Below are 57,545 nucleotides of genomic sequence, written 5' to 3'. Positions count from 1 at the left end.
ATTACTTCAGTTCCTGAGAAATAGAGGCTATAACTGTAAGGCTGTGGTTCTCCCATGAGCAACTAACCTCTATCTTTGCCATCTCTACTACTTGAACATAGGTATTAGGCGATCCAGTCATCACCAAAGTATGACTAGTCCTTTGTAGTCCATGCAAGAAACGTGAAATTTTGGACTGATCAATTTTTGCAACATATGGAACATATGGCAAAAAGTAGAAAACTGAGAAGCATATTCAACCACTGTTTTATTGCCCTGCACCAACTGGTTAAACTCTTCCTCCTTGGCATAATAATACGAAGATGGTGCATATTCCTGTGTAAACTGAGCACGGAATACTTCCCAAGTAATGATTTTTCCAAATGATTTAAGTGCTTCCTCTGCATCTTCCCACAAAAGTTGTGTTCGGTCTTTTAATTGATAGGTGGTCAGCTTCAGTCTGACACTTTGAGAATATTCGAGCAAATTGAATAGATGGTTTATACTTTTCAACCATCCTGCTGCTTTTTCGCCACTTTCATTGCCAAAGAATTTTGGAGGACGTAATTCTTGGAATTAATATTATTAACTGCATCCCTCCAACTTTCTGAGTCAACTGTTCTACCTCTTGGTTCACTCTTCTTCCACATTTCTAGCGACCTGGGCTGCAGAACGACCACGTCTACTCCTGACAATATCCTCAAGTCCTCTGACATTTTGTGCTTCTGACTCCTGTACAATTTCTTTTTCCTTTTTGCCTTTGCCTCCAGGTGCCATTCTATAACACACAAGGATTTAATACCAAGACAAAATAAGTTAATAAGTACGAAATAATTACTGAAAATCTGAAACTTAGTCTAGTAGATTTTTTAAACTAAGTTCAAAGTCTAGTCAACTAGTAGTGCTAACTCAGGAAATTTTAAATATCATAGCACATAATTCAAACAAGATCAAATAGTCAAACACATATGCAATCATTTTATTTGTGTCTAGACTCAAATGCCTAGACTCTAATTCGAGCATATTCCAGTTACGCTCTAATACCAACTGGTGGGGACCTGCGCTCCTGATTAACATTTAATGATCCAAACAATAGGATTCGTTAATGTAAACAGCGAAAGCTATTAAAAAATTTTCTTTTGGGTCAATAGAAATTTCGGCATGACCTCCCCATAAGTAGGACATCCCAAAAATTTTCAAACAACACAAACAATATTTATACCCTCGAATAAAGTCATAACATAAATTCACCAACCTACAGTCGCGCTGGCCAGGATTATACATGCAGAGCCGACAAGGCTCGAGCACACAAAACAATCCAAAATATCGTAAAAGTACACTAACAACTACACAGGGCATCCCCTGGCAAATATATACTCGATAAGATAATACATACATATATTTACGTATATAGCTGGGAACTTTCAACAATAATCCAACTACTGGGCACCGCTACCTGACACTTCCACCAGACGCGTGTCAAATCCTCCTGAGTAATCTGCTATGGCATAAAAAAACAACCACAGCATAAACAGAAAATAAGGGTCAGGCCCCAGTACGACGAACTAGTAAAATTATGAAAAATATAACTGAAATGAAATAAAATCAGTAAAATGCAATGAAATGTAATGCAATGTGTGGCGGTAACAACGAAATAACGGATACCAAAAACGGAGTCCAAATGAAATTCATCAGCAACATGAACAGTGGCCACCTGGCCAGGAATGCAGCCAACGAAACGTCAAGTTGCCGCTTATCCATACACGTAGCATCGAGGGTCCGGTAGCGACCCAGTCAGTCCTCGTGTAGTCATCAGGAGTGTGCTAATCATATCACTCTCTCCATCGATGAGATGTCAAGAGTGATCTAATCTTATCACTCACTCCATAGATGATGACTCAACAGCTCAACAGATCAATAATGATAGCAATCAACGGAGTCAAGGCTCGAAATATTATGCTCTAATAGTAATCAATTCAAATAAATGAATGAATGCAATCATGTTATTCACATAAGCACATAAAGCACGCCCACAACTTATTACAAAATATTTCACATCATTATAAACGCCATAATAAAACAGTTCATGCATACTTCACTAAACACCTATTTGCCACTAAAAAAATCTTAAAGGATTTCTCGAAGAAGCCGATCATGTGGCAAATAATGAATTTCATATCAAGTTCCATTTATTTTTCCAATATTTTACAATTTAGCCTAAATTCCAAATCCTTAATTTAGGCTTTAAAATTTCTAAAACTCATCGCAAAGTCAAATATATCGATTTATTAACTTAAATATCTCAATATTGGACAATTTGGAATTTTGAAAATTCAATCATATCGAATCTGAAATTTTCGATATTTGCTAGGAATTCCCAAAAATTATCATTTTCTATTTTTAATGTTATAAACCATCCCAATACGATTTAACAATTCAAAAATCATAAATTCCAAATAATTATAATCTGAATTTTCGAATTTAATTCAACTACATTCCGAAAATCTTATAGATACCTCTATTCGTCTCAATCTTGTACCTACAATCAACAATATAATAAATATCAATTTTGGAATTCAAATGAATCAAAATACCCAAATTCGAAACCCTAAAAATCTGAATTTTTACCTCAAACACTTCAAATTTCGAGTACAACTATACAATCAGTTGTCCAAGATCTAAAGAACACAAATCGAGGCGAAAGAGCAAAAATTCGAGCGAACCACGACCGAAGGGTTCGAATAGGGTTGTGGAAAAACCTTGCAAAATGGGTATCAATTGATAGCCCTTGTCGAGAGCTTTCCAAATATGTATTTACTTTAATTTTTTGGGCACGCGTAGCAGCCACAATCGATGAACGAAGCTTCGAAATTTTCTTGAAGCTTTTGGAAGGAAATTACAGTCGGATACGGATGATGAAGATAACATTATTGTTATTATTTTATTTTTTATTTTTAACTTAATTATTAAAACTGGCTGGGCTTGGGGAATTTGTTTGGGCTTTTGAGAAATGGGCTCTCACAGCTGTTGAAGCTGCCCTGTCTGCTGTGAGTATAATAAGCAGCAAGTGGCATGCCTCCTTCCTCCAGTCTCCGGAATTCAAGAAGGCCGTTGAATATAGGGTCTATTCTTTCTTCCGGATCAGCTTCGATAAGTGCCAAGAGCAGTTCGAAGAAGCCGAGCTGATTTAAAGATATAAGGAAGAGTTTCCTGATTTTGAACGAGCCATAGCATCCCTTCCCAAGGATGCCGAAGAGGAGAAGGAGGATCCCCAAGGAGAAAGAGCAGTCGGGGTTAAGCCCAATGATGTAGAATAAGATTGTAATTTTTTATCTTTCCTTCAATTTCCTGATTGTAATTTTGGCCTTGGACTTTGTTATTAATAAAATTTGCTTATATGAAATAATCTTGCCCCTTAACAGCCTTGATTTTTATAAACTGAAAATGTTTGCAATATGTCCGGCCTTAGAAATAATTAAATCCTTCTTATTCATAAACTGCTTTTGAATGTGGAATTTTTGAATTTTCTAAGTGTTGAAAATAACGGGTATTTCCAACATGTGATCGAGGACTCATACCTTCGAGTTAATGTATGAGTCCATGTACGTAGTAAATGATCGAGGTACGGAGCCCCGAGCCAGGGTACAGAGCTCGGGACTTAATGACTAACCAGGGTACGGAGCCCTGGGCCCAGATTGATCGAGGTGTGGAGCCTTGAACAGGTGTACGGAGCCCTGAGCTTAATGAATAACCAGGATACAGAGCCTTGGGCCAGAGTAGGGGTCCCTTGACTTATATTGGTCGAGGTGCGGAGCCCCGAGCCAGGGTGCAAAGCCCTGGGCTTAATGAATAACCAGGGTACGAAGTCCTCCGCCAGGGTATAGTTCCCTGGACTTATATTGGTCGAGGTGCTGAGCCCCGAGCCAAGGTACGGAGCCCTGGGCTTCAATTGGTCGAGGTATGGAGCCCCGAGCCAGGGTATGGATCTCTAGGCTTAGAGATTAATCGGGCGTTGTTCCTCCCGAGTTGAGATATAATATTTCATGCAATTTCTGAGAAGAAAATAACTTCATTATCACTTCAAACAATAAGTATATTTCAAGCGTAATACTTTTTCAAATGAAAAATATTCTAGGGTCGTTTGAGAGAGCGTCCTTGAGCATCCTCCAGATAAAAAGTTCCCTAGCTGACCTCTGGATTATCTTAAAGGGTCCTTCCCACCGGGCCTCCAATTTATTAACATCTCCAGCTGGATTGACTTTTTTCATCACTAGATTGCGTATCTAAAAGTCTCGGATCCGGACTCGCTTGTTGTATGATTTCATAATCCGGCCTCGGTAAGCTTATATTTGAATCATAGCATGTTCTCTCTTTTCCTCCACCAGATCCAATTCCATCGCCCGGCTCTGATAATTGTTATTCGGGTAAGATTATAGCCGAGCAAAAGATTCTTCAATCTGAAAAGGAAGAACTGCTTCAGAACCATACACCAGATTGAAAGGAGTTTCTTGAGTAGGTGCTCGGGAGGTAGTCCTGTATGCCCAAAGAACGCTTAGGTAACTTCTCCACCCAGTCTTTTCCTTTGCCCTGCAGCATAGTTTTTAGGGCTTGCACGATAATTATATTTATTACCTCTGTCTGCCCGTTTGCTCAAGGGTAAGCAAAAGAGGTGAAAGACTGAGTGATCTTCATTTTTTGGCACAAGGACGTTGTCTCCTTCCCTTGAAACTGTCTTCCGTTATCTGAAATTAATCTCCTGGGAACTCCAAATCAGCATACAATGCTCTTCCACATAAACTTCAACACCTCTTTCTCAGTGATTCTAGATAGATGTTCAGCCTCAACCCTCTCGGAGAAATAATCTACTGTCACCAAGAGAAATTTCTTTTGAGCTCGGGAAACTGGGAAAGGTCTCACAATATCCATATCCCATTGATCGAAAGGAAAGATGCCCAAAATAGGTCTCATAAGAGTGGCCGGCCTGTGCTGAAATTTGGAATGATATTTACACCCTTTACAAGCCCGGACAACTCGAAAAGAGTCTTGGCTTATACTCGGCCACCAGAATCCAGCAAGCATTGTTTTTTCGGGCCAACGATGTCCCTCCTAGATGCTCTCTGCAACATCCTTCATGTATTTTCCGGAGGATATACTCCACCTCTCCCATAGCCAAGCATTTCAACAAGGGTCTCTGGTATGATTTCCTGTACAAAATGTTATTTAAAAGGACAAACCTGGGAGCTTGTTTTTTTAATCTTCTGAACCTGAACTTGGTCTTCAGGTAATTCATTATGGGCAATGAATTTGATCAGAGGTGTCATCCAGGAATCCTCTTGAGTTGGCAGCACTTCCTCATCAATAGAAAGAATCAGCCGAGTAATATGCAATAATTCTCGAGTACTGACTTCTGATAAGGAGGCAACCGTTTTGGCAAAAGCATATGCTTCCTCATTCTCATCCCGGGGGATCTGCTCAATACTTCAATCCACAAAAGATTATGTCTGGGCTTTAATGACTTTAGATATTTAAGCATCATGTCATCCTTAGCCTCATAAACGCCCTTTATTTGCTGAGTAATTAGTTGTGAATTGGAATATAAAATGATCCGGGAAGCTCCTATTTCCTGGGCATATCGTATACCAGCTAGAACAGCCTCATACTCTGTTTCATTGTTGGTCACCTGGGAGTCAATTCTCAATGTCAATTTAACATTTTCTCCCGGGGGGATATTATTACCACTCATACTCCACATCCGGCTAGACTCGACGTTTCATCCACAAATACTCTCCAGACCTCTTCCTCATTAGGATGAATCATTTCAGAAAGAAAATCTGGCAGGGCATGTATTTTGATGGCCATCCGGGGCTTATATTCAATATCATACTCTCCCAGCTCCACTGTCCACGGTGACAGACTTAGAACCAGCACTAGACTCTCTCTCCTCCATTATCGTCTCCTCATCTCTCGTCTCCTGATCTCGCTCCTGCTCCCCTTTGGGCGGAGTAGCATGATGAGAAGGGGCCTTTCTTGCTACGGCCTTTTCAACGGCGTCGGAGATAATTCTAGCCAACTCCTAAGGTGACAAAGTAATAATAGGTGTAGGTTCTGTGAGTGGAGGACCACCTTGACCAGAGATAAGTGGATTTTCTCTAAGGGCCCGAGAATTATCTTGATTAGTCCTTCTGGTAGGAGCCATATCTTCTTCTTAACTCAATTTCCCATAGACGGCGTCAATGATGTGATCCGTGTGAATTGGGTGAGTTGGGTCGAGGCAATCCACCGAATCGGATAAGAGTTTTATTTGGGAAAATGAACCATGGATATATCTTGATGACTATGGCTTCAACCGTAACTTGCAAACAAATAAGAAAATGAACTCGTAAATGAGCGTCGGAGGGGTATCCGGCATAGCCACTCTGATGCTTAAGTCAGCAGGTGAAGATAAAAAGATAAAATGGTTGTATATGGGTGAATATACGTGAGTGCCAAAAGCTTAGAATCAATGAAAAATGCCTATCCTCTTATGTAAAACATATCTGCTATTTATAGGAATAAGATCTATAATTACCTTGTTTTCAGTGTCCACTTACTAATTATGACAAGATGGCTGCCTATGCCCTATTTCTGACAGCTTTTCTGACACGCCATACCTCTGTAAGATAGAGTATCTCAGACTTACACACTTGATTACAGTGCTATTTTCGAGGTAACCCGGGTAAAAAGCCTCCCGGGAACTTGTAAGAGAGCCCGGGCTTCTGGCAACCTAGGGAGAAGATATCCCGGGCATTCACCTGCCCGGCCTTTGACGAACTCTTCCTGCAGATTTTCCCTGATTTGGGCTATCCATTTAATATCCCGGGTCATCCATGACCCGGGCTCTCATGGGTATCATATACCTCAATCTATGTGATTGCATCAAACCGAGCATATCCGGCCTCTCATAATATAGAGCATGCTTAACTCTCTCGATTATGTTTATGCTTGTGACCATTTCAAGAGAAAATCTCTACTCGATCAGCCTATTTATGAGCCATACAACACAAAGATGTGTTACCATCTTAGTTTTTCTCCGGTCACTTAATGCTAATTAGTTTGAACTTCACTTTCCTAGACATGTTCCGACATACCAAATCAATCGATCAAGCTTACACACCTCATGACATGATCCATAGTCTCAAAGGGACTAAAAATAACATATACACAAACCAGACCAGTCAGCAATAACTTTGATGTCATGTTATCGGAAGAAAAATATGGGTAAAATATCTATAATGAAATTATTCAGATGATGAAACTAAGGTTTCATTTAGTAAAATGAATTTAAAATCTATGAATTTCGATTATAATTTTATGGTTACTTATGAAACAAAAGTTCAAATCTTAAATTCATATCTTACTTATTTAAAGATTAGTTACACAAAGTAGAATGAATTTCAAATAACTTCCTTATTGGGTGGATTTGAAATCAATCCTAACTAACATGCAGTACTATATAAATAAGCGAAATGTGTATTTGAAGTTATGACCATGCTTCTTTAAAATAATAAAAATACATTTGAAAAACGACCTATTGCGAAATAAAATAGCAACCTAACACAGTGTTTTTTTATAATTATTATAAGAAACTGCTTTGAGCAGTTGGAGGACGTGTATACTAATGGAGAGAACATGATGAAAAAAATTAGGACATCACCTTGGTCGATGTAGTGAGGTACGCAAGGATGACGCCAATTTGATGTGAAATTGAGCTCAATGGTTAGATTAGAAAGGAAATATGCTAATTATTTTTTCAATATTTGTGAGACGAATCACCGGAATCTTTATGTAGACGTGAAAATTCTTCAATAAATTTGGACTGTTGATTTTGAAAATGAAATTAGATGTACACTCGTGAAATATATAAAGTAAAAGGTGGGCAGTTGACAAGATTTTGTGGAGTTAATAGGACTATAAGAGAGGTTGCAGAAGCGAACCACCTTGTTTTTATCGGTTTCCCACATTTCACGAAGATTAATTTCGGAATTATTTAAAAGGGGTCTCTCCTTTTTATGTAAATACTAGCACACTCATGGCCAAATACATTGGAAAGCCATGTGAAAATAAATAAAATGACTAAATTGGATATTATTTTTATTATGTGAAGGTTAATTTAGGAAGAACATTTAAATATATTTAAAAAATAGTTATTATTGTTGTGAAAAAGTAAAAATTTATGTTAAAAAGTAAAAATCTCAAACTCTCAAAATTATCAAACTACACATTTTATAATATTTTTCTCTCAACTCAATTGTGATTTTCTTCACAAATGAGAAATCTATTTATAGAAAATCTTTATAAATAATCCAAAAATAAATTCATCATTATCTACATCATCACACACTAACTTTCAATATTTACAACTCTTATTTTCAACATCCAAATATTCAACATTCAAATATTCAATACACACATTTTAAATATTATTTTTCAACACTCCCCCTTGTGATGATGATCATAATGATTGTCTTCATTACGTGTTTTTATACTGCCTCGTTAAAAACCTTACTAGGAAAAACCCATTGGGATAAAAACCATAGTAAGGAAAAAAGAGTGCAGTCACGTAAACTCCCCCTCATGTTGATACGAACAATTCTTCACAAATTTTGTAAGGACCGTGTATCGTATTATCGTAAATCCTATGTTGATTATCGATAATTTATGAAATTGTCATGTGATTATGTATATGAGGTATATCATGACAATGGGAAATGAGAAAATAAATGTTAATAATGAAATATCGTACAATATATTGATTAATTAACAGAATTGAAGTTGTAATAACGATTAGGAGCTAAGGGCCCCACATTGTGGTATCAGAGCATAGCTGGGAATGCTCAATTGAGTCTTGTGTACACGTAAATAGGCACAAATGAATTGTGCGTATGTGTGTGATTTATTTGTATTACTTGCTCCTACTTGATTTAGTTTGAGTAAGTTATTGATGAGATTGATGATATGAGATGATGATGATGTGAAATTGATATTGATTTGTGATATTCATCATTGTTTTGTAGATGGATCACACAAATGAAACTGTGATTAGCAGTACTGAGAGGATAGTTGGACAGTTCGAAGGATTGTCCATGGATATAGTGATGGCTCGATTCCAGGATTTGAAACCACCGAGGTTCTTTGGCACTGAGAGTGCAGAAAGAGCAGAGGCCAGGTTGAAAGATATCGAGCACTTGTTTAATATTGTTGAATATTCCAAGGCTCGGCGAATGAAACTTGCTCTTTATCAATTGAAAGACCGAGCAAAATCTTGGTGGAAAGCCGCTGAGATTGGACTGAAAGAGGCCGGGATTGAAGTCACATGGGATGTCTTCAAGGCCCAGTTTTTGGAGCAGTATTCCCCTCCTTCTTATTATACTGCCCAAGAGAATGAATTTAATAGTCTGCAGCAGGGAACGATGACTATTGCAGAATATGCTTCGAAGTTTTCGACTATGTTGAAATATGCACCTCACATAGCGGCAAATGCAAAAGCGAAATATAACAGGTTTGTGAATGGATTGCATCCTGCTTTATATATTTTTGTTGTTTCTGGTTTGCCTACCAGCTACGCAGAGGCTGTTGAACGAGCCAAGGCAGCAGAGGCTGGACTTAGGCGAGGAGGTCCACAGTATACTCCTCCACCTCCAGTGTCAGCTCAGCAGCCTACCTTATGTCCGAGAGGTAAAAAGTTCAAGAAGACTGGTTCTGCTTCTTCGTCTTCTTCGAGTTATAGTAGATCTCAGAGAGGGAATCCCGTGATTGCTCCTTATTGTAGTCATTGTGGGGGTAAACATACTATCGAGCAGTGTCGAGGTATGTTTGGTACTTGTTATCAGTGTGGGCAGGAAGGCCATTTCTCTCGAGTATGTCCGAACAGGGGTACGACTTCTTCTCAACCCCAGCCAGGATTTAGAGGTGGACCCAGTATGATGAGACCTGCTGTTCCTGTTCCCTCTTTCCAGCAGTCGAGTGTCCCACGATATCGAGGACCAGGTGGTCAAGACCGCTCAAGTTCCTCCTCAAGTTCGAGTGTATGCTATGACGGAGGATCAGGCGAAGGAAGCTCCTGGTGGTGTGATTGCAGGTATTTGCATACTTTGCGATTATCCTGCACGTATTTTATTTGATACAGGTGCATCTCATTCATTCATATCTCATGCATTTGTTACATCTCACGGTATTGAGTGTACCCCATTGTATGATACATTATCGATAGCCACGCCAGCAAGAAAGATTATTTTGTCTGAGCAAGTTGTGCATAATTGTGTATTGATATATGAGGATAATGTGATATTCTTGAATTTGATTGTCCTTCCAATGCACGACTTTGATTGTATTGTTGGCATGGATATCTTGACGACAAATCGAGCTACTGTTGATGTTTTCATGGAGTGGTTCGATTTCGACCGATTGATGGACCCAAGTGGAATTTTTATGGCAAGGGTTCTCAAGCCAAAATTCCATTGGTATCCTCTTTGGAAATGTCTCGACTTTTGACTAGCGAAGATGAGGGTTATCTTATCTACGCTATTGATGTCTCTAAGAAAGAGCCTTCTTTATCTGAGATTCCTGTTGCGAAAGAGTTTTCAGATGTATTTCCCGATGAGATTCCTGATTTTCCTCCTCATCGAGAAGTTGAATTTAGTATTGATCTTATGCCGGGAACTGCGCCTATTTCTAAAGCTCCTTATCGCATGGCACCATTGGAATTGAAAGAACAATTACTGGATCTTCTCGATAAGGGATATATTCGACCTAGTGTATCATCTTGGGGAGCTCCAGTTTTATCTGTTCGAAAGAAAGATGTTACTATGCGAATGTGTATCGATTATAGGCAATTGAATCGGGCTACTGTGAAAAACAAGTACCCACTTCCTCGTATTGATGATTTATTTGATCAGTTTCAGGGTACTTCTGTTTACTCTAAGATTGATCTTCGTTTTGGATATCATCAAGTACGAGTTCGAGATGAAGATGTGTCCAAAACTGCTTTTTGTACGAGGTATGGCCACTATGAGTTTTTGTTTATGCCTTTTGGTCTCACGAATGCTCCTGCTGTCTTTATGGATCTAATGAATCGTGTCTTTCGAGATTATCTTGACCGATTCGTTATCGTCTTTATTGATGATATTCTTGTATATTCGAAATCGAAAAAGGAGCATGCTGAACACTTGAGACTGGTACTTCAAACTCTTCGTACTAGTCATTTATATGCTAAATTGTCCAAATGTGAATTCTGGATGGACAAAGTGATATTTTTAGGCCACGTCATTTCGAGACATGGCATATCTGTTGATCCTACTAAGGTCGAAGCTGTATTGAATTGGCCGAGACCTACGAATGTTCCTGATATCCGTAGCTTCATGGGTTTAGCTGGATATTATCGTCACTTTATTGAAGGGTTTTCGAAGATAGCTAAACCTATTACTCAACTGACATAGAAGAATCAGCGATTCATTTGGTCAGATGAATGTGAAGCTAGTTTTCTTGAATTGAAGACGAGATTGACCACAGCACCTGTGCTTACTATTCCCTCAGGTACCGGAGGATTTGTTGTGTGCACAGATGCGTTTGGTAAAGGTTTGGGCTGTGTTCTGATGCAACATGGCGAAGTGATTGCGTATGCGTCTCGTCAATTGAAATCTCATGAAACTCGTTATCCTGTTCATGATCTTGAATTGGCTGCCATTGTGTTTGCTTTGAAGATCTGGCGTCATTATTTGTACGGAGAAAAGTTTGTTATCTATTCAGATCATAAGAGTTTGAAATATCTCTTTTCTCAATCTGATTTGAATATGAGGCAACGCAGGTGGATGGATCTCATGAAGGATTTTGATTGTGAGATTCAATATCACCCTGGATCGGTGAATGTTACTGCGGATGCCCTTAGTCGTAAGGTGCATGATTCTGTGTTAGCATCTGTTTGTGTCGCCAAGGTACATGAGGATATATGTACTTCTGGTTGGACTTTTCACTCGAATTGGAATTCTGTCACTGTCTCAGCATTGCAAATTGAGCCGAATTTGATATCGAAAATACGAAAGGCCCAACGAAGCGATGCTCAGATCCAAAAGTCGAAAGAACTTGTATCTGTAGGACATCAGTCTGGATTCCAGATTTCTTCTGATGGTTCTTTACGACTTAATGATCGGCTGGTAGTTCCTGATGATTCTGATTTGAAGTATGCCCTTCTTCGAGAAGCACATTGTAGCAAATACACTATTCACCCTGGAGGTCGAAAGATGTATTTGACATTGAGACCTCAATTCTGGTGGAAACGTATGAAGAAGGACATTGGTGAGTTTATTTCAAAATGTCTTGTCTGCCAGCAAGTGAAAGCCGAGATAATGAAACCTGGAGGATTGCTCCATAGTCTCGAAATCCCGAAATGGAATTGGGAACATATTGCTATGAATTTTGTGACTCATTTACCTCGTTCACCCAAGGGCTGTGATGCTATTTGGGTTATTATTGATCGGCTTTCGAAATCTGCACATTTTATTCCGTATGAGCGGACTTATCCTTATAAGAGAATGACCCGTTTATACATCGAGAATGTTGTGAGACTGCACGGTGTGCCAGTCTCGATTGTATCAGATCGTGATCCCATGTTTGCTTCTAAATTTTGGGGTAGTTTCCAAGAAGCGATGGGTACGCGTTTGGCTATGAGTACTGCCTATCATCCTCAAACCGATGGCCAGACTGAGCGTACAATTCAAACGTTAGAAGATATGTTACGTGCTATTGTGATGGATTTCAGAATGGGATGGCAAGATGCCTTACCATTGGTAGAATTTTTTTATAATAATAGCTTTCAAACGACTATTGGTATGGCACTGTTTGAAGCTTTATATGGGAGACGATGTAGATCACCATTATTCTGGGATGAAATTGGTGAAAGACAATTGACTGGACATGAAATGATACAAGAAATGAATGATAAGGTTCAGTTGATTCTACAGCGAATGAAAGCTGCTCAAGATCGTCAAACGAGTTATGCGAATAAACGAAGACAACCCTTGGAATTCCAGAAAGGTGACAAAGTGTTTTTGAAAATATCTCCCTTTAGAGGCACTGTTCGATTTGACATGCGAGGGAAATTATCTCCTCGATATGTTGGTCCATATGAGATCCTTGATCGAGTTGGGGATCTTGCTTATCGATTGGCATTACCACCAGCTTTATCTGCTATTCATGATATATTTCATGTTTCTATGTTAAGAAAATATGAACCAGATCCATCACATGTACTTGCACCTGATGAGGTTGAACTTGATCCTTCTCTTTCCTACGTTGAACAACCTGTTCGCATTATGGATCGAAAGGAAAAGATATTGCGAAATAAATCGATTCCGCTAGTTCGAGTGCAATGGACACGACATGGTGTGGAAGAGTCGACGTGGGAATTGGAGAGCAAGATGCGAGATTCATATCCGCATTTGTTTGATTCTCTTCCATCTGTTCCATTGTATTCAATGTATATTGATCCGTTTACTGATTTTAGTTTTGATATGTACTATAACTTGTGACATAAATATGTTTACCAATGTTATGTATATAGAGACATTTGAGATTTCGAGGACGAAATCTTTTAAGTGGGGGAGAAATGTAAGGACCGTGTATCGTATTATCGTAAATCCTATGTTGATTATCGATAATTTATGAAATTGTCATGTGATTATGTATATGAGGTATATCATGACAATGGGAAATGAGAAAATAAGTCTTAATAATGAAATATCGTACAAGATATTGATTAATTAACAGAATTTAAGTTGTAATAACGATTAGGAGATAAGGGCCCCACAAATTTCGTAGATTGTGCATCCCAATATTATATATGTGCTTTCTGAATATTTTCGTAGGAAGTGCCTTTGTGAAGAGATCTGATGAGTTTTCACTTGATTGAATGTGACGAACATCAATATATTTATTCTTCTCAAGCTCCTTGGTGAATGCGAAGAACTTAGGGGGAATATGTTTAGTTCTGTCGCTTTCTATGTATCCTTCTTTTATTTGAGCAACACATGCATCATTATCTTCGTATAGTATCACAGGTTTCTCGTCAAATGATAATCCGTATGAGATTTGGATATGTTGGGTCATTGATTTTAGCCACACACATTCACGACTTGCTTCATGTAGTGCAATAATATCGGCATGATTTGATGAAGTTGTTACGAGCGTTTGTTTCTGTGAACGCCAAGAAATTGCAGTGCCTCCACGAGTAAATACATATCCAGTTTGAGAACGTGCTTTGTGTGGATCAGATAAGTATCCAGCATCGGCATAACCAATTATACTTGGATTAGCATCTTTTGAATACAAAAGTCTCAAGTCTGTCGTTCCTCGTAGATAACGGAATATATGTTTAATTCCGTTCCAGTGTCTCTTTATTGGATATGTGCTAAATCTTGCCAATAAATTTACTGCAAAAGATATATCGGGCCTTGTACAATTTGTAAGATACATAAGGGCACCGATAGCACTTAGATATGGTACTTCTGGACAAAGAATATCTTCATCATCTTCACGTGGACAGAATGGATCCTTTTCTATATTTAATGATCTAACAACCATTGGAGTACTTAAAGGATTTGATTTATCCATATTAAAACGTTTAAGGATCTTTTCTGTATAATTTGTCTGGTGAACAAATATTCCACATTCTTTTTGTTCAATTTGTAAACCCAAACAATACTTGGTTTTTCCAAGATCCTTTATTTCAAATTCTTCTTTCAAGTATGACACAACTTCATGAATTTCCTTATTCGTTCCAATGATGTATAAATCATCAACATATAAAGCAATAATTACGCATCCGGATGTTGTTTTCTTAATGAAAACACAAGGGCATATTGAATTATTTACATATCCCTTTTTCATCAAGTGATCACTTAGCCGATTATACCACATTCGGCCGGATTGCTTTAACCCATATAATGATCTTTGTAATTTCACAGAATAACATTCTCTGGGTTTTGAACTTTGTGCTTCAGGCATCTTAAATCCTTCAGGGATTTTCATATATATATTACTATCAAGTGATCCATATAAGTAAGTTGTAACAACATCCATAAGACGCATTTCTAAATTTTCAGATACCGCCAAGCTAATCAAATACCGAAACGTAATTGCATCCATAACGGGAGAATACGTTTCTTCATAATCAATTCCAGGCCTTTGAGAAAAACCTTGTGCAACAAGTCGAGCTTTATATCTTACTATTTCATTTTTCTCATTTCGCTTTCGAATAAAAACCCATTTGTATCCAACAGGTTTTACACCTTCAGGTATAAGGACTATAGGTCCAAAAACATTACGTTTATTTAGCGAATCCAATTCAACCTGGATGGCTTCTTTCCATTTTATCCAATCCTGCCAATTTTTACATTCACCAAAAGATTTTGGTTCATGATCTTCATTATCATTTATGATGTCGATTGCCACATTATAAGAAAATATATCATCAATTTCTTCTATATCTTTTCAGTTCCATATTTTTCCAGTATTAATGTAATTGATAGATATTTCATGATTCTCGTCAGTTTGTGTTTCTGACATAACATTTTCATCATCATGTGTTTCTTCAGGAACATCATTCTCTATTTGTGATTATCATGTGTTTCTTCAGGAACATCATTTCTCTTTTGTGATCATCGTGTTTCTCAATGAATTTTCTTTTTCGAGGATTTTTATCCTTGGAACCGACTGGCCTTCCACGCTTCAGGCGTTTAATGACATCATGAGTATCTTCAATTTGTTTCTTCGGAATTTCAATTCGAGCAGCGGCATTTGCAGCATGTATATATGATTTAGTTACCCCTTTTGTGTCTGCAAATGCATCTGATATTTGATTTGCTATTCTTTGCAAGTGCACAATTTGATGTACATCTTTTTCACATTGTTTTGTTCTTGGATCCAGATGTAACAATGATGATACATATCATGTAATTTCCTTTTCGATATGTTTCTGTTCTCCCCCTAACATTGGGAAAATATCCTCATTAAAATGACAATCAGCAAAACGTGCTGTGAACACGTCGCATGTCTGAGGTTCAAGATATCGAATGATTGATGAACTATCATAACCGATATAAATTCCAACATTTCTTTGAGGTCCCATTTTATTTCATTGCGGTGGTGCAATAGGCACATACACCATACATCCAAAAATTCTCAGATGAGAAATGTCTGGTTCTTTACCAAATGCAAGCTGCAATGGGGAGTATTTGTGATATGCACTTGGTCTAATACGAATTAATGCAGCAGCATGTAAAATTGCATGTCCCCATATAGAAACATGGAGCTTTGTTTTCATAATAATTGGTCTAGCAATCATTTGCAGACGTTTAATCAATGATTCAGCAAATCCATTATGTGTATGTACATGAGCAACAAGATGCTCAACAATGATTCACATAGACATACAATAATCATTGAAAGTCTGGGAAGTAAATTCACCAGCATTATCAAGTCTAATTTTCTTGATTGTATAATCTGGAAATTGATTCCTCAATTTTATTATTTGAGCAAGTAATCTTGCAAATGCAACATTTCGAGTTGAAAATAAACATACATGTGACCATCTGCTGGATGCATCAATCAATACCATAAAGTATCTGAATGGTCCACATGGTGGATGGATTGGTCCACAAATATCACCCTGAATACGTTCAAGAAACATTGGTGATTCAGTTTGGATTTTGGCTGGTGATGGTCTTATAATAAGTTTTCCAAGAGAACATGCTTTACATTGAAACTTATTATTCTGAAAGATCTTCTGGTCTTTCAACGGATGACCATGTGTATTTTCTATAATTCTTCGCATCATTGTTGAACCAGGATGTCCTAATCGATCATGCCAATTGATCAGCATTGAAGAATTATCAACTACCATGTTTGATTCAATTGGACTTATATATGTATAATGCAATCCAGTAGGTAGCATTGGTAGTTTTTCAACTACATATTTCTTTCCTGATTTGTATGTGGTAAGACACATATATTTCTCATTTCCTTCATTCATTGTTTGAGTATCATACCCATGGGAATATATATCATTAAAACTCAACAAATTTCTTTTAGATTGTGGTGAATACAAAGCATCATTGATCAAAAATTTTGTACCATTAGGTAACAAAAATTGTGCTTTACAACATTCTTTAATCAAGTCTACAGGACCTGATATTGTATTCACCATTGTTTTTGTTGGTTTTAGTTCCAAGAAATATCTTTTATCTCGAAGGATAGTGTGCATTGTACCACTATCAGGTATGCAAGCTTCAGCTTTGTTCGTAGCATTTTTCATATTTGAACTTCAAAAAAATATACAATGAAAAAAAAAATTATTGACAATACATATGCAATAAATTGAAAAATACAACACATATCATACTTGTACAATGAAACATTATCATACGAGTACATGAAAAATAAATTATTTTACAATTATATTCTACCAATATATTGTTCATTTTCAGAAAAATCATTGAGAAAATCTCCGGCGTTAATTTTTTTCATTTTTATTCCATCAGCATATTGATCATTTCCAGAGAAATCATTCAGGAAATCTGCAGCATCAAAATGAGTTGAATCACTCAAACGGCCACTGTGTTCAGTGAAGTTGGTCTCTTTTTATTTCCCCTTTATCGATTCTTTATAAAGCTTGCAAAGGTGCTCGGGGACTCGACAAATACGAGACCAATGTCCTGGAGTGCCGCATCTAAAACAAGAACTTTCAAATCTTTTTGAGTGATTTTCATTTACACTCATGTTCTCATGATGCCTTTTTGGTGGGTTGTTCGTGACGTCCTTTTGAGATAAGTTATAATAATAACTATCTCGATTGTTTTCAAAACCACGGCCGCAACCACGACCACTTCCACGTCCACGTCCACGACCACGACCAAAACCTCGACCAAAACCTTGTCTCTGGATTTGATTTTGGTTTCCAGATTTAAATTCATTTTTACTCACAGCATTTACTTCTGGAAATGCTGTTGATCCAGTGGGTCGGGACTGATGATTTCTCATTAATAGCTCGTTGTTCTTTTCCGCCACAAGAAGACAGGCAAGAAGTTCAGAATATCTCGCAAATCCACACACTCTATATTGTTGCTGTAAAGTTATATTTGATGCGTGAAACGTGGAAAATGTTTTTTCAAGCATTTCTGATTCCGTAACCTCATGTATACAAAATTTTAATTGCGAGATTATTCGATACATCGCCGAATTGTAATCACTAACTTTCTTGAAATCTTGGAATCTTAACATATTTCATTCATCACGGGCGGTCGGAAGTATAACTTCCCTTATATGTTCGAATCTTTCTTTCAATCCTTTCCACAGAGCCATGGGATCTTTTTCGATGAGATATTCACATTTTAAATCTTCATCGAGATGTCGACGCAAAAATATTATAACTTTTGCTTTTTCTTGTGATGAAGATATACCATTTTCTTTAATGGTCTCGCTTAGACCCAATGACTCAAGATGCATTTCTACATCGAGAGTCCATGGTATATAATTTTTTCCCGTGATGTCGAGCGCAACAAATTCGAGCTTTGTCAAATTTGACATGGTGGTACTAAAAAAAATTACGATGCATTTTATTAGTTAATGAATATTGCAATACAAAGTAATGGATAAACAACAAGTGCAAGCATTCGTAAAAATAAAGAAAGCACACGAGGAGGATATTCTCCAATAAATACAAGACTCGTGAGTATGATAACCAAAATAATTAAAAATAATCTTGAGAAAGCCATCTTCTTTTTTCTTCGAAAAATTTGATGAATAATAATTTTTAGAGAAGAAGAGAAAGTTGGAGTGATTGAATGTGTTTATGAGATCATATTTATATGGTAAAAACTAGCCATTTTGTTACCGTTTATTACCGTTGGTATACAAAAAATAAATGTATGTATTTGTACAATTTTATGGTAATAATATGATGTATATAATATTAGTCATGTTTAAATAATTATGTATATCATATCACATTATTATAATGAGGTGTCATAAGTTATTTTGTTTAAAAACCTTATAGGCTTTTATACTTGTTGTATCCCTTACCGAGAGTGTGGGATATCGTCTTTACATCCTCCTAGGATTTATAACAAGTTTTTGAAAAATTATTATTATTATTTCTAATTTTTATTATATAATAACATTATATTATATATTAAATATATACATAATAAATAAATAAAAGTAAAATAAATATTATTATTTTTGTTACCTTTTTTTTCTGTTTGGAGCTTGGAAAAGCATGGAGTACTTTTAGAGCTTCGTGCTGATAACGTGTTGTGAAAAAGTAAAAATTTATGGTAAAAAGTAAAAATCTCAAACTCTCAAAATTATCAAACTACACACTTTATAATATTTTTCTGTTAACTCAATTGTGATTTTCTTCACAAATGAGAGATCTATTTATTGAAAATCTTTACAAATAATCCAAAAATAAATTCATCATTACCTACATCATCACACACTAATTTTCAATATTTACAACTCTTATTTTCAATATTCAAATATTCAACATTCAAATATTCAATACACACATTTTAAATATTATTTTTCAACAATTATAACATTCTCTTACTTTATAATAATTACCCACGTGTCAATGGCATGTCTAATAATTGCAACGATTTGTGACACTTGTCAACATGTATTTACATAACATCAATAAATTAAAATAAAAATTAATATTATAATTCAAATATTTTAAATCATAAAATATTACGCAACAATTTCTTCTCGATAATCGGAAGAACTCGCACACTCAATTTTTTGGAACTAATTACGACAGCTGCTTGAAACACACAACCGATCAATCATTCTTCAAGAAAAATGTCATGGTTTAAGCAAGCATTCAAATGGCTGAAAAAAAGCACAAGCTCAGAAATATATGAGTGAACAAAAATTAAGAAAGAACATCCGCGTAATCTTGATTCTTTTCATCTTTAATCAACCAAAAGAAAGGGTGAATATCTGTTCAAAAAAATTCCCTGTTCGTCATTTAACCCCAAAACTGTGAAGACCCAGACTTTGCAAACAAGCAATGTCGTCGAGTAGCTTGATAGATTAAAACCTATTCTATCTCTGTGCTTATGACCATGAATAGTCTAAAACCCACATCGTGAACACGTCACCAAGAGTGATTGTAGGACTTGATCATCGGTAATTTATTCCTATTCCACTTCTGTGAAAGACAAAAAATATCAACCCACCTTCCTTTTTCTGACAGCATATCCCCAACCAGCACTGAATATCAGGAAAAAAAAAGAACCAAGAAGCAATAACAACTCATCTTCTCGATCAACATAAGATTTCAGTCAAACAAACCGCGTTTAGCAGATCAAGATTCCAGCTTAGCATCAGAAGAACTCAATCCAGGAGAAACTCCAGTAATTTGGGAGTCTAATGGTGCAATAGATTTGGGCTGCACTACTTCAAGTATTCTCAGAGCTGGTTTTGAGTTGTACTGCATTATGAAACGAAGAGCATTTTTCAGTGACAACAAATATGACAAATTTTATAATAAATAAACCATAAAGTAATATATATCCGAATGGAGGTTGTATTATATACCTTAGTCGCATCTTTTAAGAAAGCACTTATTTCTTCTTCGGTAAGTCCACCCTCATCTGAATTTTCCTCCCAACCCAAAGAGCGTAGAAAGGCAGCCTCTTCCTCCTCTGAAAATAAAGGATCCATGCTAGCGTTCTTTCCATTGTCTAAGTACTTCGGCACAATACAAGTATCATCAATGCAAGTCACATCAGCTCTTTTCTCAGACAAAAGGTCATCACTCAGGTTTGCACTTGATTGAGCATCATCAATCTGAGAAGTATTAGGAGCAGGTACATCCTCCTTTTCAGAAGTTTCTGAAGGTGGCGGGGATACAGCAGTCCCAGAGTCCATAACTGAGGAAAAGTTCTCAGTATCAGTATCAGTAACAGAAGTGGAGATCGCCATAGATTTCTTTCGCACAAGGTTGAAAAACTCTTTTCGACTTTGAGCTTGAGAGGTGGTTCGCTTCTCCAGCACAGTTAATACAGGCTTATGGTTCAGGGCTGGGATGTTTGGTGAGCCCTTGGCTACTACAGCACCAGCAACAGATGGAGCAGTGGGAAGTGTAGAAATTACTGCATTGATACCACTTGTTGGACTCGAATTGTCCTTCACAACAGGAGCAACCCCATTTTTCTCTCGTGATGGCTTGAGAACATGGAGTTTCCCCGCATTTGATGACTTAGACGTATCACCCTTCGAGTTATTAATGGGAAGTGAAGTTATGGGATGCTGCTGCTGGCCCAATTTAGTTTTCTGTTTATCTGAAGAATTTGAAACCTGTAGCAAAGTTGAGCATACTCAACAAATATTCACAAGAAATGCTGCAACCGGATAGTGCCAAACCAATGGAAAGTAAATGGCCAAAAGTTATAAAGTTCCAAATGATTAAGCGCTATCCACTCTTTTCGACAAAAAAGAGAGTATATATGATGTGCACAATTTATATAGCTCATTCAGGGAATACTTTCTGACAAATGTACCTGTTCACAAACTAGTATCACAAGAACAGAAAGAAAAGTAGTTGATAACCATCTTCAAGCTTATCAGATAATTTTACTCTCTATTATATGCAAGGACATATGAGTGACTCGTCATATTAATTATTTTCCATATGTGACATTCTACCTGGCCCCTTCTAGAAGCAATGTCTTAAAAACAAGAAAATCAAAACCAGGCATGTTGTAAAGTGCTGCAATCTGTCACCATATCCGTTTAAAGACATCAAAAATCCACAAGACATATCTCCAACCTTTTGCTAACAGTCAGCGAAAAATGGTTTACACTTGCTCACGAGAAAAATAACATGACGTTTCAGTTATTGTCGATCAATGGACAGAGGGATGACTCTGAACAAATGGTGATGTTAACAGTATAAAAATCAATTTAATTATTTGAAAGGACATGCAATTTCAGGGGTCCTACTGCAACAAACGAAGAAAGGGAGTATAACTAATTTAAGTGGTCTTTCAGAACCTAGGCACTGACCAAAGAGATTAAAGCATAACCAGAAATTCAGGCATGCAAATCTCATTAGCAGCTTTGAAGCAGGGGAAATCCAATATTCACAGAGGTTGTGACTTGTCATGTCACTTAATTATGTTTCATAGAAAATTTATTATTACAGTTATGATAAAAATAACTTCCTCGATCAGATGGAATACTCTTATGAGGCACATGATATCCACAATTCCAATTGTGGAGAACATAATACATATAAAGCATGTAGTTATAGATAACTTAATAGTAATCATAAAAGGAACAAGTCCACATAATTTTCCTCCAACGGGGACTTGGAAAAGAGCGTCAGGAAAAAAATTCAATCAGTCTTTAATATGATGAGAAGAAGGGTAAACTCGTGATAAGAAGTTGAAAAGCATTACACTTTAAAGAAATATCGAATTTCCAATGAAAAAGTTGACACATACGTAACAACAAAATAGACAAAGGAGTCCAATTTTACCATCTTGACCAGAGGACAAGGAAACATAACCATCCAAAGCCAAAACACAGCAGAGTGGAATGATTTTCAAGGTTGAATGACAGCAAAATATTTAACTTACCAAAGAGTTTCTTTTTAAACTTCAAGAGAGAAAATTGTTATTGAAACAGTAAATGGTGAAAAATCTGATCAGTTTAAAATTGTGGTTTGTTTTTCACAGAACGTAGCCAGCCATCAAACCACTGATTTTACCACTATGACATAATGATAGTCTCATATTAATTGCTAGAAACTAGCTACATCATTGGAATTTGGAAAATCCTGATAAAATACAGGTGATTGAGTTCATAAATTCAGGGAATAATAAACGCAACCCACCCAATGACATCAATACAGCTAGGCAACAAAAGGAGAAACAAACATTAAGAAGTTCAAGCAAGCTGTTTACCAAAAGGGTGGGAAAATAAGATCATATTAGATTTTAAGCTTCTTCAAGTACAAGACATACACCAATTGATTTATGTTTTCCTCGTACAATAAAAAGTTGGAACTTCACCTCAACTACCACAATCCCCAGATTTATTCATGTACGAATAGCTTTTTATCTACGATCGATAAAGTTCCTGATTTTGTTCTGCGATGAAAATATCGAAACTAAGGACATAGTACATTTTCTAAGAATTTCGAGCTAAAATCATTCCAATAGTACAGGGGCTTTTGTTTCTTCAATGATATTCCACTTATTATAATCTGCTTCCTTTTCTTTTCAGGTGAGATTGCTCAAAGCCTTACAACTCTAGTTTCCACTTTTCTCGTTCTTTCTCCCAGTTAACGAATTTCTAATTCTAGCCAAGGTTCATAATAGGCAGTTAGGAGAGACTGTTCTACATATTTCACTACTGGTGCCAAAAGAAAAATCATAGTTAATATAAATGTAGTTTTACCAAGACTCCAAGAGTAGATTTCCTCTTCAAAAAACACACAAACACACACAAGGCAGCCAAAAGTGATTAATCTTGCTGATCTTTTTCGATTATATAGTTTGATTGCCTAATTAAAGAGCTACTCTAGGACTGTTTCGTCCAAACTTCCATATCCATCAACAGACATCGTATGTTGCAGAAACTCTCCATCTATTGCTTAGGCTTCTTTTTCAGCATAAAAAGTGTCCTCGAGCTAATTTTGTACAAGATCAATTCCACAATTTAATCTACTATGATATGACAAGAATATTAGGACAATTTTAAAAAGATACTTCTAAAACAGCACAATGTTGAAGAAAAGAAGAAACTATTCAAGACCCCCCCCCCCCCCCCCCCCCCCCCCCCCCCCCCTCTCCAGTCATGTCTATTTCTAGCAATCTGAATCTAACTTGAACAGAAAACTTCATAAGACCACAAGACTAAATAAATTGCTCCAATCATGAGACATCAAAGCATATCTTGTGAAAAATCTAATATTTCCATTGTAATGAAAAACCTTCCGATTATGTAATCACGAAACAAACATTATAGCTTCTTTTTTTTTACCTAAAAGGAAGAAAAAATTAAATCAGTGAGACATGTACTGACCCATACACCTAGAAGAAAGATCACAATCAATAAAGTTCATCAACTGACCATATGAAACATGTCATATTTCTAAAATTTCAAAACAACTACAGTTCCACTCTTACCAAAGTCTTTGGCATGGATGGTGTGACTGGAATTAACGGCCTAGATTGTTTAATTGCCAGTTCTTCGAGCCTTTGAGTTCCAACAGATATCTGTAACAGAATGAACACTGTGTATTAGCAGAGTCACTCGAAAATCTTCAATGATAACGGAGAAAGGAACCTACCTGAGGCATAACCGGAGCTCGGCTTGGACCCTGAGCTACAGCTTCTGCCATATTGAGAGAGGTGGTTGTGCCCGAGGCAGGTTGTGTGGAAGCAAACTGTTGCACAGACGAGATTCCGATTCCATTGCTTCCAAGTAACACAGGAACCTCTGCCAAAGCAGATGTCCATTTTTCGCCACCAACTGCAGCAGCATGACCAATAGGTAAGCTCTGAATTGCAGAACTTAAGCCCGGAGATGGGACTCTTCCTACCTCCGGAATGACTGCTCTTTCTTCAGTTCCTAATGATGGAAAATTTCTCTCAAATCTCGTTTTGTTCACGTTGCCAACAAGAGTACCCTTGGTAAGCAAACCACTAGTGTTGTTTCCACCTACACTGCTTGAATCAGTTACAACTTTCTTAGTCCATGTGTCCCCATTCGACCCAGAAATTGCAGACTGAGATCGTCTTAACCCATCCCACTCAAATTTACCAGAAAAGGTGTTCCCCGATGAATCTGAAAAGCCCCTGTGCCAGCTATCCCCAGACACTGACTTGTCTTTGTCTAGAGAATCATGTCTATCTTTCTCCCAATCCCTGTCACGCCGATTTCGGCCAAAACTATTATAGGACCTCAGATTTCCAGAGCCATTACTACTGGAACTCCGGTGGAAATATGACGAGGTCGTTCTTTCAGAACTTGATGATCGTCCAAAATCATGACCATTGCTACTCAAAAATGAATTGTTCCTTGAAAGTTTGGGTGCAGATTTATCATCTAAAACAAAACAAAAAACATTAAAAATAGGTAGATCCGAAAGATTGAAAAAGTTGGATAAATAAATTCTTATTTAAGATGAAAATACCTAAATGCGAAGTAGACCCACTGCCGCTCTGGTTTCCAGAATTTTTCAACCATTCCGGTACTAAAGTCGGCTCACTTTTTTCCATAACTAGTGCTAAACATTATCATATACAAAAAAAGGGAGGAAAATTAACTTGTCCTCTTAGAATAACTACCACCGTTCCGCAGCCATGTGCCAATACCAATTTAGCAAATCTTATCCGCACCCAAACAAAATTGACCGTAGTCGGTCTAGCCTTTATTCTATATTGCTAATTCCCTAAATCCACCTTTTCTTCTCAACAGCCTAATGCCCAGCTCCAAAATTTAATAGCCAGGATCCCCAAAATGCAAGTTAAAGACACCAAATATAATACTCCAACAAACTGGTATTAGAATCAAAGAATTTGAACTGTCCTATACAGGGTATCTAGGGTTTCTTCTCGCTCTGTACAATTTTTAATATTCTATCAGCCCAAACAGAACATTCAACTTAACAAAACAAAAACCAACAAAACCCAATCACGTTTCAATTGCCAGAAACAGCATTAAAAGTAGCAGCTTCGAATGTCCTCCATGCTCAAAGAAAACAAGCCAGGAAGACACTCATACGTCAATAACAAGCAAATTCAACAAACCCCGTTAAATATTACCCCACTCCATGCACAAGGAATGCCAAAATAGATCAAATTCTTCAAAATAAATCTATACCCAAGTTAGAAAACGCATGAGAACCAAACCCTAGACCCTAGAATCCACCAAACAACAACGAAAAATCCCAAAATAAGCCAGGAATTCGAACAGTCTATCAGCACGGAAGTTTATCAAAACTCGGAAACAGTCGTATAATACCCCGAAAAACTTAAAAAAAATAGAACGAAACCAACGCGTCGAATAAAATATAATATAGGGAAACTATACCCAAAACAGTCTTCCGTGTTAAGGAAAAACCCTAATCCCTTGCACACGCCGCCTTTAGTTATGCTATCGTTTCAGAGTCTAAAACAAGTGCGTCGAATATTCTAGGCAAAAAAAAAAAGCCAAATGTCATCAATTTCCTCCGAAAATCCTTGGCCTGGTACGCAGCAGACGAGATGGGAAGAGGATTAAATCTGCGAATATTAGCGAGGAAGCAGAAGATTACACAGATTTTGTATGTATTTGCGGGTGTGTTGAGAATATATATATATATTTGTGTGTTTTGTTCATATAAAAAGAGTGGTTGTATAGCCCTACTTCGTTTCAATCTTAAATCCTAATCGTCGGATTAAGTACCCTTCAATACTAGGACTCTCTAACCAAGCTAATCCTAATCCATACCAATTTTTTGAACCTACTCTAACATATTGTCTATTATATATTAAAAATATTATTAAATTTTTTTTCTCGATTTAAATCTGACTTATATAATTAAATCTCGAACTTGATGTAGACATACAAAATGTTCTTGATAATAATGATCAGATGTCATATGATCGTTGTACTTGATAATAAACAAATAAATAAACAAGACAATAAGTTGGTTACGAAATTATTATGGATGAATGTGCAAGATAAATTTTTTAAACATTATATTCCATATAGTACAATACAAAAAAAAAAGTTATATCAGACTGTCTCATTGGTTAATTTTTTATATGAGTCTCTAATCTAACTCGATTTATAAAAAATAATTTTTATACCAAAATTATTGATCTTCTTTGTAAATATAGATCGGATCAACTCGTTTCACGGATATAAATTTCCTTAAACCATCTCACATAAGACTTATTATATATCATGATTTTGAATTATAATTTTATCTTAAAGTATTTCTGTTTTATGAAAATGTAACTCTCTAAACTTGACTTAAAAAATGAATGGTACCATATGTGGTCACAGTCCAAACATATAAAAAGGAAAGTTTATCTATCATATATTGCAAGTGTTAGGCAATTATCCATGTTATATTCGAAAATCCAATTTAAAAATTGAATGATTTTTAATTATATAGTTGTTTTTACAAAATTATGTAGATTGTGGACATATCAGGTGCAAAATCCATCGATTTAAGTGAAAAATTATAAAAATCTAACTTCTAATAATTCAAGAGAAATATATACTAAATTTGACTTTTGTATGATCTCTTAAATTAATATGTACTAAAAACAAAGGAATGCAAGAAAATTGCCATTGAAATCTAAGAAATAACTATCAATGTGATTTTTGAATATATAATAACCAGTGAGAATCTATAAGACATGAAAATATAATAAAATTGACGTAAAATGCTACAAACTGGAATGAAACAATTGCCTTCCATAAATTGGACCGCACCAGCTATACTTAAACTTTACACAAAATTTCAAAAAGATTTTTCTGTTTGTTTCATCTTCTTATTTGCCAAATTTTCTGCAACTATCCAGAGTTCCAAAATCCTCAAAATCAAATTCTATATTACTCCATTAAAACTCAGGTTTCACGATTCTTTCAAAATTTGCAATTACTCTTCACCCAACATCTTCCCACTACTTCATTGCAGGTTTTCACCATCGGCGCTGTCGAATCGCCATTTGCGGCTGCCACAAATACTCCATCTTTTGTTCTTGCTGCCTTAGTACCACATACATCGTTAGTTTTTCTGCTTTCTTTGGAGCGCATAGCTCGGTACCTCAATCCTCATCGCTGGCCACATCTTTGCTTAGCTCAATTGCTGCAACACAAGTTTCTTCCCCACACTCATTCTCGGAATGTTTCTGCAGCTATGATCAACTTTTTTGCCATTGTTTCTCGTACTTCATTTTGATTTCAGCTGCTTATTCCTCTTGTTTTCCTGATTGCCATGTCCTTTACTCAACCGAGATCTTCCATAGCCAATACACTATCTTTTCTGGGTGACTTATTCTGCCTCTGGTTCCCTCCACCGTCAATTTTGAGTCCCAAGCAATTCCCCACATACTTTTCTCATCTCAAGCTTCCATGGGTACGTCTTTGGATTTCTTCTTTGAGTTTTCTATGCTAGTCCTTAATTTCATGATTTATAGAATTGATGCTTACATCGGTGGGGGATTAGAGTGGTTACCTGATTTTTGTGCGGATTGGAAGAATTTTATCCTTTTTCTTTGTGTTTTATCTCATCTCAAGGAATGTGATAGTGATTGGAAATCTTGCCATAGGTTAAAACTGTAATGACCTGAATGTTTATTTTGAGTGAAGTACTAATAAGACATGATCAAAGAGTTTTTAATTAAGTATTATCAAGGAATTCATTAATTGAGGATCAACATGTTGGGATCCACCATATTTAAAATGGACAACTCAATCTACTTCGGATTACATTATACCCGAGAAATCCAACTAGATGAATGTGATTATAACACATGACAGATAAGATTGAGTTCGAATATTCTGAACTAGTCATGATGCAGTCTATGAACGGAAGCTGATTTTATTTGTTTCATACACCATTTTCCCTCAGCTAATCTCTCTGGAGTTCTAACCATATACCTTAGGTTTTTCTAGCCAATTTCTAAGACGGTTTAATTTCGAAAATCTTCGGAGCTAACGTCGACTCGAGGAGAAGTCGGTAAACCGAGACACACAGATCAAGACGTCTTCAGCGGGCTGATGACGGACGCCTGTACAATCCTAAAGCCTTAAATAATGATTTAAGGATCATTAGGAAGAACTTTGAAATATGTTTATTAATTCTGAATCTGGCATGATAATGATTTCAATATGTCGGTATTGTCTAGATTCAGACGAGTAAACTTATGTCAAATTGTTCTAATGAGGTACGTGATGTACTGACTGAGATATCCAAGCATAGTATACACACTTATATGTTGCATGATAAATGTTTTATTGCTTTGACATATTATGCCTGACATATCGCGTTGGGCCTGATATTTTTTGAGATATACCTTATTTGTTGGGGCCGCTCAACCCTGTTCTTTATTGTGGATTATTGGGTATTGAGAGCTACAGTGTCCAATGAGACCCGTGGGCTCTGATGACCCTAGACATTGTAGGTCCATGTTTTGATGATGACCGTAGGAGCTAAAACATGCCTAGGACATATAAAAAACAACACACTCGAGTACCTCTAGACTGAACATGAGATTCTTGACTTGATCCTTGATATTCAGGCATATTGCATTTCACATGCATCATATTAGTTTGTATGCTCGTTCATTGTCGTATTGGGCAATTGTCGATCACGTCCTTCTTTTCATCTTGGACCCCTTCCAATTCCACGGGGCAGGTCTTCGGTAGGTTGGATGTTTTGGATGGCCAGGGAAGCGGCTAGAGCAGTTGGGTTCTCAATGGGATCCAACAGAGGTTTTATTGGTTTCTTGTATTCTCATGCATAATTATGATTTCGATTTGGTTGTATTAAAGATTAAGACTGGAATTATTGTTCTGTTTTTGTTTGAATTGATAGATGATTAAGTTATTTGGTTTCTATTATTTAATTGTTGTTATCAATTTTAATTTTGAATGCTTATTATTTTGTTTAGTAGTGCTAGGGTAAGGGCGCTACATTTAGCGGTATCAGAGCATGCAAAATTTTTTGGGACATTAGAAATTCTATTTCAATGATTTAAATGTTGATTTTGGTTTCTTTTCAGATATCGGGAGATAGAAACAGTCGTGGAAGTATGAGACATGGCCGTTACAGTGACGATGAGTCAATCCGAGAACATCGTCATAGAGATCATGACAGAAGGCATCACCGAGGCTATGATGAAAGGAGATGTAGCAACCGCATCAACATTATGGATTTCATGAAGATTAGACCTCCACCGTTGACAGGAGATGATAATGATGATTTTGTTGAAGCTTGGGTCAATATCACGGAGCAGGGTTTTCAAGTGCTGCACTATGACGAGAATGAGAAGATGGAGTTAGCCGATTTCATGATCCAAGGAAAAGATCGTAAATTGTGGATATATGTTATTGGGGTGGATGTTGTTTGGGAAGTAGTGATGGAAATGTGTGTGACGTTGGATGTTTGGAAGAGAGTTGTTTTGCTGGTTTTTGTATCATGAGCCGACCACCTTCTTTCATTTATAGTAAATGCCATAAGTTGCTTAAAACTCTTCACTTATGAATATTTTTTCGATTTATTTCATAATGAATCAAAACACATCCAATGTGATAAAAAATATTATCATGCCTACTTTATTTAAACATCTCAATCCTTGAATGAAATGAAATACATCCATTTGCAATAGCGGTCCTAAGGCTACTTTACACCAAATCTTTAAACACAAAGTCACAATATATACCATAGTTGCCCAAAGCCTACTAAGACAGAATGAAAACTTAAGAAATCAAGAAATAATCTATGTATAGATCTTTGTTTCTTTCTGCCACGCTTTTCTTTACATTTGTCCACCGAAGTCCAACTCCTCATTCTACTTAGTTGACAACATGCTTATGCTAGTCTCCTTAGCATAGACCACAAGTCATCTCATAAATCATTACATATTCAGGTGTTCTTCTTTGATGATCACCTCTAAAGTGCCTTCAGGGAGTTCATCACTGTCAGAATCTTCTGTCTCCAACTCCTCATGTACTGACTCCCCATAAACCTTTTTCACGAGTTTAAATTGTTCTGACAATATCACCACTCATGGTGTGCAATCCACTAAGATTTGGAGCTTGCCCACACAAAAATCAAATGTTTTGTTTTTTTCACATCTTCCTCATCGAGTAAAACATTTCATCGCTAACTTTATTTCCAATAGCTGACCTACCCAATTTTGACTTGTTTTGCTCTTTATCAGTTTTCTCCCTTCTAGAAACAACTCTCTCCCTTAGCATCCTTTTTTTTTTTTGTGTTTTGGTGAGTGGCATAGGGAAATTTTTGTGTTGGTTCACTCTCCAAAATTCACTAAACTCATTTCTAGTAGGAATGACAAACCTGATCCTTGATCTCTGATCTTCAGCAGTTCTTTTCACTTGCTCATGTCTCTTCTGCCCTAATATTACAACTTTCTCACATGCTCTGACCCTTCTTGCTTGGAGTAAAATGAGTCTATAGATGGTAACTCCCAAGCCTCTGGTGAGATGACTTTCCCTTGAATTGCTGGCTCTTTTTTTCACCAGAACATGACCTACCACTCACTGGTTGTGAGTTAGCTGCTCCTCTTGAGAAATGTTGGTTCCTCGGACTGAAGGCCGTGACTCCCCAAACATTTCTAGAATGATTACGATGGATATGTTGTCTTCTCATTTCACTAGCATTAACCTCAAATATTTGCCTTTTGGGAATCCAACACTTCTTGGTTTTCTTTCTGGAGTAACACGCTTCCCTGTTCTTTCTTTATCCAAGAATGCCCCAAAATTTGTGGCATTCACATCCACATAGGCCACAGTGAGACATGTATCTTTATAGATGACCGTTTATTTCTATTTTTGGAGGGCCTAGGCATTTCTTTGTTGATTTTTTTATGCAAAACACAAAACATTTAGTGGCATGATTAAATGAAATATGATGCTTACAGTGATATCTGTCTTTCAACTCCTCAGTTTTTTGTGCCACTCTAACATCTAGACTAACATTTATTCTTTGAAGGCACTTTCATCATTAGCAGGAAGTACTCGGATTGGGCGGTGAACCTTGTTTCACATCCTTGGGATAGTTACTCCCATGACTTACACGTGCAAATCTGATCGTTTGAGTCACCAAAACCTTCACATAAATCAGGATATCATCAACCATAAGTTTTGAGGTCCTTTTTACCTCTCTTGAATTTTTTTCCTTCATTTGTTTGAGGCTCGTGAGTTTCGTTGAATGAATGTGGCCATGGAGTTGGCTTTCAAGCTGTTCAATCATGTATTGTACATAAACTTTCTGTGCACTTTCTTCAAGGTTTGGTAGAACTTCTGCTCCCCTTCCTTTCTCAAAATTTCCTCATCTTTGGCAACATATCTTCTGTACCATCGAGCATGTTAATTTTTTTATTGAACAAAGTTCTATAGACCGTGGGCGTGCTAGGTGCAAAGTGCGCAATTTGAGTGAAAATATTAAAAATCTAACATCTAAAAATTCAAGCAAATTGTATGCTAAATTTGATCGTTCGTTATAATCTTATAAACTAATATGCACTAAAAACCAAGGAATACAATAGAAATGACACTGAAGTTTAATAATAAAGTCTTAATATGATTTTTGAATTTACGATAACCACTAAGAATCTAAAATACATAAAAATATGATAAAGTTGACGGAAAATACTAGAAACTGGAATAAAGAGATGAAGAGTGCTATAATATGAAATAAAAATACTTGAATCGAAAAACTAAAATTTGAAGAGTTGTTGCTGGATATTTTTTAGTTTGATGTGTTGAGTTGTGTTTTTTCTGTTTCTGTCGATTCCTATCTTCTTCATTGCTTGGGTTGTTCTCTCTATTCCCTGCACTTCTCCACAATCTTTCCCATAATCTTCTGATCGATTCAAAATACTCGGAAAAATTGATGGGCTTTTATGTCTTGTTTTATCGGTCAGTTATTTTAGAGGACATGAGCTTTTCACGTATTAGACCAAATTTTATTTTTGATGCAAAAGATACTATAACCTCATAAGCGATGATCTTTGGTTCACTACACTTAATTGTTGTCAGAAAACAAATTTAAAGAAATCATAAAACAGATTTATACTAAATTATTTCCTTCGATCTTTAAAATACACCTAATTTTCCAAAACATCGATTTTGAGAAATAACAAAAACATATATATAGTTTAAAAAATATATATGGGTCAACTAAAATAACTAAAATAGCCTGTATGCGTATAATAAAACTTTTTGTTATTTCAAGATAAAACTTTTCAAAAAATTTGATATAATTGAGTTTTGAACTTTTTTTGTAAGCCTGAGTTCGTGGCCAGTAGATTAAGTTGGGAGGGCCTCTTTTTGAACGGCCAAAGAAAAAAGAAAAAGAAAAAGAAAAAGAAAAAGGGAATCCAGGGTATCGCGAAAATTTTAGAATTGCCCGCGCTTTGATTGAATTCCCTCGATCTTTGGTTTACACTCCAGATTTTCTTCGTATCAAACTCGAATTTTCTGTCTCGTATCCGAAAAATACTCTCAAATACAAATTCTCACATCTCCATCTGGTATGATTATTGATTCTTTATGTTTAATTATTTCACGCTAATCGCCTAGAATAATCAATTCTGCGTTCTACACGGACGGGATATATTTAGGGATCTTCCATGAGCTTTTGTCGTGGTGGGTTATTTGCAGTTTTAATATTTGATGATATACTCTATAAATATTGAATTTTTTTAGGGAATATAAATGTTGAATTTTTGTTTACCTGCATTTGTTAATTTGTCTTGCTAGTTGTTTGTAACTCTTAGGAGGGGTTCTAGTAATTTTTGGTTCGGATGGTAGAGATAAGAATTCTCGAAGTATGGCTCACTTTGTTGCTGAATTTTTCTGATTGAGGTGCAGATGCTGCAAAAACAAGTATTTTCTGCTTATTTTTTTCTATTTTCTCATTTGTAAACTTTTATTGAAATCATTTTGCTCTTGGGTTGATGAAGAACTTTGTTCTAACGCCACTGATTCTTTGGAACTTTTCCTACAATTTATCTTTTTCCACTTGTTTATTAAACACAACCTCGAGATACTATTGTTGATTATTCAGTTAAAGTGGCAAATGCATCAGAGATGAGCAACATTTGGCAGTCTTTTTTATTATGCGTTGTTATTTTGGCTGTTTTGTGCCATTCATATTATGCTAAATGTGATGTTTTTCTTATTAGCTGTCAAACCATTTTTGAATTGTAAACTTTTGAAATCTCAGATCCATCTTGCACGTGTTTTACAAATCTCTTGACTGAAGCTACGTACTTTAAATTACCACAGGCAGCAGTAGACTTTCAAAGTGCTGCATATTTTTTGTTCGATAACTGTTGCTTGCTGTGGCAAGTTCTATCTTTGGTTGAATTCTGCACTTTGACGTTTTTCACTTTTTTGGATTCAACAAACTCGATTTTGACCAGAAAAATCTAGTGGTTTGCTATATTGGGAAGTTTTTTTGCTCAGTGAAGTTAGTCATCCTTTTAAGATTCTCAAATTGCTCTGCAAATTTATTTAAGGAATGGCGAAAGGTGGCAGGGGAAGACCCAGGATTGCTTCACGGCGGCACAGACCAACACCATACCCCTTCCCGTCTAACAGTATTCCTCCTTGCAACAAGAAAAGTAATTACTCGAAAATATTCATGCAAGATTGGGAAGATGCTACTTGTTCGATATGCATGGAGTGTCCTCATAATGCTGTTCTTCTCCTCTGCTCCTCTCATGATAAAGGCTGTCGTCCCTACATGTGTGGAACTAGTTTCCGCTATTCCAACTGTCTGGACCAGTACAAGAAGGCACACACAAAAGTAATGTCATCTAACAACACACCAACTTATGATGCATCTACCGAAGTGATGGATCCATTGTCTGGTAGGTTGGTTGTCAATGATAAAGCTACAGAGCTCACATGTCCCCTTTGTAGGGCTCAAGTGAAGGGTTGGACGGTTGTGGAGCCAGCACGAGACCATCTCAACTCAAAGAAGCGAACTTGCAACCAGGATAACTGCTCATTCATTGGAACATACAAAGAGCTGCAGAAACATGTAAGAACTGAGCACCCTTCTGCTAAGCCGCATGAAATGGATCCTACTCTGGCACAGAAGTGGAGAAATCTAGAGCAGGAGCGAGAGAGGGAAGATGTGATTAGCACCATAAGGTCGTCAAATCCAGGGGCACTGTTTTTTGGCGATTACGTGATTGAACGAAACCATTTTGGTTTGGGTTCTGACGGTGATGCACATGCCTTGGAGTCAAACGATGAAATTGAAAATGGATTTGATAGGAGGTTGATGTCTGTGATGATGTTTCTTCAGGCGTATGATTCTGAAATGGTACAGAATGGTCGAGGCTCGAGCCACATTTTGAGATCGAGTCATGAAAGGCCTGTTGTTTCTCTCGGTGAATTGGATCAAGACGGCAACCATATTGATGAAAACGAAGTTTCTGGAAGGAACCGTATGACATTGGCAAATCGTCTACGCCGCCATGGTAGAGTCCTCTTGGGACGATCAGGACGTAGGAGAAGGCGAAGAGAGGGCAACAGTGGGCAGGGTGTGTAGTGGTGGTGTGAAAGTTTCAATCACTAAGATAGAGGGAAACAGTAGCTCTTAGTCCATATGGGAACTTGATAAGGCTTTACCTCACTATTTTACATTTGTATGTAATTTACTGATTAATTAATTGGGATGTTTATTGTTGACTTTATCTTTAAATTCATTGATGAAAATTGCAAATTCTCAGGCTTCATGCTGTCTCTCTTTGGCCTTAGTGGTACATAAACCTCTTTTTATGTCTTGTTTCTTATATTATTATTATTATTATTAGTAATCGAATCACACATGTGCATAATATTTGTTATTCTGTATAAATCTCTATATTATTTTGATGTCGAAATAAAATATTATATTGCAAGTGTTACAATGGTCGTTCAAATATTATTAATCTTGTTTTTTGAAACATATCAATATTTTAACAAAAATTTGTGTGAGATGGTTTCATAGGTGGTATTTTGTAAGACGAATCTCTTATTTGAGTTATCTATGAAAAAATATTATTTTTTATGTTAAGGGTATTATTTTTTATTGTGAATATTAGTAGGGTTGACTCGTATCACAGATAAAGATTTGCTCGTCTCACTCTAATATTTTCCCCAATGTATCCTTATTTTTATGTGAAGCGGATATTTTTCAAAGAATATAAAAACATAACAAAATCGAAGAAATAAATTAAAATATTAAAAAACATATAAAATTAAATTAAATTATAAATGTAAACTAGGATTCCGTTCACACTTTCACAGGTTCGACCTATTAGAATCTGGAGATATAGAGAATCTCTGGCAGCAACCAGAACTCCGACTGATTACGCTTTAAAACGTCGTCGTCAACCACCGCGAAAGCCATGAGGACGAAGCCAACGGCCGTGTTCATGGCCTTTGGTACCAAAGGCGACGTTTACCCCATCGCTGTAATTCTATCATTTCTTTTTCATTTTCCCGGATTAATCATAATTCACGTTTTGAATAGTGATTATGGTTTTTGATTATCGACGCGTTCTCTATGGTTTCCTCAATAGGCTATTGCTGCAGCTTTTGCTTCCGATCAAAGGCAGTACGAGGTTGCCTTTGTGACTCATTCAGCGCACGAGGTTTGTAACCTTTTGGTTATTGTTTGACTCTCGTATGATATAATTTGTTGCAATGTTCATAATTACCAATTGAAGTGACATCATTTTATTTAGAGGATGAAAATTATTGAATTGCTGCATTTTTATTCCATTCCTAGTAGTTAGCAGCCTGTCGGAGAGTGGCTTTTAGCAATATTTAATATCTGGTATTCTTGTTGTGCTGAGTTAGTACACCATTGAAATCTAGAGTGAGCCTAAAACCTTTGTTTAGAATCATTTTGAGTTCATGTTATAGATACCCAACTTGAGCAGTAGTAGTGTGATACTTGAGTTGGGGAACGGGATATTCTTAGCAGCCAAGCTTCACCTTTCAGGGCTCAGGCGCGTAGGTAGGGTTTGGAACATTCCGTCCAACCAGTGGGACTGTCACAGAAAACCTGAAATAGTGGACCATATTCTTAAGAAAAAGGTGTCGTTTCAGGCATAATTTATAGCAACCGATACTTTATCTAAGGACATGGAATTGAGCCCTGAATCAAAATTAGTCTTTCTAGTTTCTACTCTCAAATTTGACATGTTTTTTGCGAGTTTGAATTCAAAGAACCAAATTATTTTCTTATTTGTTCTCTTCTTATTATTCTTTAAAGATTTAAATTTTGTATCTCATGCTTTCAATAGCATCATGCATGTAAGTATTATCATGAAATGATTACTTAGGACTTAGGAGAACTGCATAGAATAATATCTCCTACATTTTTCCTTCTGTTTCGGCCTTTTTATGGCCTATAAAGTACATTGAAAATTTGTAATTTTACTTTTTATAGTCAAACTGCAATCATTTAATGGAATCGAGGTAATGGAACTCTTCCGGAACCTGTCTTAATTTGTCAAACAATTATGCTGTTCAAATCTTGCATATTTTTTGCTTTTTGAACGCTGTGTTTGTTTATGTCATAAAATATACCAGGTATTTTCTATCTTGCAGAAGCTCAAAGTTCATCTAGAAGCAAAAAGAATCACATGTTTTCCAGTTTCATCACCTCCTGTCATGTCTTATCAAGACACTGCAGGTTATTATTCTTTTTTTGAGGCAATCATACTGTAGGTTTAGCCATTAAAATAAAAATAAGATATTGTCATGTCTTATCAAGAACTGCTGGTTTTGCATCTGTATGTATGGTCAATCAGCAAGTCTGAAATTCTATTCAATGATTTTAGTGCTATTTTTAATTTTAATCGGTTTACCTTCTAAAATTACATCTATGTTACAAGGATCCAGCAAGGTCTCCTTTTCTCTGCAGAAGAATGAAATCATGATAAAACATAGACAAGAGTGTGTTTCGATTGCTGAAGGCATATTCGGAGAAGACAGTAATATGGATGGTGACCTTATCATTATAAATTTCTTCGCTCTGGTAACTTCTTAGCAGGATTGCTTATGAGTGTTTTTTATGAAGTGCCAGAATTTGAACTGAATTCAGTTGCATGGCTCATAATGTTTTTGAATAGAAAATGACTTGTAAACTCTGAAGTTTGTAATGTCTGATGACTGATGTACCGCTATTATTTGTTTTTATCAAAACTCGGTATTACAGAACACCCAAACTTTGAGTAGTTGCCTGCTTTCAGAATTACTATGTTTTGAACTAGATTGAGTATAATAGTAGATCAAGAAACAACAATGATAAAACATATTTACTTTGATAACTAGAGTCTATTAGTAGTACGTTGAAGTTTTGCTAATTGATCTATCCCTCATATTCGATGTTGTAAATGATGGGAGGCGGCGGCGGGGCGGTCACCGCCTCGGCCGCGGCACTCAGATGGTTGAATTTTTTTAAGTAATTTTTTTTATAGATAATCATATATAATCATGCAAAAGACTATCAAGTAAGCGGCATAATGCAAAAGAATATCAAATCTACCCTTAAACTTCCATCAATAATCTTCAAAATAAGGATGACATTTTCCTCTTTTTCAAAGATTTTTTAATGTCTTCTTTGGCTTGTCTAAGAAAACCCAATAAAAGGTCATTGAGGGCTTCTTGTCATCGTCAACAAGACGTAATATGATGCTTCATCCTATAAACTCCTCCTTCCATAAGCCTCTTACAAAACTTGCATGTGATCCAATTCTTTTTTTCTTTATTATACAACACCCCATATTCCCAAACAATATCATTAGACTTTGGCTTAAATTCCAACTCCGGTTGTTTATATTTTTCCGCCATTAATCTTCAACAATAAATCAATAATAATAGGGAAAAAAACGAATTTGATTTTTGAAATCAAAAAATCCGAAATATTATAAAAAAGTATGTTAAATAATATATATACAATGCCTAACCTAAAGCTTCTTGTTGCTGGCGGCGGGCGGCGGCAGATAGTTTGTGTGGTGGACTTAGTGGTTGAAAGCGAGGAGTGAGAACCAAAAATAAAAAAAAAGAAAGTGGGGTGTGATTTAAACAAATAAGGTTTTGAGTTTAAAATTAGTTAAATTTGACTAGGTTTTTAAAATTTGTTGACTACAACTTAAAAATGTTGAATGCCTCACCTGATCCGTCTGTTCGCCCCTTGGCCTACCTGCTCACCGCCTCCACCCACCTCGACCGCCTGGCCATTTCCGTATAGCTTGGGCCGCCTAAAATAGCCGCCTCATGCGTAGCCCAGTGCCTATGCGGCTACCTCGACCGCCATTAAGAACACTGCTCATATTACATTTCTTTATCTTCAGGAAGGTTGGAGTCTTGCGGAACTATTTCAGGTTCATTGTGTTGTTGCTGCTCCTTATGTTGTTCCCTACAGGTTTGAGTTATATATTACTTAACTTTATTGATTTGGTCTACAACATATAGATGCCCTATGGCCTGAGCTATGGTATTCTTTGTTCTCAGAATTTGTAAAATACCTATAATGAAAATTATAGTTAGTTTTTTTGGGGGAGCAATCCCTTTTTGACATTTACACGTAAGACACCTTACGCCTCCTATGAGTTTTAGTATCATGCATAATGTGCATGTGATCTGAAGACATGTTTAGGGACATAGCTTGAAAGTTCTGAATTTATTAAGAAATAATAAATTGCATGATTCCTGTCACCATGCACAAATTGGCTTGCAAACTGAGATAGTTACTTGTTCGAATGTCCGTGTAAGTCGCTGAGTCTTAGGAAACTTCCTCTGGTAAAATATATTTGTTTTTCTCACCAGGTAACATCATTTAGTAAATCTTTTTTGAATTATTGAATATTTATAAATGCTTGTATTTACCAAAAAAATATTGGTTTATTTCCAATAACTGTCAACGAATTTCTAGAAAAAAATGGAAATGTGAAGATAGATTATGTTGTTTTCTTCATGGAATGTTGAACTTCTTTTATGCCTCGGGTCTGTTCTTAACGAATTTGTGGTGTTCAACCTGTGAGATGTCTTTATTTTTTTATGTTTTTATTACTCAAACAAGGGGATTGAATCATGTTAGAATCATATATCATATTTATTCTATTCAAAATTTTGCCCCCCTGAGATATGGAGGATGCTGTGGTCCAGGTTATACTGTGTTGTTTCGTCAATATTTGTATAAATCGAAGAGACAAGAATTAAAAAATTCTCGATGTAGAATATAATTCCTTTGTTTTGTCGAAGCTTTGTTTCTTAGTAATAAATGCTTAATTGAAATGCAGCGCCCCCTCTTCTTTTGAACGCCAATTTCAGAAAGAACTTCCTCTTTTATATGAATATCTTCAAGATGCTCCGACTGGTAAGGTAAATAGTTATAAATCTTTGTGCAATAGATCTTATTTTCTATTTATTAATTTTCATCGCTTAATTTTTCAATTGATTGTTGCACTTCGCCTGTTCATTGCAACCAGGCAACGTAATGTTCCAGCAGCAGCACTTTTTTTTAAAAAATTCTTCGATATTTTATCTATAGAATTGTGTTGGGATAGGAGATGTTGATTGGATTAAGCATGGGTGTTTTTTTAAATAGAAAACACCGCCAATGTGGTTGGGGGCGGGGGGGAGGGTGCGGGTTTCATAGGAGAGGGTGTTTGATATGATCAAGCAGGTTTTTACTGAACAATTTTTTTCTTAATTTTTATCATAGGTAGGGTGGGAAGATGTTATACATTGGATGTGGCCGCTTTTCACTGAAGATTGGGGACATTGGAGAAGCCATGATTTGCATCTAAGCTTCTTGCCTTTTACGGTTGTTATTAAGCTAGTGAATGTTCTTGTGAAATGTTATTTTAGTATATGAAATAAGATTGGGTTGTTTCTTTAATTTAATTATTCTTGTATGTATTCTTCATTGAATTCAGGATGCAGTGACTGGTCTTCCAAGATGGCACGAGAGGCCTTTGTCTCCCTTGCTACTGTAAGATATTTTCCACAAAAAGTTAATATCGTGACGGGATACTCTATGCATATAGTATTGAAGGATTGAATAATTTCTGAAGAAAATTTCCAAATCAATTTTCTTTACCGATTTCCAAGTACTAATTGTCCACACATAAGACAACAGACTTTTGAAATTCTGTCTATTTTCTATATAGAATTGTTACTTGCCTGTGTACTTGTTTTATTATTTCCTGATACTTTACAGGCTTTGCCTTACAGGTATGGATTTAGCAAAGAAGTTGTTGAGTGCCCTGGTAATTACTTACAAGGCTGTTCATTATTGTTTGTTCAATGCTATAAAGCTGTGGCTTCCCTACCTTGGAGGATCTTGTTCCCCTAGGACTCAACTTATTTTGTGTTTATTTCTCTCTGCGAACGTATATGACATTTTTCAAGAATTGCTTAATTTATGGTTTTGGCTCTATAAAGTGACTTTTGAGACAATCATTGCATAACTATTGTTCTGTCATTGTGGTTGTCATACAGCGATAATCTTAATATAATTGGGGCCTGCAACAGGTATTTTTCATTATGTTTTGTTTCAAATTAAAGTATAAGCTATCCCCAACTACTTGAACCAGTTGTAACGTTAATTTAGGCATTCCTCCATGCTTCCTCTTGCATACACTAACAGTCAGAGTTAAATTTGCCAAATCCATCTTACTAATCCGCCCTTAGTTTTACTTTGGATCGGTGCCACCCAACATTCTAACGTGTTCTACTTTTTTGTAACTACTCATCCACCATAACAGTCACAGCCAGGTTAAGCTTTTCATTGCCAAATCTCACAAACATATAATATAAACAGCCAAATAACACTTATAAAACATGTGAGAGTAGTCACGTTTAGGACTTTCAATTTTTTATCGTAGACATGTCTAGGTTATTCGTAACACCCACACCAGCCTTCATACAATTAAATTGGAAATGAAAGTCGTAGCACGGTTAACTAAGCACCCCATTTTCAAATATTTGAGGTTTAATAGTTTTTTTCCTTAGAAGGTCCTCTGGCAGTAGGTCGAGGGGCTCTATTACCTTTTGATAGTGTTGGTACCATAATTTGATGTGAGAATCCGCATGTGGTGTCCAAATGAGTTGGCGACTATCAAGTATCTTAACCTGTGTCCTAGGTTCATTCTAGAACCAGAATTGTTTATCATTATAGATCATGGCAAACTACAAGGTTTGTGTCTTAAACAAAACTTACTTTTGTCGGAAAGTCTTGTTTGTCTCCTTTTGTTTACCTATTTGTGTCTTCACTAAATGAATGCTTGCAACAATGTAGATTACTGGCCATCAAGAGTTCAGGTTTGTGGCTTTTGGTTTCTCCCTTTTGAGTGGCAGTTCTCCTGCAGCAGCTGTGCAGATATTTCATCTTTAAGTTTTTCAAGGAAATTAAATGCTGAAGAAGAGATGTGTTCGATTCATGTCAATTTAAAAGCTTTTCTGAATGCTTTGCCAGAACAACCTATTTTCATGAGTCTAAGTTCTATTGGTAGGCGAGTGTGTAATTGGAGTTTAACTTTATTCTATTGCTTTTTTACTATTTATTGTTAGACTTCTGTTCGTCATTTATTCACAAAACTTACTCCGGCAATCAACGTGCTTGAATTTTTTATTTGTTGGATTCAGCACTTTACATCAGGTCGTATTTTATGTTTTTCTTAAAAGAAAACGACATTCGTTCTGAAGTAAATTTCCCTCAAAACCTTCTGACTTAGGTATATATCCTGACGTTTAAAGTTCTAATTTTTTATTTGGCTGAATGTTTGACCTGTAATAGGCTAAAAAAGGTTAGAGTTTGTGACTTAATATGTTAGTGAAGTTATGATCCAGTGCTTTCCATAATTTAAGCAATAGTAGGACAATTTATCAATAAAAGAAATAATACTTCAGATAATTCCGGCAGAAACTGTTAAGAGGATGAGATATCATTGTTAATAAACTTTTTGGTATACTTGTAGTTGTCTCAAATTGTTGAAATTTTCAGTTCAGCTTTATAATTCACGCACTTGTTTAATTTTAACTCTCGCTATTTCTGCAGTATGGGTTATTTGAAGAATCCTAGAGCTTTTCTCAAGGTCCTTGAAAATGCTTTGAGTATTACAAGCTGTAGATTTATTCTGTTCTCAGCTGGTTATGGACCTTTAGATGCTGAAATCAAAATGTCTGCCCAGACACTATTGTCACCTTCAGAACAACTGCAACTTAGTGAAGATCAGACCTGCCTATTTGGAGGCCGTCTATTGTGCTTCTCTGGGTTAGTATTTCTTAAATGTTTGAGTATGTACTTGCATTAAAATGAAAAGATATAAGAATTTTCTCTCTCCTTGTCTCTTCAGTGATGCCAATTTGGCTGTATTATTTTGAATCTATATCTTATTGTAATTACATATGGAAGTATCTGTCTGGCATTTATTCAGAAATCAGAACTTAAGATAAGGTGAGATGGAAATATGCAACAAACATTTGGGTAATGGTAATATTTTTTTTTACTCCAACATAAAATGGAAATTTTCTGTTACATGTTTGGGGTCTGTTTTGATTTTGCAAGGAATTATTGTACCACACTTCCAAATTAGCTAGAAATATTTTCTCTACTCATTCTTGATATCTCCAACGAGCACGAGTCATGCTATACCTTCATGTCACTGCCAAATTGTTTGAGTGCATGACGTGCATCAGAGTTGAATTAGGTAATTTCGTAAATAAACACGCATCAGAGTTGATTAGGTAATTTCGTAAATAAACACTCAACCTGTTCGGTTGATAAATAACTAACAAACATGCTACCATAAATTAATATCATGCTAACAACCAATTCTTTTAAGTTCTCTTTATGTTTACCAAGGTGCATATGGATCAAATTTTATATCGCAAGTTCTGTGTGAACTGTGCAGGTATTATTGTAAGGATGCCTGAAAATTAATTTATCCAAAAAATAGCATTTATAAAATGTTTAAAGGAAAATTGTTGTGAGTGTAATGGGCAAGTTACTTTAAGTACAGTAACGTATATCTTTTTAATTAAGTCGTTCTTTGTGGTTTAGTTATAGGAAATTGTGTCTGGTGTTATAGAATCAAATCATGGATTACCATTTGTGTGCTTGATTGTCATGTTGGACATGTTAAATGATACCGATATGGAGAAGTAATTCAGTTCTTTTATACTTTCTTTGAGAGTGCTGTGAGTACCATCCATGTTATTTTAATTTTTACTATTTTTATCAGATATATCAGTTTGCTTTGTACATTTTTAGACTCTTGATATAAGTTATTGAACTGAATCCAACACTTTATTCAAATAGTGATGTACCATACAATTGGCTCTTTCCAAGATGTGCAGCTGCTATCCATCACGGGGGAAGGTGACCTTTCTAGTTTCCCTATATTTTTCTTTCAAATTTCTATGGTTCTGTTTGAAAACGTCCTAATTTATTTGTTTCTGTCATTGTGTCCTGTATTATCAGTGGATCCACCGCTGCTGCACTGCATGCAGGAATCCCTCAGGTAGGTTTGTAATAGAATTTGGTGCTTAAACTTCTGTTTGTATTTTTTATCATTTAGTTGGTAATCAAGATATCCCCTTTCATTGGACAGGTAACAACTCCTGTGTCTGGACAATTTTGCTTCTGAACCTTTTATTTGGATGTACAATCTCTAGAAAAATGAAAACGTAATGTCAGTGGTCCATGATTTGTTTGGTAGAGAAAATTTATAATATTTGAGATTTATTACAATCCCTAGAAGCTTTGCTAATCCTTGTATTGTATTTATTTACAAATTGGCTCTTTTAAGATGTTTTGTGGTTTTAGTTTCTGAATCTGTTCATAAACTTTTATGCCCTGAGTTCATTTTTTCCCCAGATTGCTGCGAACATAAACATCTTCTACTTCTCCAGAAACAAACTAGAACTATAACCATTTGATCTGTGATGACAGGTTATCTGTCCATTTATTCTGGATCAATTTTATTGGGCAGAGAGGATGTTTTGGCTTGGCGTGGCTCCAGAGCCTCTAAAGGGTACGTGCTTGGTACCAGATAAAGATGATGACTGTTCCATAATGGAAGCCGCAAATATGCTGGTTGGGGCTATAAATCGTGCACTGTCTCCTGAAGTCAAATTGCAGGCCTCACAGATTGCTAATAGAATTTCCGCTGAGGTAATGTCCATCAGTAAAATAATAGTGTACTTATTTGGTGACTTATCTTGACGAATGTTTGATTGGTGTATTTGTGTGATAATTATCTCCTAAATTAGATGCATGAAGTGGCTAAGCATCGTCATTCACATTATCTAGGTCCATTTTTCCTACTCGTGGTAGTACTTGGATTTAATGTGTAACACGTAAAATCTTTTTAGCTTGTTCTGAATTAAATAATTATATCTTGATTTTTAAGAAATAGCCATTTTGTAAATTCTCACTAGCATTTCTCCCACTGGATTGATGGCGAAACTTCTAAAATTCGATCAATGCAGTAACTACTTTCAAGTGCTGAAACTCGAGATCACCGACTAAATATCAGCTGGATGAGCTATGGTCCTCTTTGGAAACCATCTATTATCATATTCTAGACAAAATAATTTCTTCTAGATTTAGAAATAGCAACGTATAGTTACTACCTCTCTGAACTTGCACTGGGAACTGACTTTTTGTCCATGTTTTTCATTTTCACAGGATGGTGTTTCAGAAGCTGTGCGGTTAATTAGAGAAGAAATTAAATGTACTGGTGCTGCTGTGTGATGCACCGTACTCGGGAAAGTCCTGTGTGCGAGGCTTAAGATGCAGCACCCATACCCACCTGCTAGTATCGAATTTTCGGGTTCGAAGTCGAATAACCTGTGGCATCTATATTCAATATGTGTCGGAAAACGGTCAAATGACAATTGTCAACTTTCTTCTTAATGCGATTTGACTTTGAGCTCATCTTGTCGACAAACTACTTGTTTTCTTCAAAATACAAAATCGTCGTCTGGGTGGGACATTTTTGTAGACTTTTGAGTTCCCTTTGTCCTCTTTGTCCTTTGTCACAAATTTTTTCAAATCCAATCTTAGTTGGTCAGTCAAAAAATCCACAAATTTGACTGGCGTAGATCTAAACACAACTCCACCATCCAAAAAACCGTTGTCAAAATTTGATACATGTCTAAAATAAATAATAGAAATTAGTAGGTCTAGTCCCAATATCTATTTTATATGGAGCTCATATATTCAAAAGTTGTGTTACATAAAATATTTCGATGCCGCAGATAAGAGAGTATTGGTAAAGGATTGTACGTTTAGAGAAGAGGATTAATTTTTATGGTGAATTTTTTTAAAGGTAGAGAGTAATTAGGAAAAAAAATTCTAATACTAGTTTTTTTTAATAAAATACTTTTATTGAAGTGTTTGCAAAAGATATGATTTAATGATGTATTGTGGCAAAATGTAATTTTGGTATGATAAAAAAATTGGATATAAGAGTATCCAAAAAATATTGGAACAACTTTGGATTAGAATCAGTCGTTTTACAATTAGTGAATCCGTCAGAGAGTACTCCACCACGAGTTGACAAAGTACTCTCTGCCAATTGTCAATCTCTAGCGCAAAGCTAAGCAGTACAATCATGTGTCACACCGTGTGAGTTTTGTCGTACCTTGTCCCACCTTGTGACCTTTGTACTGATGAAACTCTCATCAACCAAGCTTCACTCTTAGAGCATCTACAATCATGTGTCATACTCTGTGGAATTTGTCATACCTTGTCACACCCTGTGGGTTTTGTCGTACCTTGTCCCACCTTATGAGCTTTGTACGGATGAAACTCTCATCAATCAAGCTTCACTCTTAGAGCATCTACAATCATGTGTCATACTCTGTGGAATTTGTCGTACCTTGTCACACCTTGTGGGCTTTGTACTGATGAAACTCTCATCAACCAAACTTCAATCTCTTAGAGCATATGCTTACTTTAGATCATCCAAATGAGGACTAAATTGGATTTATTGTCATAACTCTTATTTGTCGAAAAGGTGGATATGTTGAAACCATGATCGTGAGCAAATGTATAAGTATACTCCTGAAAATTATGTGGATATAAGAAGCTATGTTGAAATCTCTCTGGCCGTAAATATTTTTTGTTTTTCTCCATTTGAGTTTAAATTGAAACAACTTTTGGATTTGAATGCACAAGTAGAAGTAAAATTTGGACTATAGAAACACATAAAATAGATTTTTCTCGAAAAATCAAAAGAAAAAATAGAGGGAAATACACCCTAAAATCGATCCAAAATCCAATTTCATGCGTGAAAACACAACATGCAGCGGAAATTGATTATTTAACACACACGTAAATTTTTAATAAATAAACATCAAATTTAAATTATGCACAAGTATAAAAACTTGTGCAATGTCTCATGTCAAAAATTCACTAGAAAAATATGTAAATCGTTTACACAAAACAATACTAGTGAGTATAAAAAAAGTTAAGTTCCTTGACACTCTAAGAAATTAAGATGCATAAAAAACTCAAAGTAAATACTAGATGCATGAAACAAAAAACATAGTGCTTAAAACAAATGAAATCACTCTTCGATCAACACTCTGCGTCAGTGTTGTTCTTGAGTGTACTAAACACCAATCAGCAACACGGTAAAACGATCAATCTGATCACACCAACACTTCACACGAAATCTTCAATACTGAACTTGTGTACATTCAGAAAAATTCCAGCAGCTGTGTGAATGTCCTTCTTCCAAAAATCTTCACGTTCACCTCTCAATATTCCGTATATATGCAACAATATCTTGGCCACATTATCTTTCCATAAAATCAATCCTACAAACATGAAAATAAGAGTTTAATATGCATAAGACTCTTTCAAACAAGCATAAAATATCTTAGAAATAAATACCCTATTAAAATCAAATCTTATAATATCTAGAAATTAGTTAACCAATATATTATCATCTAGATCTAGAAAGACAAAATATTAAATTGATAATATCAATTTTGTAAAATAACGAACGAATAAAATATTCCTTCGAGTGGGTTAGTTACCTCAAAATTTTATTGCTGAAACTTTTGAATTCCTCACATAAAAGTCCCTCTCGTGTTGAAAAAGTTCTCGCAAACCAAAATTTTTCCACCTTCCAATTCAAAGACTATTGACTTGTAGAAAGGCCCCTTTTGCCTCCTTCACCATGTTCGTTCACGGGCGGCCAAATAGACATACAGATTAGTGCCTTCTTCCTCCTGCAGTGAATAAAATATTTTCAAATTTATTGTATAATATTATCTGTGTTGCACTGTTGCGATTATTTTGTACGCTCGCAGGCGGTGTGCTATGCTATACGCAGGTCTAACATCATTTGACACCTGAGTAATACAATTTTTCGTGTCAATTCATCCTTTAGTATGAAGTTCTGGTACTTTAATATAAATCTAAGAACTACGTTCTTTAATCTAGTGATAAGAGTTTGATTTTAACATTTAGTTTCAGAGTAAATATTACGTGTTTGTTTTCAAAATAAGATAATATTTTTAAAAAATAATCATGCTAATGTGATAACATTCGAACCATGACACTTGAACTTTTGTACGATTTAAATGATTTGAAATGTAAAATTATCATTACTTGTAATTTTCGGTAAAATGGCATACACTTATCGCACCATCTATGTGTTAGTTCCTTCCAAAATATACTGAATCATATCTCTTGGAGTGCCGTGTACATGACAGAAGCAATGAGGTGAACCTCTTTCAAATATACAACATGGATTCTGGCAATGCAATGTAGTTGGACTCTCGTGTCGATCCGAATAAATCATCCTTTCCGCGTAGGAAAATTTTTGTTGGGTAGATCGATCGAACTATGGATCTTGGTCTGCTGTACAATTTAAAAGATTTGAGTTGTACAATTAACACCAGCTATAGCTTTTGGTAAAACGACAATCGCTCGGTCCTACAATTGGTACCAGAGAGCTAAGGTCACGAGTTCGTTTCTCATTGATAGTAAGTTGTGCAATTATCGAGGCAAATATTGTTATGGTGCATTAACTGTGCTAAGTGGATAGAGTGATCGAACAATGTTGTTTGAGTTGGTATACTGTTTAAAAGATTTGAGTTACACGATTACAACCACTTATAACTTTTAGTAAAACGAAAAATACTCGATCTTACGATATTGTATTGAAAATTTTAAATGCATTTAAACAATGATTGATCCAAAGTTACTTTATAAATAACAACATATTGTAATTTGGAAATAAGAAAACATTTTTTTTAATTTTTTTTAAATAGCATATAAAAATATTATCCCCACCCACAGCATGATAAATTTTCACTGATTATCACACCACGTGGGTCCTACAAACCCATACATGCTACATTTTCTTTCTATAAATAATCCTCAACTAGCATTTGCATAATCATACAATCAATAATATCAAAAAAAAAAAAAGAAGAAGAAGAAAGAAATAAGAGAGGACCAAGATGTCCGGGGGAAGAGGCAGTGCATTGATAATTCTGACGGTGGTGATGGCAATGGCGGTGGTTTTCCACTGTCAAGTGACAGAAGCTGCCACTTACACGGTGGGCGGCAGCGGTGGCTGGACCTTCAATGTGGCCGGTTGGCCTAGAGGCAAGACCTTCAAGGCTGGCGACGTACTAGGTAAATAGTATTAGTATTTAGTATAACTAGGTAAATCTTTGTTACGTTATTTCAAATACCCCCTCCAATTTAGTCATTTGAATTCCATGCATTTCAAGATTTCTTGAAAAGAAAAATGGATAGGTTTTTTGTTGTTGATTTGCAGTGTTTAGTTACGGCCCCGGGGCTCACAATGTGGTGAGGGTGAACAGAGCAGGATACAACGGATGCAACGCCCCTAGTGGGGCTAAATCGTTTCAGAGTGGGAGAGATCAGATCAAACTCGCAAAGGGACAAAATTTCTTCATTTGCAGTTATGCAGGGCACTGCGAAGCTGGAATGAAGATTGCTGTAACTGCAACTTGACATGTTTCTTTCAAATTTAAATTTCCAAAACTATCAATGTAGTACTTTTAACTACGTACCATTATGTGGGATGCAATAATACTAAAATAAAAATCTTACTGCTCATAAAGTTTGAACTTTTAAGTCATTTGGGTCGTCATGTTCTTAGTAGTCCGACTTTATAACATCGCGCTTATTAGTTAAAAATATATATTATTTTATCGTTTGATAACAAAAACCACAGAAACCGTTTTATATAATTTACTCGTAACTATGTTATTTCATAATTTACGCACAACAGCGGACGCATATGTGAGGATAGACTGGACTGAGTTTTATAGTTTATACTATGTTATTTGGGCTTCAGTAATTTTTGGTATATATGGACTACTTTTGTGGAAAATTCAATGGAATTGAACATGATATGCTATTGGATATGAAATAATATTGTAAATACATAAATAAGCATATTATTAAATTAAAAAATTTGTATCTTATATAAAATAATATAATTAAATTAATTTTTCAATTTACTTTAATAATAATAATAATAATAATAATAATAATAATAATAATAATAATAATAATAATAATAATAATAAATTGTTCATGAACATATCAAATTTTCATGCAATTATTTTATAAAATATAATTTAATTTTTGAAATACAGTCTAACATTCACTATTCAATTTATATAATATTTATATTCTCAAATTTAGGATATTAATATATTAAAATTTTGTATAATTTTTTGGATGATTGATATTCATTTTTTTAAAAAAAAAAGAGCAAATAAGTTAAAAGATGGACTAATTGCATCAACACCAACCGTGAAAAAATAGAAAAATACAAAAAAAAAAAAAAATCAATAGTATTTTAGACTATGTGTTTTTAAAATCATGCATAAAACCTCTTTCCGGATGGGTTAAATGTGCCTTTTTTTTTTAAATAACTTAAGGGTGAAACGTGTTCGATTTTTTTTTTTTTAAGAATGAAAGATGTATTAACTTATTAATATATTTAAAAGATTGTATAGCTTTTAGACTTTTCATAAAAGAGATTGATACGATTAGCCCGTTAAAAGATATATAAACGAAGAGAATAAAACATTTACAAAAAGTAAAAATTTGTGTGAGACGGTCTCACGGGTCGTATTTTGTGAGACATATCTCTTATTTGAGTCATTCATGAAAAAATATTACTTTTTATGCTAAGAGTATTACTTTTTATCGTGAATATCGGTCGAGTTGACCCGTCTCACACATAAAGATTCATGAGACCGTCTCACAAGAGACCTACTCTTACAAAAATATACTTAGTAATCAATGAAACTTTAAATAAGCCCAACCCAAGACAAGCATCGTGTAGCTAGCGTTCATGGTGTTCCTTCTTCTATATTGCCTTTTTTCTTCCTCGTGCGATGTTGGTTCGGTCTTATATATGATACAAAAACTAAATTTGAGTAGTTTGTATTTGAAGTACTCGCACAAATTAAATTAATTCTCCCATTTTTTTGTGGCTTTTATGTTGTTCTTTGATGGCAGCACTGTTGGATCTAGGATTTTAGCGGTGCCAAACATATCAATTTCTGGTGGTGATCGCCATTCTCGGTTTTCAGACTTGTGGTGGTCCGTGTGTTAGTTTCTTAAGACTTTCTATTTGGGTGTAAGATATATATAAAAGAAAAAAGATTGAGAAACAGATGATACGAACCCTGAGTCTGAGTGTAAAAAAATTGAAAAAATTCTTGAAACATTCAAGGATATTCAAACAAGAATCTAAAACTTAGGGAGATGTATTCAATGTAGGAGATTTATTGAATTTTAATGACTTTTGTAGATTTTAAAATTCTAGATATATTCAATTTAGACTTTTACATACACTATATAAGTCTAGTGGTATTCAAAATAGACTTTCATAGAGTTTTAAAAAGCCAACTGGTATTCAACATTGACTTTTAAAAACTCTACAAAAGTCTATAGGTATTCAGATTTTCAATAGACTTTTAGTAACTTCATGGAATTCATCAACATACAAACATTAAAGCCTAAGATACAACTATAAATTGTCAAAAATTGTATTTGGTTCAACCCAAAGATTTGGATGGATTTTTAAAACTTCTAACTCATACCCAAACTATTTATTTATCTCTCTGACGCTTCACATCATCTTTTTTCTTATCTTCTCTTCTCTCGTCTATCTCTATCACTCTCTCAAATTTTGGAAGTGTATCTCTATATATATTTTCATCTTTCTTTTTTTATTTTTTTATTTTTTGGTTGATTGTTCATTTAATAATTTTTTATTTTAATATCATTGGAAATTTTGAATTCCATAATTGATTTTGTGATTTTTAATTTGTGGTTTATAAAAATTAATGTAATATGAAATAATAATAAAAGATGATCCAAAAAATATCGTTTAATTCATAATAATTGAATAGACTCGCAACAAACATGATTTTTTAAATTCTTTTTAGCATTTTCAATTTCAATTAATATGTAAGCTATGATATTTATATACAAAATTATATCCACACAAATATTCTTTTCACATGTATATTATCAATTTAAAAACAAAGTTACAGATTAATCAGTTGATGTATTTTAAAAAATTTACATGCATGCATACAAACCCACATATATACACATGTAAGGATTAAATGATTTAATTTTAAATAAGTAAATTCATTTATTAATATAAATATTGAAAAACTATTTCAAACTGAATATGTTATATATGTTAATTAATTATTAGTTCAAAGAAATTAATAAAAAATAATATGTTATAATTAAGTACAAATTTTTTAAATTCTATAAAAAAATTCACAAAAGTCTATAAAAATCTTGCAAAAATGTCTACATGAATCCACATAAATCTGTTTATAAATCTGTGAGATTCTGTAAAAGTCAATAAAAATCTATCAAATCCATAAAAGTCTATCATTTGAAAAAGTCATTAAAAGTCATTAAAACTCTGAATTGAATACACCTCACTTAGAACAACCTAGTTATAATAAAATTTAGAACAGCCTAGTTATAATAAAAAGATCTCTGTGAAAAATTACCACCAACATCATTTAGCATCAAACCCTTATTATATAAAAAGGTAAGGCCATAGCGATACAAAAATATTTAACTGACGCCGATAAAATGATCAATTTTATCAAAGAAACCTCATAAAATAAAATAATTCGATAAACCATATAAATGATTGGTCTAGATAATCTATGATACCTTGCAGAGTCTTTTGCAAACTTCAAGGTTGTAGATCTGAAAATGAACAAAACTGAAGGTGACCAACCCTTAATTAACAGAACAATTTCTCAAGAACCACCAAGGAAAAGTATGAGATTCTATGATATTAACATGAGAGGACCTTGAAGTAATTTTCAGGTTGGTGGAGAATCACACCCAGAGGGAACACTGTCAATAAAGAATCAAATTTATTTCATGGAAGCACGATGAGTCATTAAAATGAATCTATATTATATAGGCTGAAAATCTTGCATATCTTTATTATGTCTTTAGGCGATATGCCTCTAGATAGATTTGATAGGAGATAGACTTGATAGGTATAAAAACGCCTCATACTCGGATCTAACAAAAAAAGAAGGGAAAGTAAATAAAAATGGAGAACAAAGGTAAATTTGGAATTAAGTTATAATTGGGCCAAAATAGAAAACATGAAGGATACAATTGTCACACTGAAAACTTGAAGGATAAAAATGGGAATGAATATAAACAATTTGAACATAATAATGAATTATTCCTGTTTTTTTTACTAATATTTTAGATATGTTTCAATATGAAAAAAATAGTGAAAATAAAATTAAAATTTAGGTTTGGGTTTCATGGGAGATGTACACGCTTAACATCAATACATCTAAAGACAAAAGTTTAGTTACCTCAACAAAAGCCTAATTTTAGTTCAGTGATAGAGATTGAAATTGGTCCAATTGAAAAAGAACCCATTAACCCACCAAACCAAAAGAGACAAATAAATAAAAATTTAAAAACAAACTTGAAAAATTAGAAATTAGGCAATTGAACCACGTACTTTTAGACAGTGTTCTAAAAAACCTGTTTAAACTTGAAGCTCGACAAAAACGTTTCACTTCGGAGAAAAGCAGAAAAAACGGTTAAATTGTAGTTTGGCTGAATTAAGTGTAATTAAGGCGTTTAATTAAGTGTACTTAAGCACAATTAATGACATTTATTTATTTTTAAATTTTTAATTTTGAAGGTATGTCTTTTTATTTTAAAATAATAAATTAGGTTTATAATTTAGATGTATATTTTTAATTTTAATTATGATTAAACATATTTGATAATGATTTGACAAATATTTAGTATTTTTTAATGTGGTCTAGTTGCAAAAACAAATAAAGATTGCAATTTTGAGATTTTATGCTTTTATGAATATGAGAATTAATGTATCAGACTTAAATTTATCATATTTATGTATTATTTTATCTATTTATTGGTTTGAGATGATTACAATTGCACTAAAAATAAAAAACGTTTTTTCACGCTAAAGCCTGTATTAATCTCGCTTAAACTTGAAAAGCTTGGAGCTCGACATCCACGCTTCGAGACGCTTCATGCTTTTTAGAACCTTGCTTTTAGCATAGCATTCGAATCCCTGCCCAAATCAAAATTTTCTTTAGAGATCAAATCTTCTTATCCAAGCCTGATATACAACTTACAATATGATAAGGAAGTAACTGCATTTAACATGACAAAAAAAACGTGATTTTGCCAAGTGGAGGTTTAGGATTTGAACGTGATATCCGATCAAGAATTGCATATACTATGTAATTTTTGGAAAATAAAACTATAAAATATATTTGAAAATTGACCTTCATTTTAGGATTTGAAGGTAATATACCATGTTCAAATTACTAAGTGGGTGTCATTTCTTAAATAAATATGGAGGGAATGTCATAAATTTAAATAACTACATTGTTTCTAATTTTCTTGAGGTATTTAATATTACATAAAAAAATCACGTGAGATCATCTCATGAGTCAAATATATCAAAATTATTATTTTTCACTGCAAAAGCATAATTTATCTTTAGTTCTATGTTATGAAGAAATATTGTGTAACCATATACTTTTGACATATAATGCAATAATTTTTACTGCAAAAATATTATTTTTTGTTAGTTATATGTTATGAAGAAATATTGATTAATATATGTTGACTTGAGTGAATAATATTCTTTAGAGATCGTATTAGAATTTAGGGGGGATGTTCTTAAAAATTAAGAAATATCCTCAAATGACTAGCTTTGCTAGATAATCGAAAAGTGAATAAGGGCATAAACGGTTCGATTTGACTAATGATAAATTATATAATGCAATAGGCAATTAACAAAAAATGTCTTGAAATAAATGCAAGAATGTAAAGTGCATAATGAAATGAGACATATAGTTTGTGGATTTTCGGAAATAACACTCATACGTCGACCCTTCTTCTACGTATGAAGGATTCCACTAAAATACTTTGCTTTTACAATGTTTTGTAACAACCTACTTTAGCTAGGACTTACCACTACCTAAACTGAAACTCTCAGTGATCATTTTACAAGATCTGAATATTTAAGAACACTTGGTTTACCAAAAAACAATACAAAATAATCCAAAGTTTTGCTTGATGACTTGAGTTGATAATATAACACAAAATGATCCTGAAAGATATAATATTTTGTTAGGCGTAAGCTATGAGAGAAACAAGAAATATGAAAGCTTTAAGTATGCTAAAAAAGCTTGAATGAATGCAGATTGAAGATGTACAAGAGTTTAGATCCTTTATGTAGGACCGAGTGCTTACCGCCTTACCAAAAACTATAACTGGTGGTAATAGTGCAATTCAAATCTTTCAAATCGCACAGCAACTCAAGCACAACGGTTCGATCGTTCTACCAAGTAAGGATAATTATTGCACCCAACAATCTCCCTCCCAATAATTGCACTCCTTGCAATCAATGGGAATCGAACCATGACCTTGGCTCTGATACTAATTGTTGACCGAGTGCGTACCACTTTACCAAAATTTATAGCTCGGTGATAATGGTGCAACTCAAATCTTTTAAACCGCACATCAGTTCAAGTACCACGATTCTATCGCTCTACCAAGCAAAGAAAATTATTTCTCCCATACTTTCATTGATACCAAGTTGCAAATTTATGTGAAAAACTCCACGGTCGGATTTTGATATTCAACGATCATATTTACTGTTACCCGACCGAATAGACATGTCTATTTCAGTTTCGTACCTATTATGAATTGCTCATTTAAAGTTCCTTGTGTTTTGCGGTTTTAAGCTCATTATTTTTCAAAAAGATGATGGACCATAGACAAAATAGACAACTTTATGTCATTCGAGAGTTGATAGGATACTTGTGTAATCATTTATATCTGGCAGTTTTTGGACGGCTTGACTTGCATTATCCTTTTCTCATATCTGACCGGTTGCAGTGAAGTTGGATTTGTGCTGCATTTAATAATTTGATCCGCTCAAATTGACATATAATCTCTTGGAGCTAGAGTTTAGATATTCTGCAGCTTGAACTTTGAAGAACTGTCTAAACGACTTGATTTGATATGGCTGTTTGAAAACATGAAATTACAATAAAAAAATAACTAGATCCTGAAACAACTCGATGTTATTATTTGTCAATCACCAAAACTAAAGGTAATAAAAATATTCTAACAATTTTCTTATTTTTGATGATGGCAAAAACAAGCTGCAAGATTGTACAAAAGATTACATTAAAATTTTTATAGAAAGGACAAGGAGATGACTGTATTTTATAAAATTAATGAAATATCAAATTTTCACAAGTGAAAAAATAAAATATTATTACATCTACTGAAAATAAAATAAAATTATCATTTGAAGCTTGAGCTGCTGCCGCTACCACCTTTTTTTTATTCTTATTTCTTATTCAAAAACCTCCTATCCCTTCTCTCTTAGATTCCACATAATTTGATCTTTCAGATCGATGTTCGTGATCTTCCATATTTTTGTATCTACTTCCTCTTTTTGAAATAATCATGTTTCATATCAAGAAATTTTTGCAACTGGCTGCAATGGTAGATTGGAGGATGTAAAAGTCGGGATTTTGTACAATCGTGATCATATCAGATTAATAATTTGATTATACTAGGATGATTTAATCTTGGATGTTGATATTATTCAGAATATAAGATTTCTTTTGAGGTTATCTAAGCCGTGTAGATAATTTATCTTGTGCAGAATTTTGAAGCTCGAAATTTATATGGTATTATTTATCGTGCAACTTGAACTTTTGGGAGGATAAATCTATTCAATCCAAGAATTTATTAAGGAATTTGAAAATAAGCACCTAAAAGATCTAAGATTTGAGTTGAGATGGAGATACCGAGATAAAGATCGAGCATGAGATAATAAAATCACTAGGATTCGAATTAATCAGTGTATATATTTATCCATGCGAATTTCAGAATTTAGGGGGATGGAGGATTTTGAATTCGGTTATCACCCAAATCACGGATAGATATATCGCGATTCGAGATAAAAGATTTAAGTCAAATTTCAACGCGATATCACTCGATCCCGATAGCAGCCAACCCTATAAATAGGAGGGCCCTATAACTCGAAAATCACACCTAAATTATCACTCAAAATTTCGAGACTCTCCTCTAGCCTCCTAGGAATTTTCGAGCACAGCGAGGCGCTGCCGCGTCCAACCAGTGAAGTACGAATTTCGAATTCCAGTGC

General features: G+C 35.0%; 5 protein-coding genes across 15 annotated transcripts; 4 read left to right on the top strand and 1 right to left on the bottom strand.

Annotated features, from left to right (window-relative positions):
- Positions 1-19,958: 19,958 nt before the first annotated feature.
- Positions 19,959-26,395, bottom strand: LOC142534963 (uncharacterized). The gene is made up of 5 exons (XM_075641612.1): positions 25,220-26,395; positions 24,374-25,131; positions 24,210-24,299; positions 20,611-21,372; positions 19,959-20,503 (listed from the first exon to the last, which is right to left on the bottom strand). The coding sequence occupies exons 1-5, from the start codon at positions 25,302-25,304 to the stop codon at positions 20,378-20,380; spliced, it is 1,821 nt and encodes a 606-aa protein (XP_075497727.1). The 5' UTR covers positions 25,305-26,395; the 3' UTR covers positions 19,959-20,377.
- Positions 26,396-27,558: 1,163 nt separating this feature from the next.
- Positions 27,559-30,227, top strand: LOC142534966 (uncharacterized). Its single transcript, XM_075641618.1, has 2 exons — positions 27,559-28,159; positions 29,808-30,227. Exons 1-2 carry the CDS (start codon positions 28,019-28,021, stop codon positions 30,225-30,227), a joined length of 561 nt encoding a protein of 186 aa, XP_075497733.1. The 5' UTR covers positions 27,559-28,018.
- A 2,858-nt stretch (positions 30,228-33,085) lies between these two features.
- LOC142534965 (uncharacterized) lies at positions 33,086-35,475 on the top strand. 3 transcript variants are annotated; one of them, XM_075641615.1, is made up of 2 exons: positions 33,086-33,302; positions 33,998-35,475. In XM_075641615.1, exon 2 carries the CDS (start codon positions 34,295-34,297, stop codon positions 35,333-35,335), a length of 1,041 nt encoding a protein of 346 aa, XP_075497730.1. In that variant the 5' UTR covers positions 33,086-33,302; positions 33,998-34,294; the 3' UTR covers positions 35,336-35,475. The 3 variants fall into 3 exon arrangements, with proteins under 3 accessions (XP_075497730.1, XP_075497731.1, XP_075497729.1); XM_075641616.1 differs by having other exon boundaries at positions 33,086-33,657; positions 34,293-35,475; XM_075641614.1 differs by having other exon boundaries at positions 33,087-33,302; positions 34,293-35,475.
- Positions 35,476-36,058: 583 nt separating this feature from the next.
- On the top strand, positions 36,059-45,727 carry LOC142534960 (sterol 3-beta-glucosyltransferase-like). Of its 9 annotated transcripts, none has more exons than XM_075641604.1 (15): positions 36,059-36,242; positions 36,351-36,422; positions 37,387-37,471; positions 37,674-37,816; positions 39,135-39,205; positions 40,083-40,164; positions 40,508-40,609; positions 40,722-40,777; positions 41,020-41,054; positions 42,086-42,299; positions 42,845-43,060; positions 44,108-44,167; positions 44,270-44,309; positions 44,741-44,962; positions 45,479-45,727. In XM_075641604.1, exons 1-15 carry the CDS (start codon positions 36,177-36,179, stop codon positions 45,542-45,544), a joined length of 1,530 nt encoding a protein of 509 aa, XP_075497719.1. In that variant the 5' UTR covers positions 36,059-36,176; the 3' UTR covers positions 45,545-45,727. The 9 variants fall into 9 exon arrangements, with proteins under 9 accessions (XP_075497719.1, XP_075497720.1, XP_075497718.1 ...); XM_075641605.1 differs by having other exon boundaries at positions 37,369-37,471; positions 37,674-37,784; positions 39,135-39,164; positions 40,083-40,159; XM_075641603.1 differs by having other exon boundaries at positions 37,369-37,471; positions 40,083-40,159; positions 40,512-40,609.
- Positions 45,728-49,201: 3,474 nt separating this feature from the next.
- On the top strand, positions 49,202-49,904 carry LOC142534964 (basic blue protein-like). Its single transcript, XM_075641613.1, has 2 exons — positions 49,202-49,450; positions 49,596-49,904. The coding sequence occupies exons 1-2, from the start codon at positions 49,273-49,275 to the stop codon at positions 49,793-49,795; spliced, it is 378 nt and encodes a 125-aa protein (XP_075497728.1). The 5' UTR covers positions 49,202-49,272; the 3' UTR covers positions 49,796-49,904.
- The last annotated feature ends 7,641 nt before the right edge of the window (positions 49,905-57,545 follow it).

The sequence above is a fragment of the Primulina tabacum genome, unplaced genomic scaffold, assembly GCF_025594145.1.
Source record: "Primulina tabacum isolate GXHZ01 unplaced genomic scaffold, ASM2559414v2 Contig760, whole genome shotgun sequence".
NCBI classification, from domain to species: domain Eukaryota; kingdom Viridiplantae; phylum Streptophyta; class Magnoliopsida; order Lamiales; family Gesneriaceae; genus Primulina; species Primulina tabacum.
Note: the sequence above shows the minus strand (reverse complement) of the source record. Positions and strands in the feature narration are given on the sequence as shown.

What these genes read in the sequence shown, in the direction of transcription:
- LOC142534963 (XM_075641612.1), bottom strand. Translation starts at nt 25,304, where the DNA reads ATGGAAAAAAGTGAGCCGACTTTAGTACCGGAATGGTTGAAAAATTCT. An exon ending in GAGCTCCGGTTATGCCTCAG is followed by an intron (nt 24,300 to 24,373) that starts GTAGGTTCCTTT and finishes ATTCTGTTACAG; the next exon opens with ATATCTGTTGGAACTCAAAG. An exon ending in CATCCATGCCAAAGACTTTG is followed by an intron (nt 21,373 to 24,209) that starts GTAAGAGTGGAA and finishes ACTTTGCTACAG; the next exon opens with GTTTCAAATTCTTCAGATAA.
- LOC142534966 (XM_075641618.1), top strand. Translation starts at nt 28,019, where the DNA reads ATGTCCTTTACTCAACCGAGATCTTCCATAGCCAATACACTATCTTTT. An exon ending in CTCATCTCAAGCTTCCATGG is followed by an intron (nt 28,160 to 29,807) that starts GTACGTCTTTGG and finishes GTTTCTTTTCAG; the next exon opens with ATATCGGGAGATAGAAACAG.
- LOC142534965 (XM_075641615.1), top strand. Translation starts at nt 34,295, where the DNA reads ATGGCGAAAGGTGGCAGGGGAAGACCCAGGATTGCTTCACGGCGGCAC.
- LOC142534960 (XM_075641602.1), top strand. Translation starts at nt 36,177, where the DNA reads ATGAGGACGAAGCCAACGGCCGTGTTCATGGCCTTTGGTACCAAAGGC. An exon ending in TGACTCATTCAGCGCACGAG is followed by an intron (nt 36,423 to 37,368) that starts GTTTGTAACCTT and finishes AAAATATACCAG; the next exon opens with GTATTTTCTATCTTGCAGAA. An exon ending in TGCATGCAGGAATCCCTCAG is followed by an intron (nt 44,310 to 44,740) that starts GTAGGTTTGTAA and finishes CTGTGATGACAG; the next exon opens with GTTATCTGTCCATTTATTCT.
- LOC142534964 (XM_075641613.1), top strand. Translation starts at nt 49,273, where the DNA reads ATGTCCGGGGGAAGAGGCAGTGCATTGATAATTCTGACGGTGGTGATG. An exon ending in CAAGGCTGGCGACGTACTAG is followed by an intron (nt 49,451 to 49,595) that starts GTAAATAGTATT and finishes GTTGATTTGCAG; the next exon opens with TGTTTAGTTACGGCCCCGGG.